The 72089-nt window shown below is 37.5% G+C and overlaps 1 protein-coding gene across 11 annotated transcripts; it reads left to right on the top strand.

Annotated features, from left to right (window-relative positions):
* Positions 1–19882: 19882 nt before the first annotated feature.
* On the top strand, positions 19883–71151 carry tox3 (TOX high mobility group box family member 3). Of its 11 annotated transcripts, none has more exons than XM_058782712.1 (8): positions 19883–20655; positions 52789–52851; positions 59855–59908; positions 60019–60267; positions 66840–67103; positions 67223–67450; positions 67782–67862; positions 68826–71151. In XM_058782712.1, the coding sequence occupies exons 1-8, from the start codon at positions 20557–20559 to the stop codon at positions 69579–69581; spliced, it is 1794 nt and encodes a 597-aa protein (XP_058638695.1). In that variant the 5' UTR covers positions 19883–20556; the 3' UTR covers positions 69582–71151. The 11 variants fall into 11 exon arrangements, with proteins under 11 accessions (XP_058638695.1, XP_058638696.1, XP_058638705.1 ...); XM_058782722.1 differs by lacking the exon at positions 59855–59908 and adding an exon at positions 59318–59430 and having other exon boundaries at positions 20614–20655; XM_058782714.1 differs by lacking the exon at positions 19883–20655 and adding an exon at positions 49803–49936.
* Positions 71152–72089: the final 938 nt, after the last annotated feature.

Raw genomic sequence — 72089 nt, 5'->3', positions numbered from 1 at the left:
GACAGTTAACTGAAGTTGGAGATTACAGTTTATAAAGTTTTAAAGATATTTTTCTTACACAAATGCATTATTTCACTTCAGAAGGCCTTTATTAAGGATGGCTTGAAGGTGAGTAAACATTTGGGTAATTTTTGTTTTTGGGTGAACTATCTCGTTAATGCATTAGGTGTCATGAACTAACTAACCTCTAGCATTTATTAATCTAGGTTAATGTTAATTTCTACATGTACTAATACATACTTAACATTTTGCAAGTTGTATGAATTAACATTAGTGTAATACTGTAGAACAATAATATTTTTATGAATTAACATTAACTAGTTAAGAAGGGAAAAAACAGTGCTTTACAAGGTTTTATTTGACTCTGTGTAACCAGCCATAGCAGAATCTGCAACAAAGCAATCAACTTTAGTGGATTTTAGTAATTTAAAGCATTAAATTGTACAGGTTCTGACGGTTCTTCCCAGTATTGACTAGCTCTACATGCTTGGATTATGCATTTGTCCATTCAATTAGGCAACTGTGAAGGCTAAATCAAATGGAAATAGTGTGAATTGACAACAGTCTGGATTTATACCGGCCACAGTATCATATATTCCTGCTGATGTGTATCGATTGAACTCCATGCAGGCTCAGGAAGAGTGCAGTCTGTATGTATCAGAGGGAATACATGCAGTGAGGAATTGGTGTGTGTGTGTGTGTGTGTTTAGATTAAGGTGTGAGTATCTACACACCAGCTTGCCTCTCCTGAGTGCGATCTATAGCTGTTCTGATGAGAAATGTGGCATAGGTTACTGTTTGTACACTTGTGGGATACTAATGTTAAGACAGAGTTCAAAATAGGTGAAGATAACCTGGCAATTATTTGTACTAGGGATTCAAAATATATTGATACTATATTGGATGCCACCTGAGACTTTTTTATTTTACTGTTATCCAGAAATCCAATATTGGCCTTATGAGCAATATATATTTAACTCTGCATGCTCATTTTCCTTATTTGTACATTTAGATTACTGTCATCTAATGCATGCATAAAACGTATCTTTAGAACACTAGTAATTTAATAACACTGTTAAATGTGATCAAATTTTCCATTTTCATACTGCAAATAATGTTCTATAATGTTGTTTTTTCCCCTTTTTATCTTTAATTTATTTAGACAAAGTAGTATAGAATTTAATACTGGTAATTTGTTGGTTATCATCCATAACATGAGTTATGAGTGTTGGCTAGAATATTAATATATGTGCATCCCTAATGTGTACACATATGTGCCTTTGTGGTTGTTTTTACTGCCTAAAGCCTAGGGTTGACAGCACGTCAAGTACATGCACAAATAACATAAGAAAGACTATTCATATTCCCACCAAAGAAATCATTTTATGGTATTTGCTATAACAGCGTGAAGGACTTTGTGATCTGTTTTAATGGTAGGATCATGATAAATTAGGTGTCTCTTTGCTTCTGCAGCAATCCCTGAGATGTCTGATGGAAAGTCTGTTTTTCATTTTGCAATTCTTTCAGCCTCACAGTGTAGAGCCTCAAACTGTCTGGAAGAGGTGTATGAGAGAGAGGACAAGTCTTTAGGGAACACTGAGTAAGATGAATGAGTTCTGTTTGAAAGTCAAAGATGACCACCCGCCCATCGCACCCCACCAGTCACATCACTATTACCATACCTGACAATGTATGCATTCTCACTCTTAATGTGAGAAAGGCTTGAGCACTAATTACAGCCCTAATCATGGGAAATATCAGCAAACGAGTTTGGTGGTTGTGTCCATGAGCTATTCCAATAAAATTAGCATGTTTCATTTACATGCATGTATTAGTGGAAAATATTTGCTTTATTAGAGTATTCTTCAGATTAATATACGGTGTCAATCTCTATGTGTGTGAATAAGTCAGAAATCTTTTTGGAATAAATCTGAAATGCCATTTTGCTATGCTGCTTTGCAATCTCTAAAAGTCAAGCCTCTCTCTTTCAGTTTTTTTTTTTTAAACTATAGTTGCTATTTGTCATGTGATTCTTTCTGTTAACCCCATGTAAGAGAGTGTGTATATATGTGTGAAAGAGAAGGAAGGAAAGAGAGAGAGAGAGAGAGAGAGAGAATGCCCCTAATCTCCTCTGATTCACTTTGACATGTGAATGACACGGTGAATGGTTACCATGGAAATAAATGTGTAAAATTTATGCATGCACCTTTTTTTTCTGCCTCAGCCAAAAAGAGGGAGATTTTGCTAATGGGGTGTAAGTGCTACTGGTCTCTCTATCTCTCTCTCTATCTGTCTGTCTCTCTTTGTGGATGTATGTAAATGTGTGTGTGAGTGTGTATAAATGTGGGTGTGAGTCTTTCTCTGGGCTTAGCGGGCATTATATTGTGGGTTGTTCTTATGCATCAAAGCATGTTAGCATGATTAGCAGTGATGCCACGGTATGAAAGCACAACAATGTAAAGGCTGAATTCTAAAACTACACTGGTGCAACATAAACCCTCAATTATCATATAAAATTAGAAGTTTTGCCACATTTGTTTTGAGATACACTGGATTTTAAAGTAAGCTGTTCCAACATGATCTCATTAGTCTTTTTTATATTTTTACATAAAGTGTGGTTCAACCATAAATACCTTTACTTACATTTGCATACTGAAACGTACAATATTGACATATTGAAAGCATCTAAAATGGAAATTATTTACATATAAACAACTTTGCATGCATACAAATGAATCCTTAAGAATTATGAAATCATTTTGATTATATTGCATTCAGCTGTCACAAGAATAGCATTATGTTTTAAATCGCAAATGCAGTTTGCTTAATATGAAATAACATTTTGTTCTGTTCTGTGTGACTTTTGCTGCCAAGTTGTTTTAAATAATTACAATTACAAGTTAAACAAGGCTACGCATTAAAACCTTAACATGAATTTACATTTCTGTAATAATGACTTATATAATATATGTAATTATTTTGTTTGCAGTCGGACTCAAAAGGCATTTTCTCAATCATGCTGTGACAACTTGACTTAAATTCTGCTCTGTATCTCAGAATCAGAAAGAGCTTTACTGCAAAGTATGTTTTGTTTTTACACACAGAAGGAGTTTGTCTGATAGAAGCTTCCAGTGGAGAACAAAGTACAAATAGTGCACATGTATAGGGAAAAATATATAACAGAATAATAATGAAAAATAGACAATCAAATTGAAATACGACACAAAACAGTAATAAAAAACTAAATACAGTACAAACAAACAAAAATGAACATCTGCGTCACCGTCTTGACTTGAATCATACCCTTTACAAAAATAGCGTCATTTGGGCTAATATTGGTTCTATATTGTTACTAAAATTATAATTTTCTTGCATATTTCTGTCTATTATGTTTTATATTTTATATTATCTATAAAATGGTTATGTTTAGGTTTGGAGGTAGGGTTACGTGATCTAAAAATCTAAATCATTTATCAAAAAAAAAAAAAAAAAGTGTAGAAGTGCATCTATGTAAATAGCTTTATGATATAAAAGATTAGTAAATATTTAACTTTTTTTTATTTTGCTGTAAATACGTAATGTTTACTTTTTAGATTTTTCAAAATGTCCGAATGGTATGTTTTAGCATCAGTCAAAACATACAGTAATTTATGTTTTGTACCTATAAATGTTACATACTAACACCTGCATATAAACAATGAGACCAAGCTGGCTATACACAAGAAATGAACTAGCAAAATAATAAGTGCACACACACACACACACACACTCTCTCTCTCTCTCTCTCGCACAGAGGCAGTGGACAAACCCCAGGGTGCAATTTTACTATTTTGGTTTCCTGCATGAATTCCAGGAATTGTGTAAGTGTGTGTGTGTGTGTGTGTGTGCTGGCGAAACAATGAGCATTACATCCATCATTACATTTTCTGAGGGCATTATTTCAACTTCTCTTAGCCATATTTTATGGCCTCATTTTTACTGCCACATTCTTAGATTTCAAAGTCATAGCACATATCCAAAAATGCTTCTCTAAAGTTCTGCACCTCATAAAAGAAATAGTTTATGCTGCAGTGCAGAACAAGAAGACATTCTGTTTATGAAATCAGCAAATATAGTCAGACATGAGATGTTTTACTTGCTTGTTTTACTTTACTTGTCATTGCAGCCTTCATAATGCTGAATCATGTATTAATGATTCAGCAGGGTGCAGCTGCAATAATATCTCCTTCATTTGCAATACTCAAGTATTTCAAACGTGTTCTGTTCTTCTTTCTGAATTTATCAGCTTGTTAACCTTTAGATCAGCAGTCAGTGGGAGAAGAAATCTGATCGAGCAGTTCTGTACACAGGGTAATGGCTCTTTCTTTCTCATCCCCGGGCCAGTTAGTCTCTTCATATATAATGGACACAGCAGCAGTGTAATAGAATTCTCAGATATTTATTTTATGATATAATCTTCTGTGTGAATAGTGCTGATCTAGATTAAGACCTGGCCTATTTTAAGAGTGTTTTAAGAGGAATTTCAATAGCATGTGGCTTGGTTCACCTTGTTTTTTTTTTAAAGTATGAAATGTACAAGGAGTTGAATTAATCAAGAGTACAGTCCATCATATATCAGGAATTATTATTGGAAAAAAATATGAAAGACAGAGAGGCAGAGAGAGAGAGAAAGGGAGATATGGGCAGAGAGAGAGAGTAAACCAATGACTGTCCCTAGCCATTAAAATGAGGGATATTTCAGCTTGACTGAGCAATTCATTCTCAGCATGTCACATTGAATTTTCTCAATTCTAACAGCCCCCGCACTCCTCACTTTTTCCTATCCTTTCAGATGCTGAAATATTGCTTCCAAACAGTCATTCTATCTAAATATGTTCACACACTTACCAAAAATTGTACAATCTGCTTGTTTGGATTGTTAATCACAGTGAACATGAATATCCAGTTTTCAGTTAATGGAGTTTTAATTAATCATGTAACATTTCAAATATATGTAAACAGTTCCTTTAATAGGTTACTGTTTAATACATGAAGGAATGGAAGTTTTAGGTAAGCATATCCTTACCTCACTTTAGAATTCCATAGATTGAATTTATTAATTTATTATTGTTATTATTATTATTTAATTGTGGTGCTAGAGTTAATGTATTCACTGATATCTGATACAATTATAACTGCTTATGCTTTTTTAAAGGTTATAAAAGCAGAATTTGTGGCCATTTTCTTAAGAAAAAGTGTTTTCAATTAAATTTTTGGTTAACATAATTAGGGGGTAATTAGATTATTATATGGGTCTAAATATTATTATATGGGCCGTGTGTGAAATGGGCGACTTGTCAGACTTCCAAAAGGAGTCTGTTTACTAGGAGCATCTGTAACCTTAACAGCCCAATGGTTTTAGTGTTTTGAGAACAACAGTCTTTATGATTATGGCTGCACACAAAAAGCATGGCAAGAATTCATCTGCAAAAGAAGGATAGGGAGCGCAGACCAAACATGAATCATAGGTACCATCAAACACTAAAAAGGATTGTGTCAAAACAACACCAAACTACTGCAGCAAAAGTGACAGAAAACCTCAAAAACCTACTTCTACAAAAACGGATCACAGTTCACAAAGCTTACATCCATGAATAAAATAGCTACAATTGCTACAACTTTAATCACCAATGTTAAAAAGCAAAAAAGATGGTGTTATGATCATAAAACCTAAACATTTGGCCAGACAAATCACATGGCTTGAATATTATCGAACCACTGTGGGCAGTTTGGGAGAGAAAAGTGAGAAGCCTGTTCTCACTCTAGACAACATTCAACTGGAGACTTTTCAAAAATTCTCTTCTAAGAAGGATGGAAGCTGTGTTAATAAAGAAACATTGCCTGTCTCAATAACTTCAAATAACCTGTGAAACCTGCATAGAGATAAGTTTTTGCTTTTTAACTGATATAAATGGTAGTAAATATTTACGTTTGTCCTGGATCTCTGTTTGCTGCTGATTTGGGGTGAGTGACTTGCACTCCACACTATAATATCTGCTATCTCTCTTTCTCTTTCTCTTTCTCATCTGACTTCCCTCTCTCTCCCGCTCTCTTTCTCTTCCCTGCAGTCAGACAGTTGTGACAGGCCTGCTTCTCTCTGACTGATGTTACTGAGATGCCAAATGGGAGAGAGAATGGCAATTATGTCAAACTGCGCAGAAACATGTGTCTGTGTGCACCAGCGCCGACCCACCTCGCTGCACCTGATCACTCTAAATAACTCTGAACACAGGTATTCTGTGCCAGCGGCAGGCAGCGAAAGAGACAGAACCCTATCCTGCGGGTTTGTTTTCCTACCTCTCCCTTCATTTTCTTTCCCTCTGTATTGTGTTTTGTTTTTTCTTTCCCCCTACGGCTCTTCAGTCCGCAGCCTTGAACTATCAGAATAAATAACCCGCAGTCTTTCTATTTGTGAGAAGCTTTTAAAGTGTGGTAAGAGACAGGACTACATTGATACACCATTATAAGTGTGATTATATGTGTGTGTACACACAAATGTTACTTACAGTCTCTCAGTACGAGACAACAGCATCCAGTTCTGTAAATGTAAAAATAGCAACCTGCAAATACATAGTTATGCTCCAACCACAAAGTGGAACAGTGGACTAAATGAGATCTAGAGCAGATTGTAGGAACATTTCACAAGAGAGAAACACCAAGTGGAGCAAAAGACAGAGGATTTACATTCCCTTAAGCGAAAGAAAGAATGAATACTATAGAAAATAGTTTGGCAGTGGTTTGCCAGTAGGGCACCATATGCGGAGGACTGTTTTCATAGAAAATAATCTCAGTACTGGTTTTACTGCAGATCCACGGGCTGACAGCACTTCCTGGCACTCGGCCAGTAACATGCAGGCTTTAGGATTTGTTCATTTCTGCTACTTATTATTTGGTGGGAGTGTGACAGAATTGTTACCGAGGTTTTGAACACCAGAACCACTTCTTAGGACTGTATAATTGCTACCATGCAACAACACAGTAGAAGAAAAACAGTAAAGTTTGGAAAGTTTGGTGTGTGGTTTAAGGAACTGAGTTACTGAAGGAAAATGTTTGAAAAAGAAAAGTGTGTGTGTGTGTGTGTGTGTGTGTGTGAGAGAGAGAGAGAGAGAGAGAGGGGGTCTCTTTCTCAATCTTGGCTAACATCCATCTGAAGGTAATCTGTGTTTCTGACCCCCTCTCTCTCTTCAACACATATGGCGACTCAAGAAAATTAAATGGTTGAGATTGTACTCTAGGAGTAAATCACATTGTATGAAATAAATAATTTGCTAACTGCACTGAAAATGAAATTATTTTCATCAATTTCAGTATGAAATTGCTTGTAAATTTCACAAATAATTACAAAGAAACAACAGGAAACACTGACTTAAACATGTTATTTTGATGTAGAAAAACTGAAATGGTATTTTCTTGAGATATGTACTGAAACTTTTTTGTACAATATTAGTTTTTAAAATGCATAACTAAATAGTGTCATAAAAAAATTATTTCCAAAGGCAACAGTTACCATGTGTTATTTTTGGTCCAACCCTGAGACGTAGTTCATTTTAGTCTTTCTTATTTTACACATGAGTGGACATGCAGTGGACATGGCACATGCTGTGTTCAGCTTTATATATTTATGACATTACTTCAAAATGACTTTAATGTAATGACATCATGTCATATTAAGCTATGAAATGTACAAATTGCAGAAAGTGATGAATAATGTGGCACTTAAAATACTAGTTTTCAATTCATTTATATTTCACATCAGTGAGTGTGCTGCTGTGTGTGTCAGATATATTCTCTTCCATTTGAGTTTTGCTCTCTTTTTTTTTTTTACTGCCCATTTGACATTCAGGTCAGAGACAGTTGTCAGAAGGCACTATCATCTTTCCCTGATTAATGTATATTAATGCATCTTACATTCATAAAGCAAGATTTCATTGCTGATAATGTCCACTAAAATGGCCTTGTTTTTAAATAAATTAAACACCCGTGGTTTGGAAGCCAGAGTCTGTATTCCAGATGAATTTTAGAACAAGGCTAATGAGAGATCACTTTAGCCTCTTGATTGATAGTGAATGTGATCTGTAAGAGCCAAATGTTCCCCTAGAGTAGATAGTGAGCATCACTGACTGCAGTGGCCCAGTTCTCACAGTCCTGCACAGTGAGGCTGCAGTGTAAAATAAACACAAGGTCATTTGAAAGGATTTATGACATGTTTATGGGGCAACAGAATTCACATTGCTACTTCCTCTTCTTCTATGTTTATTCACTAGGCTAACCTAAATGCTGCCACATCTCACATTCCCATTTCCCTTCTTATCTGATGGAATTTCTAAAAACACTTAGAGCCAAGACGAGTGTAAAAACACAAGCGCGCACACACACACACAAATCTTTGTAAGCAAAAGGACAAAAAAAAAAAAACTATCTATCTATCTATCATCTCTAATTAACTTCTTATGGCAATATCACATAACTTAAAACAAAGAAAAGGATGAAATCCAAGTTAAAGGCAAAAGAGAGAAAGAAAGTCATGGCAGAATGAAACATGTCATTATATGCTGATAGAAAGGCACGCTGAGGCATATAATGTAATTACTTCCCAACTTTCACAGTGTGTCAATCACGCCACTATCTGCTTATGCTTTAATGGGATATTGAAATGTCCTCTCAGCTGAGAGGCAATGAAGGCTCCTGCTAATTAGTATGAACGAGGAGCGTTAAAATGAGTAATGCTGTGGAGGACAGGTTTTAATTGAGAATAATATAACGCTCTATCCCTCAAATTCATCAAAGCCACACACTAATTGCTCATCAGACTAATGTTGCCACAGACCATGTTTTATTTCTTGTACATTTTTGGACTAAGAAAGTTTCTTTGCTCTAATTGATGCAAGGTAATTACAGTGACATTTTAGAGTAGGGTGACATACACATTTTATAAGACAGTGCTTAACAGAAATTAGGAGATAAGTAGATTACTAATTAAGTAATTAGCAGTGGTGTGGTAATGACTCCACATGTGTCAGAAGGTGAGCCGAAGTCTCAGGGCGTTTGTCTTAGAAATGGGGAGTGTCAATAAAATACCACAACTCTATCTAAAACCACGTAGAACTAAATCTTATAAAACGTTTGAATGAATATAATGATGAACAGCCTGTGATATATGATATAATTGATTATATTGTTATTATAGTTTATAGTATAATAGTTTAGAATATAAATTATAGTTTACAATATCAATTTCAAACAAGCAAATTTATATTATATACAACAAAACCAGTCCAACCTAGTCCAAATAATTTATATGATTTACAAACATTCACTTGCATGAATAAGACTTTCTAATGTTAGTGTAAATATAGCAGAGGTCCATTTAGAATGAATTGATTAATTAGTATGAATCTGACTTCAATGTGAGACCAGACGAATGAATTCACTAGAATAAATATGAGAAGAAGAGAGAGATGAGCGTTTAAGTGAGTATGTTTGATTACCGGTATTTAAAATGATGTAGCATTTGTTTGTGAAAAAGTTACAATACTTTGAAAAAAGGCAAGGTTATCAGCCTGTATTTTGTTCATCTCCAACACTGATTCTAAAAACATTAATTTGTTAACTTTAAACAACTTTAACAGTTTTATTTGCTAGGTCCAGTGGTATGTTATTTACTTTGACTATGTAATGTATTTTTAAACCTTGCTAATAATGGCAGAACATTTTAAAGAAATTTCTATATTCATCACCATATCATAGATGACAACATTGCAGCACATTATTACCTACATTTAAACAGTGCAAATACAGCAATACAACTGTAATATCAGAGAAGGAGGGTGAGAGAAAAAGATAGATTAGGAAATGGTGTAGTGAGAAAAAGAAAGCACTTTTATCTTTTATCTCTCTCATCATTACTGAATGCTGTAATAGAGGCGATGGCCCCTGAGGGTTCTATGTAAAATGCAAAGACAGCATATCCACACAGCATACTGCAGTATCAGCCATGATGTAGAAGGGAGGGGGTGAGCGTGGTAGAGAATCAAATCTCGTGAAAACATCATTTGTAAAGGGCAGAGTAAATTTATCCTCCTCTGATCCAGTGTAGCCTGATGTTGTTATTCTTACACACAATTAAGATTCAAATGCATGAGTTTAGAAATACAAACACTGAAAAATCAGCTCCACCCAAGCCCATCAGGGAGCTCAGTGACATATGAGATACATCATTTAGTATTCAGCTACCTTTTTAGATTGTTGTTCAATTATGTGGTTTGCCCTTTAAAAAAAAACAAACAAAAAAACATTTTAAATGTTTAAGCCCCTGCCTCTGGAAATGTATTTATATGTCTATGGAGATTTCAGCTGATTTCAAGTACTTGCAGTTTTAAGTACTTCAGTAGATTTGTTGTTGTTGTTATTGGAATTATTTTACTCATTTAAATATGTACAAATGCATAATTTCTGGGTTATATCACTGACCAATGGCTGCACAGATGAAAGCAAATGTACCAGACTCTTCTTCTGATGGGCTTTTGGACATGTGAGACCAGCTGAACATTTTATTCAATGACAATTCGACTTTATTGCATTACAAAGGGGGGAGAGATCAAAGACCTCAGTGTCTGATAATGAAGACTGAAGTCCGAGGCAATCGCACCGACCCAAACGCCCGAGAATATCACCCTTCTATATGAATCCATGTATAATGGGGAGCGGGGGGTGGGGGGCAGCTTGATATCTAAGAAGACTGTAGTTGAATCTTGAATCTATCTGTTCTATACACAATGGAGCAAAGCTGATTTGTCAGTTTTGCCAAGGTCACAGCAAATGACGCTCTTCTTTAGATTCATAGCAGAGAATAATTTGGAGCTCTGGGTCACATGTTCGAGACCCAGAAGACAAGAGCCACACATAACAAATGCAAAATGATATGTAGGCTGCTATATGATAAATCACAAGACAAAATACAATACACAGTTTAATTTGTCTGTATCACGAAAGGGCACGTATAAGATGTCATTATCGCATTATATATTAGTGTGGCCTATATAAAAATGCAGCTAAAAGATTTGCATTATGTGAAGTATTTGGCCTTGTTTTATAATAAGCACATGAGAATTGAGATATGAATATTATTGATAGCACTGATGCCTCTTCTACATCCACAGCTGTTCAGTCTAATTTAGAGCACACTGCCACAATGGAGAGATCACAGGCTTAATATGAGGGGCGCATAAATAAAGATTATTAGGTTAATTAATTATTTTGCATTTATGATTCTTTTATACCTCCACATAATTACTATGGGCTGCTATAATTGAATTTGAACTTGTGCCAGAGTGGGATAATTTGTTTTCAGGTTACCAAATGGTGACAATGTTGCCGGGTGTAGAGGAAATGACATGAAGTGTGAGTGCGGCATAATTCATCTGTGCTCAGACGCTGACACCAAACCCACAGAGAGGAAATTAATTCAGTTTCCCTCCTGCCACATGGGCAAACAACATTACACACACAAATAAATAATAACAGAGAATCAAAGATGCTCCTGCGCACATCAGATCGGGCGCATTCATCACCACACTTATCAAATGTAATAACAACAACGTGGAATGTGGAACACCCTCCTTATCTGATTGTCTCTGTGTGTGTGTGTGTGTGTGTGTGCAGATAACATGTGCGCATGTGTGTTTGTCTGTCTGTTCATGCATGTTTATTGTATGAGTGTCTGTCTGAGGGGAAGAAAGAAATGTTATGCATACAATGTGCATATACTCCATGCGTTTCTTTCCCTTTGTAAAATCCTTAGTCCTTGTAGATAATTTTAAATGCGAAAACACATCTTAATTAAATTTTTGGCTGTTTTGTGTAATATAGGATTATGCATTGCACAAGAGTGAACATTTTCAAAGGAAACACTGTGAATGCAAATGCAATCATGATTGCCACTTACCTTCCAGCTGAGCCTCTGTTTTGCTGGTGGAGTTACTTTCATCTATAGCTCTCTGATTTAGACCCATGGGATTACAGAACTCATCCCATCCCATAATGCACTATATATGCGTGACAATTTTTTCAAGAAAAGAAATGAGTTCTCAGCAACCTTTCAGCTTGTATGAACAGTATAAAAATAAAAAGGTTTTAGTATGTTTTGTGGCGCTAAATATGAATGTGGCGCTAATGTTGTAACTCCATATACTGTAATTCTAATGACACAGCTTCAATGTGAAAAAATTTAATTAAAACATTCAAATTACTTTTCTAAATGATAAATCATTGTAAAATGCCCCCAGTGTGTTTGTAGTATGTAGCCCCTGGTGGTCATAATTGGAAATTTTAGCCAGCTGCTTCAACAAAATGTTTGATTTGGCTGCAGGAACATGTGTATATATGCCCCACATTTGTCTTGCATTAGTTAAGAAATACACTACTAATGACTTTTTTTTCCCCCTGAAAGCATTGCTTACCCATAAAAAGATTGAGCAAAGAGCTGAGAGGAAAGCTGCCTTTTCACATGCAAATGATCTACCCAGGATATTCTGTTCAAACATCTTCTGCACATTTTGAATTCTGCTGAATTGCACTAAGAAAAGGTGCATAGGGTGTCTTTTTAAGAGTTGTTTATATTTGATATGGCCCAATAAAATTATGTTTTATGTCTTTGTTTTAATTCACAATCAAGTTTAGTTTAATTAAACTACTTGCTTCAGATTAAAGTGCAATTTCGTGTTCCTGTTCGAGCTTGGAAGTGGGCAGAGAATTTCGAGTTCTCAGCATGTATATTTAATGTGTTTTTGAGCAAGATGAAAAAAGGAGGAGACTTGTTAGTGTTTAATGTCCTGTTATGTTGGGATTTACAAGAGATTCTGTGATGTTGAGTTTTGGAGTCTGTGCTTAGGTTGAGGATGAGCTAATGGGAATGAAGGCCGCCATGAACTCTGCTTTAAACCAAGAGAAAATACTGAATACCAATATAGCTGTACAATCATGACGTCAGTTTGTAGGCCAACTCAGAAGGCTGTTTCACCCTTGGGAACCTCCTATGGGTTTTTAGAATAGTGCTTTTCTTTTACAAGTAAAATAAGGCCTGTGGTTAGTAAGACTTTCATGTTTTGTTCTACAACATAAATCACATATACAGTCAAATCTCAGTTTATGTTTATTAAAACCGTAAAGTTGCTATATAAAAACTACAATGGTTGCCCTACTCATCATGTCATTTATGTTGTAGAAAAAACCCACAAATGTCTCTTCAGGTAACAGTCACCGCAGCCTACTTTATTTTACTCATCACAAACTCATGATCTCATAAATGCTAATTCTTCCAGGTTTTAAAAGCTCAATATGGTGAACAGCCACTTTTTACACTCTTAAAAATAAAGGTTCTTTAATGGCATCAATGATTCTATGAAGGACCTTGAACATCCATGAAACTTTCAAATGCAGAAAAGGTTTTTTAAAAGGTTCTTTAGATTTTTAAAGTGTTCTTCAAAATGGTTATTTTAGGAACTGTTCACTAAGGTTCTTTGGGGAACCAAAAATGGTTCATCTATGGCAGTGTTTCCCAACCTTTTTTCTGCCGCAGCACAGTTTTGGTATGTAAAAAATCCCACGGCAAGATTATGCCACGGCAAGAAAATACCCCCTTCAGAGTTGGTATTTTGGCTTTATATATCATCAGATACTTGCACTTAATTTTTTTAAATCATACTCAAATGAAGTTAATAAGGTTTTCGACGACCGATTGACAGAGATCTGTGTTTTGTCCATCATTAGAACGGCCGCATCTGAGCATCACGTTTTCATTAGTTTGCAGTTTTAAAGTTTATTGTAGCTATTATGGAGTCAATTTAATGCCGCATATATATGCAAAAGAAAATAAGTTTTGCAAAGAAAATGAAGTATTGCAAAAAGAAAATAAGTTTTGCAAACAAAAATAAAGAATTGCAAAATATAAATAAAACAGAGCAAAAGCAATGATTTTGCAATACATATTTTCCATGGCCATATCTACTAATTTATTTGCAATGCAGCTTTTATTTTGCGTTTCAGTCAAGTTTGAGCTTGCGATACCGTTTTCCTTTGCGCTTCACGTTTCTGCGTCTTACTTTGTGGCGCTGTTTTGACATGGGGTGGAGTCAGGGACGGGGCGTGTCCAACAGGCCTGGGCATGCCTCCCTGGAAGTGACGTCATCGCCCGAGACGCAGATCACAGCTGATCCAGGCACCGTCATTGAGCAGAGGCATGCGGTGGATCGCTTCCTTTTATTCACTAGCTTTAAAACATGCATGTTTTCATTTTATTAACAAATGTATATGTATTAGCAGCGTTTGCTCAAGTTAAAGAAGTTGTTAATATGAACATCTGCTGTTTATTTCTCTCAATGTGCACACTTTTATAGCATTAAAATGTGTATTGTTTCATTTGGTTAACTAAATGTGCATTAATAGTGCTTGTTTAAAATCTCTTAACCTGTGCACAGCTCTTTGTTTACATTAGTTCAGAGTTACTGCTAGTTTTAATGTAAAAGAATGCAATTAACTTCACAAACTATACATCATTAAAAGGTCTAAGACTCAAGCTTCAGTATCCATCTCGACTTCGTTTTTCATTTACATAACTCCTGGCATAAATTAAGAAATGACTGTCACTGGAAGTTTAAAAAAAGATTAAAAAGTATTTTTGGTTTAGTTTTGTCGTGGCCACAAGATATTAAGTCGTGGGAACGTGATACTGTATGTCCTGGCATGAGTTTAATCATGCATAAACAAACCCGCGTGACCATGGCAACCTGGGATTATCAGAGACTTATCAAATATATTTGTCCATCCCACAGTCCGTTGATCGTGTCTTTTTATGTAATATATGCATATATTAGGCTATTATTATTATTATTATTATACAGCCCTGAATGTTAAGAGATCGAAATGAAGGGAAAATAAATCAAATAGCCTACATTAACAACGAATATAAAAATATTACCAATACTAATAAAATACATGGACTTACAAGACTTGTGGGATGGATAAAAATGTTTTCTTGTCGGCCTATTTTATTATACTTTATGTAACATTTATTCATAATAAACTTAATTCGAATGTTGTCTACATCGCGTGCAATACAGTCCAGCACGTAGCCTATGGTTAACACTTCAACCACCAGAGGTCGCTGTATACCTAAAAGCGCCAGCGGTCAATTTACCCATGCCATGACTACTGTTTTGATATGGCTAAAAACGTAGTATGTCACTGTATTATGTTATTTCTTAATTTATGCCAGGAGTTATGTAAATGAAAAACGAAGTCGAGATGGATACGAAGCTTGAGTCTTAGACCTTTTTAATGATGTATAGTTTGTGAAGTTAATTGCATTCTTTTACATTAAAACTAGCAGTAACTCTGAACTAATGTAAACAAAGAGCGCTGTGCACAGGTTAAGAGATTTTAAACAAGCACTATTAATGCACATTTAGTTAACCAAATGAAACAATACACATTTTAATGCTATAAAAGTGTGCACACATTGAGAGAAATAAACAGCAGATGTTCATATTAACAACTTCTTTAACTTGAGCAAACGCTGCTAATACACATATACATTTGTTAATAAAATGAAAACATGCATGTTTTAAAGCTAGTGAATAAAAGGAAACGATCCACCCGCATGCCTCTGCTCAATGACGGTGCCTGGATCAGCTGTGATCTGCGTCTCGGGCCGATGACGTCACTTCCAGGGAGGCATGCCCAGGCCTGTTGGACACGCCCCCGTCCCCTGACTCCACCCCCATGTCAAAACAGCGCCACAAAGTGAGACGCGCAGAAACGTGAAGCGCAAAGCAGGGCTGGAGTGGGATCAATTTTCAGCCCGGGAGTGTAATGCTCAAGACCAGCCCACCACCTATCCCCATCCAATCCCCTCCCACCGTGGTGGAATCTGGATAAATGAAGTGACAGATCTGTTCTTACTATCGTGTTATATTTATTTTTGACATGTTTCAATAAAAAATATGAATAATGTAAATATGGCCATAATTGAAACAGACAATCAATAGAAAAAAACTGAATAAAACTGAATACTAAACCGAATTAAAAAAAATCCTTCAATGTAAGTCAGTTTGGATAAAAGCGTTTGCCAAATGCATACAACATAACTGTAAATGTTGAGTGTACCTTGAGTCGCCAGTTCACGTGTGCTCGTTTGTCTTCTTGAAAAAATATTTGTCAGTTTGGCACATTTGGCCGTGTCATCCTCCAATGCCTTTCTTTTTTTTTTAACTCGCTAATGCCGAGTTCACACTGCACGATTTTCAAACTCGTCGGATCGCTGTTGTTTTCACACTGCGTGACTATCTGGGGAAGCATTCAGTCGCTGCTGTGTTCACATTGCACGATGGATCGGCGACAGGGGCTTTCACATTGCACGATTTCACAATAGGAAGAATCGCCGACAACTCTGTCTGATCCGCAGACTACATTTCACAACAAAACACATGCGAGAAGTGATAAGGAAATAACGTGAGAACCTGCGTGTGTCAGCCCGTTGTTCTCGAGCTAGACTGGAAGTATTAAAAAAATATAGCCCGCAAATGATCTGTGCGCTGATTTCCAGCTACAAAAAGAAAAACAGATTATGCAGGAGGGAGATGCAAATGGAACAGGGATTGTGTTCTGCAAAGAGTGGTAAATAATAATTTGCAGTAACTGTTATGGTGATGTTGCGGCTGGTCAAGCGCTTTGTGCTTGTTTCTGTATGATATAATTGTACATATTAAAATACTGATATGGTCTATAACTCCTCACGGAACTTCCCTCTGACCTGTATCTTTGTCTCTCATTGGCTGAAGGTCATCGTGATGTAGTTTTCAGTCAGAAATCATTGCACACAGCATGATTGTGAATCGCCGACTGCTCCAGATATTTAACATGCCAAATATCTCACGGGCGTCGGCGACGTGTCGGCGATTCTCTCAGATCGTGTCTTTGGTAATTCACACTGCGCGATTGTCACTCGCGTGAACGAGCTCCGATTTGCCTCCGATGTCAGGCATTTGTCGGCGATTTATCAAAACCTGTCGGCGAGTGAAAAATCGGGCTAAAATCGTGCAGTGTGAACTCGGCATAACTCACACCACAGCATTAATGGTTTCGGTTTGTCTCCATGGCAACGACCTGGGACACGCGCTTGTGTAGATGGAGATAGAGAGAGCGAGAGCGCGCGCTCTGACAACAGAAAACGTCACATTTTAATGTTAAATTCAAATATAGTGATATTAGCTTAGTCATAAGCCACACAGTAACTTAAACACATAGACGTTATTCTGTGTATGTAAAAAAATAATAATAAAAAGCAGGCGAGTCTGCCGGCCCAATTTATGAGCGGGGCAGAGCGGCCCACCAGGAATTCTCCCGGTTCTCCCGATGGCCATCCGAGCCTGGCGCAAAGGGGAAAACGGTATCGCAAGCTCAAACTTGACTGAAACGCAAAATAAAAGCTGCACTGCAAATAAATTAGTAGATATGGCCATGGAAAATATGTATTGCAAAATCATTGCTTTTGCTCTGTTTTATTTATATTTTGCAATTCTTTATTTTTGTTTGCAAAACTTATTTTCTTTTTGCAATACTTCATTTTCTTTTGCAATTCTTTATTTTTCTTTGCAAAACTTTATTTTCTTTTGCATATATATGCGGCATTAAATTGACTCCATAAGCTATATGGGCACTCGGTTTCTCTTGTTGTTAAATACATTTGACCAAAATCTCACGATATAAAAGACGAACCGCTATGCACAGGATATTTAAAACGTACAAAAGTGTATTGGCTACAACTAGACAGCAAATGCTAAGACAGACTGCTCTTTAAACATACAAAAACATTAGCCTTTATAGACAGCGTTTCTTGAGTAAAGGAAACGCTGCTCTTATCCAAACATCAGTTATTTACCCTTGCATTGTGAAGAAGTAGACGTCTGTCTTCAAACTGCGCGGCGCTTCATTCTGAATGGAGGCGGAGTGGAGTTATGAGGTTTGACCAGGGGCGTAAATTTCATCTGACAGTAGGGGGGGACAATAAACGTAAAATTTCTCAAGAGCAATTTTTGAAGGGGACACAAATAATACAGCCAAAATTGTACTTATAAGGATAGATATGTGTACACAGCATGTGTACATAGCATGGAGACCGTGTTTAAATATGAGTTCATGGTTCACCACGCCGTCATATTATAATTATTATTTTGCTTCATCCATAGTATTTTAGGTTTCATCTGAAACCTAGTACGTCTCTTTCGCATTAATTCAACCGCATTAAACCCACTGATCTGCCGCTAAACATCATATTGAACGAAACCCAACACACAGGTCTACAATAGCCTAATATCAGTTCACACACAGGCTTATGGCCATGTTAGTTGTAGTGGGTGACAAGCTACGGTATTAAGCTTGTCAAACTTATAATTGCTCATAGAAAATACATCGGATGTCATAATTGTTTTGTCATGACTAATTTATTAATGATCCAGCATCATCTGTATTAAAGATAAAGAATCATTTCACCCGATGTTTAAAAGAGAATAGCCTTGACAGCCTACTTACACATAACTAACTAAAATAAATAATTATTTATAATAATATTTATAATAATTTATAATTTATAATAAATAATTATTTATAATAATTTAATAATTTAAAATAAAATAGCCTTGACAGCCTACTTACACATAACTAACTTGCTCTCTCTCACCGGACTCGTGTGTGTATCGGTAAATAAGGAAAGCAGGCAGTGGACCAAACCACTGTGAGGAAAGGGAGGGGGGAATCAAAACATTTCTGAACTTAAAACGTTTTTTTGCGTTTATTTTGTTTTACTAATCACACAATTATTTTAAGTATATGTCCATTATATTATTTTCAATACACAGAGTCACTTGTAATTATATTTTTAGGGGGGACAAGCCTCAGATAGGGGGGGTCCTGTCCCCCCCGTCCCCCCCGGGATTTACGCCTATGGGTTTGACTGACAGTTTGAGGATCCAATGGCGTTTCGAGGTTTAGTCACAAGTTCTTTTGAATGCTTTTCATTGGTTAAATATTTGTAAACCCCACAAACAGACATAAGGATGACCAATAGCACTGATTTAAAATAATAATAACAAAATATAATAGAGATATGGAAGTTTTAGATAATTTTCCACGGCACACCCGACAACCCGTATGGCATCAGTGCAAAAACACCCTTTTGGACCCTTTAGTTTTAAGAGTGTATGAGCGTCTCCACCAACTTACACTACATATATGTAGTAATAATATAATAATAGATGTATTATCAGAATGCTAATGTGCACAAGTTTTGGTAGCTAGTACTTAAACTGCAGTCACACACACACACACACACACAATTAGTATTTAAATTTTAATTATAAATAAATATATCCTTATAAAAATCAATACAGGCTTAGGCTATTCAAAAAAAATAAAAAAATAAAAAAAACACACAGGGGCATGCACAATGCCTTATATAATGTTTATATATATATATATATATATATATATATATATATATTACTTTTTTTTCCTTTTTTAAAAAAAAACTTTTTTAAAGAAATTTACTTAAAATTATTTTTCTTGTTACTTTTTATTTATTTATTTATTTTTTCAGGGGAGGAAAACTAAACCAAAAAGAAGAAGAAGAAAAAAAGTTAACTCAAAAATAAAATAAAAAATCAGCTTAGTGATAATCAGTTTAATATATTGGCTATATTGTCCATCGATGCTACGCGGGGGTTTTCTTTCTGGGGCTGATAGGGGAGTGGCGATGGGTGCTCGGGGAGTGGTCGCATTGAGCCCCACTCGCTCCCATACTCCTCCATCACAGCTTGATGTTGGCTGAAGTAAACAGAAGACCATTGGCTGTCCAGAGTCCCTCAAGCGCTGTAATGAATATGTAAACACTGCTTCCCAAGTTTCTTGGACTAACGGTGCCATCGGACAGTATTATTCATGTGTCTGGAGGGCTTAATTTCATTTAATTAGCCAAGCTTTGAGAGGCTAAAGTGTCTCCAGATCTCCAGCTGACCGGCAGCGGTTAATTTGAAACGTAAAGTGTGGATTGATAGAGGCGTCTTTGAAACACTGAGAGCGGGAACAACCTTGTGTTTAAATCATCCGGCAACCGAGCTTGTCTGTGAGCGTGTATATGAGCGGAGAACATTAGAGCGGAGTTGCAGTTTGCCGGCTTTCTTTGTGTTGCTTTTCTCCAAGCATGCTTGAACCTCGCAGCGCAGGAGCAGTTTGAACATCGCCAAGCCTTCCTCAACATCCCAAAACTATGGCCAGCGATCACTGCTTATAGAAGAGGATTACTAAAACTCCTTACAACATCCTTTTAACCTTTCTCTGTCCCCTTGAGCTGCATTAAACCCGCGTTGTTCACCGCTTCCCTCTCATTCACCGCGCCTGGATTGTTGAAGGACAAGTAAGAGAAAAATTGCGCCCTTTTCATAGAGCAGCACTTCGCCGAGAGGAAACATGGATGTATTTTATCCGTCTGCCGGAGGGAATTCTATTCCTGGAGACCCACAAAACCTGGATTTTTCCCATTGCCTGGGATACTACAACTACAACAAGGTAAAAGACTCAGTTTGAACCCCTGAGCTGGTGTTTCCAAACTAGGAGCGCAACGCAAAGTTGATTCTCTTTGGTTCAGTACATTTGAAATGGCGAGCGGTGTAGTCTTTTTTACGACTACATACTTGTTTTTAACCAGTTTAAGTAAGATGTGGTAACTTTGGAGAGGTTTAATGAAAGGGTCGTGATGTTTTCAGTGATTTAACTTTGTAAAGCACCATCATTCAGAGCAGGTGGAAGAGCTACTGCCAAAACACGCTCACATGTGGCAAGCCACATGTACATTTATTCCAAAAGAAGACTACTACTAGCATATGTTAGTACTAGTACTTATTTATTTTTTTTTTTTAGATAACTAATAAGTAATCTGATAGTGACTAACAGTAACTTGTAACAAATTGCAAATGTATGGCTCACTAGTGTGTTCTAATTACAGCTGGTACTTATTACAGTTTTACCAGTACTTTTAGGTTAGAAACTAGTACCTAGTTACGGAACATGTAAAAATTATGACAAGATACAATTACCCCCGCCCTGCATTATAGTTGAATTCGAAATGTTACTAGTAACAATCAAAATCCATTTTAGTGTCTATTTAGTATCTGCTAGGAAAACTGCTGTGATTAAAAGCAAACGGAGAAATTGATAGTGATATTAGTCATTATTAGATTACTTACTAGTTAGGGATGTAATGAATAAATGTTCATCTGGCTTGCCATACTCTGCACTCTTTCTGTGCTGTTTCTTAGTCCTTTTATTTTCCTTAAACAGTGTTGAGTTAGCCTTTGATAAACATTTTTAGAGAGATTTCACCAAGAGTCAGTCCCACTCTTCCTTGTGTCACGTCCTTTTGACTGCAAGTTACTTCCAAAGCCCCATAGGTCTATGGATTTAGTAATGACTGTACAGAAGGGGGATGCATGCCTTCAGCAGTTAAAGAAGACTTTCAAACAAAAGGCTGTCAGTGTTACAGGACAATGCGTGAATTGTGCTGCCTTACAGACTCTGCTTAATATGACAGGAATGTTTTTATGTGCTCCTGAGGGAACAGTTCTGCGATTCCAGGATTTTAGCCCTCCCAGCAAATGTTGTTTAGTAATTCACAGAACTATAAAATCTCGTGTCACAGTGTTTTAGACTGGCAGGTGTTCTCTGTGTTAGAGGGGCTTGACTTTGTTTAGGCAGCTCTGTCATCAGACACTGCATTACTTTGGCTCTATAGATAAATAGTGTCAGAATTGTAAGTAAAGTGTAATAGATTGTAGTAATAGAGAGTAATAGATTGCAAATGTGTCTTACTGTAAAAATACACGTTTTTCCCTATTATTCTTTACTCTAACTCTAACTCAATTATACGTCGTTGCTATATACCATAGTTTGCATAGAAAACAAGATTTTGTTTTAAGTAGTGATCTTTGGTCTTTTGTTAAGGTTGGTGTCGGAGCGTTGCCTGCTCTTCAGCATTTACCACCTGCCAAAATAATTGTATAATGCTTGACAAACCTAAAGCATCTTCAGGAGAAATTTGACCCATCCCTTCTGGCCTTTACATAACTTCCTGCCTTCTTAATTAGCCTAGATGAAGTATAAAGATAATAATGTTGCTACAAAGACCCTGGCTCAGAATGTACTCTAAAACACTAGAACCATAACTATTTTAGTTATTACGAAGTGGTAGTGTCTATCTTTTTTTAGACACTGTCCGATGTGTTTAGATTCTGTTTTGAGAACTTTTTTTTTTTGGAGGCAATGTAGTTTTGATTTTGTGTTTCACAGGACAGTCTTCCCACACTAAACACTAACCTACAAACTTCCTCGTAAAATCAGTCCTATTTTAATTACATCCACAATAACATTGCTTTCAGGCATCACATCTTTCTTAATATCTACAATAGAAACAAAATGACTGACATAAACTTAATTTGGTACTGAAATGTGTGGCAGATGAGAGAAAGAAAAAAGCTATGATTCTGTAATGTTCTCCACGCTGATCGTAACGCAGGTTCAGGTGTATCCAAAAGAAATTCTGAACAGTTTGAAATGTTGAAACTGAAACCACAGGCTTTGGGAAGGTCAACGATCACAACTGATTTTCAAACACCCAAAAAAGTAGGTGTGTCCAGTCGACAGTTTTAATACATTGATTGTTTTAGTGCAGTAACAGATCCGTGTCTGGGGCTGTAAGTTCTTAAACTGAACTTTAGGGTATCCAGTTAAAGGCCTGTACCCTTGAGGCAGCTATAAGGGGTCTTGATTTGTGTCTGCAGCCACATTGTATGCAGTGGATTCTGGGTAATGAGTGTGGTTTGTGCAGGAGCAATGGGTTTATGAAGCGAACACATGTGGTAGCAGTCAGTGAAATTTACTAGAAAAGTGTTCCTGATGGCTTAAATAAACCAGTGCCTACATTTGCAGAATGCAGTGTGATTTTATTTTTGGCGTTTTTGCAGTTTAGAGTTTTGTGGAATTTTGAATGACACATTTAAATTCTGTTTCTGTGTTTGGTCCAGTTTTGGTTTGTATCGATCAACTGTTCTTAAATATCAAAGACGGATCTGTCACACTGAACTAAACTCTATGCTTGCTTTGTAATTTAGTGAGTTTGTGGTTGTATTTACATAATGTCAGGTACGAGTAATTTGCATTCTAGGTGAATTGTATTTACCCTGATCATTTACAGATGTCTAATAGTGTAATAGAAGGAGCCTTTTTATTATGCAAAGGCATTACGTTTGACTGATAATTTTCACTGAAATCATTCAAGGCTGTTGCAGAGGAGATAGTATAATGATTACATGGATAATGAGACAGCACATTTTGGCAGGGAATGTCCGTCTTTCATTTGGTGGTTGTCAGCATTCCTAAACCTATTCACTCTCTCTCTCTCTTTCTCTCTCTATCCCCTCTCTCATGAAAAGCATCATTCAGTTATGCAAGAGATGGATGATTCTCTTTGTCCTGGAAATGTTTGTGTGTGTATGCATTTTGAATAGACATAAACAGATCACTTTAAAACTGCTGCAAAGTTTTGCACACTAATTCACTCATTGTTTAAATGTAAAAGACACATGTATGTTGTGCAAATTATACAACAAAACAAAACAAAGCCATAAAAGGTTCATATAGTCAACACTGAGGTTTTTTAATGTACAAACTCCCTGCAGGGAATGACAAGTTGTGTGGGTTTAGTCAGACTGTTTATAGAACAAATCAGAGTTTGTTTTGACATATTAAGTTGCAATTTCAAATGACATTTACTTTCCTGTGATAGCCAACTTATCAGTGTTTACTCATAATTATCTGTCATAACAGTCAGATGTCAGTATATAATTTCTTCAAGAACTCTCAGAAATGCATACATTTCATTTTTTTTTTCTGTCAGTGAAATCAGTGAAGAAGATATCACAAGGCATTTAAGTACAGAAAGAAAGTAATTTAGTTAAAAGCATATTTGCAGAGACTGAAGTTGTTATTATAAAGAAATACTGATGGTTGGTGACTTGAAATAATAAATTGTATATATAGTGAAATGTTGCTTTAATTAGTTTTTCTGAAGCAATATATCTGAAGTTACATATTGAGTAATGCTCTTAATAAAGACAGAAATGTTTCCCACATGAGTGAAGGAAATCACTTTTACACAAACGGTTTTCAGGTGCTAGCACTGATCTGATTTTCCAGGAAAGGCTATGTGAAAATACAACCTCATATAGCAGACTTTATGAACTTTAAGGACATAGATGCTGTTTCATGGTCCTGTGCCGAAGACAAAGGCTAGAGGAAATGAGGTGACAGCAGCAGGAAATAGCAAATGATAGTGTTGACTACATTCAAGTGAATGTATTCACTTGTTAACACCCACACGTAGACTCTCGTCCCCCAGGTATATAGCTTTTCAATTCAGGCCTAGTGCTGATCCATAAAGCAAGGGATAAATTACACATTCTTACATTCAAATCTATGTACAGTGATACAATGAATGTACACAGCAGGTGTCATTACACACATGGACAGGAAGCAGCATAGATCTGATTCAGGAGTTTTAATCGATGTAACAAAATCCCTCTTTGTAGGGCAAGTGGATACGTGTGTTTGTAGAGATTCTTGTGGCAGATTCTTTCTGAATGGAGGATTTTTGTCAAATGCGGCTTAGTGTCAGAAATAAGAGAAGAAAAATTGAAAGTCTAATTGTCGATGAAAGATCTTTTGAAGAAACTTTCAATTTTTTTTGTCCATGCAGTGAAAGTCAATGAAGTCCAGAAAGAGAGAAAAAAAACATTTTTTAAAAAATGTCTTTCAAGAAAGAAAGTAATACAGGTTTGGTATGATATGAGTGTGAGTAAATGATGACAGAATTTTTCTTTTTGGGAGAACTATCCCTTTAACTACCTGATTGACAGCTGAAGAAAATAGCAACTGTTAGCTGATATGCGAACGCTGCAAATGATATAGTTTTGCTTGCCATCTCCATTCAAACAACATAGCATTTTGAGAGCAGAAGCAGATGTAAGTGTGCAGTGTGTCTGAAATGTTTCTCATTGCTTTTGCCAGGAATATTGATGTATTTATTGAAAGTGGAAAGCTTTCATCAGGATATGATTTCACCAGTATTATGTCCTAAAATGGCAGACATATGCGAAGGTTGTCATTTGGACTTGTGGTGTTTGTGGCAGGGTACATGTAATCTGCTTCTGAATGTTCAGATCTTGTATTGACACTCAACAAAACGACGTGCCAATCACATTGTGTTCCCTTCATGTACGTCTTTGCAGAAGTCCTGACCTCTCTCTCTTCTGCGACCTTTTCTTTTCTGTTTCTGTTTTCCTGTTTCTCTTTGTGTTGAACCATTGCTTTAAGTGAACTTAGACTTAATGTGATTTCGCCTCCAGGATGAAAAGTCGCTTGATGGTACTAGTCGCATATGGCCAGCCACGTTGTGTAACCAACATAATGTATCTCGTTCTGTGCGTGGGAAGTGTCATCATTTGGTGTAAATAGCAATGTAATTCACTCGAGTCCTTCACAGCTAACCATAACCAATGGCCATCTCAGATGCATCGGTGATTGATGGAAGAAAGGTAACCATGCCAGTACAAGCCCCAGGCTCAAGAGCTCATTTCCACTAACCCCTATCAGCAGACTCTTTAATAGTGGCTATGATTGATTTAGTAGCTGGCTGATATGATGTTGTGTGCCTGGGCAAATATGTAAATTTGTAGCTGACACACACCATTAGCCAGGCCGGATCACGCTCTATAAATCATGTCTTTAATCCTCTACATGCTGCTTCCTGTAAATGCTCTTCATCTCATTTCCTCCGATATTACCTGTGTGCCTCTTCCGGTTGCTATATGTTGAGGTAACTGATGGTATGAATGTTTGTTTTTGCTTCTAAGTGAGAGGCATTTGTGATTGTGTTCGATGAAACTGAGTAAAATAATAAATGAAACCTGAGGTGATGTACTCACATATGTGTGTGTAACTAGATTGTGAGAGAGAGGGAAGGTGAGACAGAGAAAAAGAAAGGAATCATTGATCCCGAGCTGCTGAAAACTGTCACCAAATCTTCCCTTGAGATTGTGTTGAACAAAGGTTTGATGGCTCCTCTTCAAGACAGGAATGTGCCCCATGCTGAGGGCACAACACATCTGACAACACATTGTGCTGATGCCAGTCAGCTATGTGGAGAGGGTTTAGCATGTCCTCCTTCTTTTGTTAAGAGCCCAGCTGAAATTCTGATTCTCATCCTGTTCCAAAACACTTCTCAAATCTTATTGTTACGAAACAAAGGGTGCCAATCTGGAATGCTGATCACTCAGAAGATATTCCAGTTATGACAATGGCTTCCGATAAGAGAGAAAGGAAACTTTTCCATACATTGTTTTAGCTTGATGGGGTCACCAAACATCTCTGTTATGATGAGCAAGGCAAGTCTTAGAAAGTATTGCTACAGTTTTCCACTTCTTTTAAGGCTATACTGTAGGGTAAACGTACCTATTAAGCTCACATACCCATTTTTGAGATCAGATTATAAAAAGAAATATAATTTATTATCCTACTTGATGTCTTAACCAATCGATATGTTTGTTACTATATACCTCCTATAATTTCAAGTCAATCAGACAATTGCACACTGACATATGAGTCTCCATATGTTCACAATGTCTGGCGGCCATTTTGAAAGCTGTCTAAAAACTTTCACCAAAAGAAGAGCCCCATAAATGTGTGTTTTTTTAGATGTTTAAGATTTTATTTTGGGTAAGTTTCACTACTTATTGTAAAATTAAGAGATTAATGTTCAGACTTTTGCATATTATAACCTGGAACTTGGATGTGGGAAATAATTACATTAGATCCAAAAGATAGTTTTAGCAACATAGCGCAGATGCTACAGAACACAGTTAGCTGACTAGCTGTATAAGATTGTGTGCTACGCTAATATATTACTTCACAGGCATTACTGGCTTGTACTTTTACATCCATAATATTATAAATTGACAGTTTATTGCTGGTCTGTGGTTTTACAGTGCTGTAATTTTTAAAGATTTCATATTATTTTAAGGTGAGCTTAAAGGGTGCACTACTAAGAAAATCACACAGCTTCAGTGTGACATCAATAAGAAAAAGTATAATTTCATTTTAATAAATATTACATTAAACTGATAAAAAATTGTTGCTGCTCCAATTAAGCTCAGTGTGCTCTCTTTAAGCTCTTTCACATTGAACGTCTATGTAAATACTTTATAAACAGACTTTAAATATTAACCGATGGTTGTCACTTTAAGTTAAGTTAATCTATTTTCTATGGATTCTGTCGACTCATATCTGCAGACTGGCTCTGATCTTTGGCAACTAGCATCAACTTTTCCAGACTGTAAATTTGTGGAAAATCGGGGCAAAAATCATGTAGTGTATTCCAGCCTGAAGAGACTACAGATAAGTTGACATCCATTTAACAAGAGGTTTCATAATGAGGCTAGTTTCTGTATTCATCCCCATGAATTAAATGTTTTATTGATTTGTTTTATTTGATTTTTGGATGTGTGTTACTTAGCTGAACGTGGACTAGCCTAGATGACACTTCATTATGAATATATAATTGATCGACTTGAATGCCTTGTTGCTTGATTTTAGTGTTCTGTTTTTTTTTTTGTTATTGACTTTGTACCTTCAAAAAATATATTTTTACAATTATTCTTTAAAAATTTTCCTTAAAATAAACAATAATTTTTAATAAAACATTATGTGAGCTTAATGGGAACAGGGGTGTGCTTAAAGCACAGCCGAACTTTTTGAATTTAAGGATGTATATCTTAATTGAAATGCTTTTGTCATTTAAAATAAAACAAAATATTTTTTGTGTGAGAGATTAATATTTTATATTAACATAACTTTTTGTACTGAAACCAATATCTTGTGCCCTAAAAATGTCTCAGTGTAGATTTTGGTGAGTTTAATAGGTACATTTACCCTATGTGTGGAAAGAATATTTAATATTCACATATTGTTGTATTTTTTATACATAGCTGTTGACATATTTGTATATTGCATGCTTATGTATGTACTTTTCTAAACTGCTGAGTTAAGTCACAAAGAAATAGAAGTAGCAGCAGTTCTTTTGTAGGGTGAAAAAGTAAAATTGTAGGGTGGTCACTTGGTTCTATTCATCGCTTTTTGATTGAGCTGAATACAACTTTTATTGAAAATCATGAAACTTACAATATTGAACAGAAATGTATTCAAATTTTAAGGCCCTATGAAATGTTTTATTTTTTTCTCAGTAATAATAATAATAATAATTTATTATTATAAATTATAATATAATTTATAATAATACACCTCGTGTATCACTGCGTGTATCGCCCCCCCAGAAATACTGCTAAATTAATTCTGGTAAATAATTTTTCTGGTAAACATTCCATTAAAAATAATGTTTTAATAATAATATTATAAGTAGTAGTAGTACTGTCATTACAGTAAGTAATATTTCTGTCATGGTTTCTTCACGTTAAACTGAACTTTTGTTTTGACGAGTTGCTGTGAAGACCTTGAGGTTTCTGTTTGTATATGATATGACGACATGACGAAATGGTAAAATGCTCATGAAGTGACTCTCAGAGCAGTTCTCGAGTTTATGTACTCATATATAGTGGTCGACCGATATTGGTTTTTTTGACAGCCGATGCCGATGTGAAGGAAAGCAGGGTTTCCAATATAAAGCCGATATAATTGTATTTATTTTAATATTTAAGAAATTTGAAATAATTTGAAAATGGATTAAAACATTTTTTTGTAAAGTATAACATACTTATACTTTAGATGACAAAGTATTTTTCATGAATAAATAAATATTTAATAAAAATGAATTTAAAAAGGAAGTAAACACTGTAACCAACAGAGCACTCAATATTCTGTGGAGTTTGCATGCATTGGGAATCATATTTTTACAAATAAAGCCATGGTAACACTCATTTTACATACAGCACACAGTGAAAATGACATGAATATGACAGTAGGCAAATGCATAAAGCGCAGCATAATTTGAAATCACAGATTTATTGTTTAGAGCATTCAATTTGCACTGAAAGTCACGCAGAGAAAACACGATAATGCAGGATACACATGCACACTTCACAATAGGGCTGTCCAATTGGCTGAAAAACTAAATTCGAATTTTGTCCTAAAAAATTATCAATATTCGAATTATATTTGAATTTAAAAGGCATAATTTCTATTAAGGGGAAAAAAGCTTTTGGCTTCTCTTATGAGGCCACAAGAGGACGCATCGAGCAAAATATTACCGTACTAATGCACGTTTCTTCAAAGCATTAAAAAAAACAAAACTATCTTTGAAAAAAGTGCATAATGTTTCAAGTACTGTTTATAAATCATATATAGTTAATTATGTTGCTTAAACAATTAGAAACTACAAGCTTCATGTAAGTATGTATAGTTTAACACTAAGGAACAAAAACCAATCACAAAGAGTAGCCTACTTTTTTCATTTAAAAACATGAGATGCAGTGGGATGCAGAAAAAACGCCATAAAGTCTCGAGACATGTTTTTTAAAATTTGAACGTACATTAATTTTACATGGCTCTCTTGTGCGGGACGCGGGTGCAACAGTGATAGATGTCCCTATAGAAAATGCGATAATATGCGTTCTGTGTGAACGGCTTGGTTCCAGTTTTGAGGTAAACAACATCATCTCCGCATTGATGTTCTCTTTTTCCGCAATATTTTGAATGAGCAGCACCACATCCAGTGGGCTCAACTGGATAGGTTAAAAAAAAGCATTAAAATGCAACGACACCTACATCGTCATCGCATCTTGTGTGCCACATATAAGGCTGCCTGACGCACATCTAAAATTTGAATGCAGCGTTTTTGCATTTGAATGTGGATTTTTATTTTAAATTCGACGAATATTCGAAATTCTAATTTTTTTTGACAGCCCTACTTCACAAGATCTTGCAACTGGATTCGACTAAGTTTGCAAGGTTTGTGAAATTAAATGTTCATCATTAGCCATTCAAAGATTTGTTTAAATTATATAAATGCGTATTTGCTGAATGCTGACGGCAAACGAGAAAGTATTATAATGTTTGCCTTTCTATTACTAATAATTAGGGCTGTCAATCGATTCAAACATTTAATCGCGATTAATCACAACTTAATCGCACATTTTTATTTGTTCTAAATGTACCTTAAATTAATACTTTTCAAGTTTTTAATACTCTAATCAACATGGGCATGGACAAATATGGATGCTTTATGCAAATGTATGTTTATTATTATTGAAACCATTGTCAACATAGAGCATGAAGACTAGACATGTTTCAAAGGTCATAGATGTTTTTCAAAGAACTTGTTCATGTTTATTAGACACATGAAAAAAGAAATACCAGGTTCCCATTACTTCTGTTTCTTTGCACTGAGCAATTTACTTACACAAACCTGTTTACATTTTCACACCACTTCTTCTGAACATGAAAAATGCACATTTATTATGTATTATTACATTTGTTTGCCTCTCTGTGCCCACATACTGTAATTTGATGCAGCTAAATTCTCAATAAAACTGTTTTCATTGATATATTTTACTGTTTCTGTTGTCAGACAACGGAATGAATATGAAATAATGATTGAAACACGACCCTTTAAGACTACATAACCAGCTCTCCCTTCCAAGATGTTAATCTGCACAAAAATCCTGATAATCGAGCCGTCGTCTAATGAAATCAAATACACATAAGATAAAGACAATAGCTGTGCTGTGATTTCGGCTATACTTAATATAGTAATATATAATAATAATAATATCTGTGTTTAACTGAAAGCGCTGCTCCTCTCCGCCGCTTGCTGAACAGAGCAGATGCAGAGAAAGAGGTGTATGCACGCTCTGGGAAAGCAAGACTTCGCGCTCGCGTGGCAGTACTGGCGAGTCTCAGAGACTAAATAAGGTTTGGGCAAACCCTAAAATTTAGGTGCTTTTTTGAAGGGGAAAAAAGTCGCTAAAGGGGCCTGCAAAGTCTCTAAGTTGGCAACACTGTGCATCTCCATTTCTCCAAATACAGGCTAGGATACGGGTCAAACAGAAAATGCGCACCATTAATTGCGCGTTAATAAAATTAGTGCTGTTAAAATTAATTTGCGTTAACGGGTTATTAACACGTTAACTTTGACAGCCCTACTAATAATATAAAAGTAATTGTTATAATACTTTTTTGTATACATTTTAATCCCTTTGTTTAACAGTTCTATCTGATTATTAGATAGACTTCTGTCTATATTAAACAGAAGTGTTAACTACGACGGCGAACAGGAGGGAGAATGTGAGCACTGTGGTGAAAAATGCCAATATATCGGCCATGGCGATATATCGGTCGACCACTACTCATATACTGAGGCTGAAAACACAGCGACCGTAATGCGTACTTCAGTACGTGTGTAGTAAACGAAACCGTGCGTATGCACCATTCATTCACACAGAGACACACAGAACATGCAGGATTCATATTTAAATGGTATTTTTGTGGCTTAATATTCACAGACACTACTATATATTGCATTTTGATTTAAGTGTACTGTTCTACTTTTGATGTATCCATCCTAAATTTGGCAAATTCCATGACGTTCCTTGTTATACAGTAAATTCTGTTATATCCGAGATTCCGTCTGCGATATGGGTTTGGCTTCAGGGTCGAGTTATGGTAATTTATTTAAATTATGAGGTCAAAAAATATACATGGATGAATTAAAAAAAATCAATAACATGCATTTAGAAAATAGAAATGAATGGATTTTCATTTCATGTTGACTTGAAAAGTGTGTAATCTGACAGGTTTCCAGCAACAAACAATTTTTAATTTTTTTCAGTCTCAGCCAATAAGATGTTTAATGTACAGTTATGTAGGGTTTGGACTAGTGATCGACCGATATAGATTTTTTATAACTGATACCAATTATTTGCATGTTTATGTGCCCGATATGCAGAACCGAAGTAAGTCCATACTTTACTTTGGTTTTTCCTCCTTTCAGTCATCTTTTTTTTTTTTAAAGTGTTGAAAATTAGCAGTCTTTCATGTTAAATTTAATCTTCATATTACAACAACAACAACAAAAAAAAAATATTTTTCATTTTATTTATAAAAAAGCATCAGCAGCAAGACTAATATTAACAATAAGCAAAATAAATGTAGAAAGTCTAATGTTTTCAAATGGAGATAATAAATAAAGGACAGGAGTCATATCAAATTCATTTTAAACTACAGTTCTAGATTTATAAGCTGTTTAATAGGCTAAAGAGTGAAGAATAATTCACTGGATAATGTTAATTCACTGAATAATATTCTCTGTCATATTGGAAAATAACAAGCAAAACATCGTATTTTATTGCATTTCTCAACTGGCATGTTATATCAGAATTATTATTGATAATGTTTTTGTTGTTCTAGATTATGAAATGCCTGCTAACAGCGCGGTTTATCTATGCATTTACACAGAACTATACTCAAACTGCGATCGCTCGCAGAGATAATAAATAATTAATTTCCATATTAATTTCCAGATGTATTTATTTAGATGTTTATTAATTAAATAATGGTTATCTAAGCTAATAAATGTTAATACAATTAATGGTGTTTTAAACAAGTGAATCTTATTAAAAGTTACATGCGGTGGCCATGCTGGAGCATTTCCTGAGTATCAACCCACTGAGTGAGCAGCAATATGAAAGTGGCTTCACGAGACTAATGATGAGCATATACAACAGAGAGAGAATTAAATTCAGCTCTTTTATTTCCAACATGCTTTCATTCATGGCTGTATTATTTAAAGAGGTCATCGGATGCAAAATTCACTTTACAAGTTGTTTGAACATACAGGTGCATCTCAATAAATTAGAATGCCATGGAAAAGTTCATTTATTTCAGTAATTCAACTCAAATTGTGAAACTCGTGTATTAAATAAATTCAATGCACACAGCCTGAAGTAGTTTAAGTCTTTGGTTCTTTTAATTGTGATGATTTTGGCTCACATTTAACAAAAATCCTCCAATTCACTATCTCAACAAATTAGAATATGGTGACATGCCAATCAGCTAATCAACTCAAAACACCTGCAAAGGTTTCCTGAGCCTTCAAAATGGTCTCTCAGTTTGGTTCACTAGGCTACACAATCATGGGGAAGACTGCTGATCTGACAGTTGTCCAGAAGACAATCATTGACACCCTTCACAAGGAGGGTAAGCCACAAACATTCATTGCCAAAGAAGCTGGCTGTTTACAGAGTGCTGTATCAAAGCATGCTAACAGAAAGTTGAGTGGAAGGAAAAAGTGTGGAGGAAAAAGATGCACAACCAACCAAGAGAACCGCAGCCTTATGAGGATTGTCAAGCAAAATCGATTCAAGAATTTGGGTGAACTTCACAAGGAATGGACTGAGGCTGGGGTCAAGGCATGAAGAGCCACCACACACAGACGTGTCAAGGAATTTGGCTACAGTTGTCGTATTCCTCTTTTTAAGCCACTCCTGAACCACAGACAACGTCAGAGGCGTCTTACCTGGGCTAAGGAGAAGAAGAACAGGACTGTTGCCCAGTGGTCCAAAGTCCTCTTTTCAGATGAGAGCAAGTTTTGGTATTTCATTTGGAAATCAAGGTCCTAGAGTCTGGAGGAAGGGTGGAGAAGTCCAGTGTTAAGTTTCCACAGTCTATGATGATTTGGGGTGCAATGTCATCTGCTGGTGTTGGTCCATTGTGCTTTTTGAAAACCAAAGTCACTACACCCGTTTACCAAGAAATTTTGGAGCACTTCATGCTTCCTTCTGCTGACCAGCTTTTTAAAGATGCCGATTTCATTTTCCAGCAGGATTTGGCACCTGCCCACACTGCCAAAAGCACCAAAAGTTGGTTAAATGACCATGGTGTTGGTGTGCTTGACTGGCCAGCAAACTCACCAGACCCGAACCCCATAGAGAATCTATGAGGTATTGTGAAGAGGAAAATGAGAAACAAGAGACCAAAAAATGCAGATGAGCTGAAAGCCACTGTCAAAGAAACATGGGCTTCCATACCACCTCAGCAGTGCCACAAACTGATCACCTCCATGCCACGCCGAATTGAGGCAGTAATTAAAGCAAAGGGAGCCCCTACCAAGTATTGAGTAAATATACAGTAAATGAACATACTTTCCAGAAGGCCAACAATTCACTAAAAATATTCTAATTTGTTGAGATCATGAATTGGTGGGTTTTTGTTAAATGTGAGCCAAAATCATCACAATTAAAAGAACCAAAGACTTAAACTACTTCAGTCTGTGTGCATTGAATTTATTTAATACACGAGTTGAATTATTGAAATAAATTAACTTTTCCACGACATTCTTATTCATTGAGATGCACCTGTAAATGTGTGTTGGAAGTGTGTGTACACATCCATCCTATAATGATAAAAATCCACCCAGTGGTTTTTTTTAAATCCCTATTTTAAAATCCCCTTTCTCAAATCAGGTTGTTCTGAGATTCCCGTCAGAATGATGTAGTTTACCTTGGACCTGCCCTGAGTGAGTTGAGAGCTGTCCGCCGGTGCAGGGGAAGACAAGAACATTTCCGATTAAGCGATTGAAGTGTTTGGTTGTAGGATGTAATAATGAATATACTCATTTACTCTCGACATCTGAGCCGCTGAAGATGCAGAGGATTAACCTTACTTTTGTTTTGAAGGGAATGTGCTGATCCCCGATCTGCCTAAATGCGTTCGCGCGAATTATTCGTGATCCAGCTTCACCATCAGAAGAAGTGAGTATAAGGGTATTTTATGAATATTTGCAATTCGCCTTTCCTAATAACGTGTTAGTTAGCCAGTTTCATGGCTAAAGTAAACAGTAGTGCTCATCACTCCATGGAAGAGAGAGTCGGGGTCAGAACAGACTGATGGATCATTTTACGTGACTCCGTGAGTGAATCTCTATTTCGCCAAGCTGAATAAACTACATATCAGGCATTTATGTAATACATCTAATTTGTGCATTGATGGCTGTTATGTTAAATAAAGTTTACTAGCTAGCAAATCAAGTACCTGCACGCCGTCGTTGTCTCGTCTCCCCTCAGACGCGCTGCAATGGCGATAATGCGCGCAATTCTCAAAACACCCACAAGATGGTGGCGTTTATCGGTGAATCTGATATTACAAAACTGATATCCGATCATGGTTAAATGCTTAAATATCGGGAAAAATATCGGTAAATCGATATATTGGTCAATCTCTAGTTTGGACCAATGAGATTTTGCAGTGGGTTGAGCTGACCTGCAAAATATAAATTGAAGTAATCAACAAAATGTCCTGTTCCTCATCATGTTTGTGGTTGTTTAGACAAAAACTCAGATACATACTTAAGAGGTGGCTTTTATCTTTTGTTGTTTCATCGCATCGAGTTAGGACACAGAGAGTACGAGAGAACATCTGTCTGAATTTATATTGAGCTTTATATAGCTCTTCAAGTGTAGTGTTTCTGAGATTATAATTGCACTAATGATTGCTCTCATTTCCTTTGACCTTTTATACATCATTAAAGCTAAAAGGAAGTAGAGGAAACAGACTATTTAAAGAACAGTCTGGAAAGTGTATGTTCATGGCCCTACAAAGTATATTTTGGTCTCTCAAAGCTCTCACAAGCTTTGTCCTGCTTCTCTGAAGTTATCGACCTCTCAGGCTTATTGCAGGGATATTTTCAGTGACCTAAAAACAGCTTTTGCTCTGAATCAAGTGGTTTCTAAAGATCCGCTTGCCACTCCATAAGTGTGCAATGCAATAAACTGTTTTATTTATTTATGGTTAAAACAGCTACTTTTATCTTTCTAAAGTTCTCTATGTAAGACCCGTCTTATCTATCTTACAGTCTCAGCATTTAATCAACTCAAACTCTTCTAATAGACTAAAACACTTTTGATTGTTACTTCATACTGATGGTAACATGAGTCTCTACATATTCAATCATTTGTGACAAAGAGGTACAGTGTCAGTTGTTCATTTGATGAAGACTGGTTTTCAGTAAACATTTTTTGATATCCTGTCACAGAAGTAAATAGTGACAGAAAAAGAGGAAGAAAGGAGGGAGAATCTCATTATTGTAACTGAAGAATGATGCCTCAGATACCACGTGTCAGATGAAAATATAAAATGATACTGCAGAGCTTCTGTTAGTCCTTTGTCAGGTTGCGCCACGGATTCCCAAAATGCCCTGCGGCTCCAGGTTGTCCTGTATGAACTGACAAAGACAGCAGGTGTGCAAATACTAGTAAGGCTCACTGAGCAAAGAGTTCAGATAGTGAGGGTAAACAAAAGACTCATTTGAATGAGCAAGCAGAGCACATATTGAAATGACTCGTACGAGTAACAACATTCATAGACATAGAAGACAGCCTGTAGAGCTGTTACATTAGTCTTTCCTTTCTTTGTCTTTTTCTGTCTCTGTCTCTCTTGTTCTTTTCTTTCTCTCTTCATTCTTCACAGCTGTTACATTATTAGTCTTTCTTTTATTTTTTTCTTGCTTTCTTTTCTTGCTGTTTTTTCTTCTCTTTCTTTCTCTTAACATGAAATTCAGTTGGATTTTAAAACCAGTAAGGTGATTGTATGCGGCTGGAGACTGTGTTATGGAAATTAGGGACCAATGTATATTTGCTATTAGCTTAAAAAAGGTCATCGGTTACTGACACTACAGGTAACTCCTCCCCTACTTTCCCACAAGGTATCTGGGTACCTATTAAATATCTTCAAATCAAGTTCTTCTTCTCAAACTGAAAAGCTATTCTCTCTCTAGATTTTAATTGGATACTTTTATAGCGGTGCATTAGACTGATAAGAAAAAAGACCCTTTGTTTTTCATAGGAATGTAATTCTCTGTAATTTATGTTAAATAAATCGTTAGGCCATGTACACTTTGGCTCTACACTGTACTCTCTCTCTTTCCTCTTTTCCTTACTTTGTCAAATCTTTTTCCGAACGGATTTGGTTTTTTATGTTTATATTAGCACTTCACAAAAATCTGATTCTCAGCATGTTGATTCACGGCTGTTCCTTTGGACTCGTTTGCTTGCACTTACTTACTTTGTCAAAGCCGAGGAGGACCCGCCGTTGTCTCCCATGCCTGAGGCGGAACAGGAGCGTGGTTTTGTTCTGTAGCGGCACATTGCTCCAAGGGCACTGATTTCCAAAGGCTGGCAGCTTGTGCTGACATGCCGACTTATTTAAATTGTGCTTGACAGAACAACCCAGGGCAATTAATCATTTGACTAGCATGTGGAATGATGCTGTATCACAGACAGAGGAGAGAGAAAAGGACCTCTCGCACGTTTGCTCTTCCTATCCGATTCGCCAACCATGAAATTGTTATCATGCCCATGACAGCGTATTTTCCTTTGTAATAAAAATCTGCTCCATACAGTCTTGTCTTTTCATTAAGACAGGGCAGTGGACATTCACTTGCTGTCACTTGTATCGTAACACATTAAGACATATGTTCTCTGTTTGATACTAAATGAAGACAAGGTTCTGCCAGAGGGAAGAATGACGAAAAAGAAAGAAAGAAAAGGAAAAAAAAGTTTGACGCTGTTAGTTTTTCATAGCCACCAACCATATGGTTTGCCTCACTGCTGAGCCAGCTGCTGATATTTATTTCATATGCATATTAAAACTGGAGAGTGGATGCTTTGTAGACGGCTTCCAAAAATTGTACAGTGATTGCTTCATTGCTGATGGGTCTTTTATAAGCCTCAGAGGAATCCTTGAGAGAAACACCAGTCTGCACTCTCTGCTAAAGTGTGATTGAATGTTGCATTTAGCCTCTAATAAAGTTCTATTGGAGACTTCGGCAGCTGGCTCCCATCTGGAGTTTGTGGAGAGGCTTTTACTGTGTGAGAGTGAGTTTTGGGGGGCCAGGGACTTTTATTTAAATATATGTAGGTAGGCATAAAAATGGAGCACATTTTTGTTAAATGAAATTTGACTAGAAGAATATTGTGGTTATTATGCGAAAAGATGGCAAGGTTGATTTGTGCCACAGAAGCTGGATGACTACAAGGAGGACCTTCGGAGGGTTCAGTGATGTCTTAGGCATGGCATTTGGTTGAAACCAATGAAACCAAAGAATAAACAGTGGCGGTTTGCAATGGGTGCTAACAACCCGAAATCACTGGAAAAATGCACCATCTGGCAGTGGTTTTTTGTATGACAGTTCGGAATTTAAACATCTGATGAATTGCGCCAAAATGTTAATCGTTTTTGAATAACGTATCTCTTACACTAAACCTAACAAATAGTGTTAACAGAAGCAAGCGTGAAATAAAAATGCTTTAGCTGAAGCAATCATGCCATTTTCTCTTGCGTTTTCAAGTCTTTGAGCTCTTTTATTATTGTGACTTGCAATGAGACCCAAGCGCTTTGCATCGCAAGTGTATTGTTGCACCAGGTGAGCTACTGAGCAAGGTTACTGTGTCAGTTGAGCTTTACATATAGTGCTGGTTATGTGATGTAAATGTCAAAATGTATTAGTTTACAAATCATGCACCATGGTTAATGTGTTGTGAGGTCATAACAGTATTTTGCATGAAAATAAGTCTGAGATGATATAATCTGCCCTAGGTAATCATCATTTATGTGAAAAGGTCTTGTTGTTTTACTGGCACTAGTGTTCATTTCAGCTGGAAACTTCAGTGAATTGTGTTTATATGTGGGTTTTTGGAGTTAGGCAAAAATGGGCACGTTTTCCCAATGAGCCTGGGTTTGGTATGCGTATGATGTATGATTGAATACTGAAGTAGTTTTAGGTATGAATGTGGTCTAATTTCAGACATGATGTTTACTTATCTTGTTAGCATACAGATGCAGTTGTGCTTTTAGTAGCGTTGTTTTTCTCAGATGCAAATTCTTGGAAATGAAGCCTATAAATGCACACTACCAAAGGGGTTTAACAGGATGATTTACTGTGTAACTTATCACTTATGAGCACTTTGATTATTTTAATACATTTAATCTACACTTCTCATTAGCATGAATGCTTTGGTCTATAGCTGAGGTAAATAGAACCTCAACCTCTGTTATTGCTCATCTCTTTCCCTTTCTCTCTCTCTTTCTTTCTCTTAACGTGAAATTCAGTTGGATTTTAAAACCAGTAAGGTGATTGTATGCAGCTGGAGACTGTGTTATGGAAATTAGGGACCAATGTATATTTGCTATTAGCTTAAAAAAGGTCATCGGTTACTGACACTACAGGTAACTCCTCCCCTACTTTCCCACAAGGTATCTGGGTACCTATTAAATATCTTCAAATCAAGTTCTTCTTCTCAAACTGAAAAGCTATTCTCTCTCTAGATTTTAATTGGATCCTTTTATAGAGGTGCATTAGACTGATAAGAAAAAAAGACCCCTTGTTTTTCATGGGAATGTAATTCTCTGTAATTTATGTTAAATAAACCGTTAGGCCATGTACACTTTGGCTCTACACTGTACTCTCTCTCTTTCCTCTTTTCCTTACTTTGTCATCTATTTTTCCGAACGGATTTGGTTTCTTATGTTTACATTAGCACTTCACTTCTCATCCTTAGCATGAATGCTTTGGTCTATAGCTGAGTTAAATAGAACCTCATCCTCTGTTATTGCTCATCTCTTTCCCTTTCTCTCTCTCTTCATTAGTTGATATAATGGAGCGTTGTAAAAATGTATTATAATGAGTTGATCCAAAAGGTTACAGCAGAAGTTAACAGCTAATAAAAGTGCTTAAAAATAGTCCAACAAGAGTGCTTTGTTCAGTGTTTAGGAGGGAACTCTGTGGCCTCCTAAGTGTCTTGTATCAGTAAGGATTCCTATGTAAGCATTCCTGTATAATATTTTTTGAACATTTTCAATATAATCAACCTGACGATTTACAGTTTAAAGTGATTCACTAACTCAAATCCACTTAAACCTTCTAAACTTCCACTGTGCTGAACAAATGACATTCTCAGGATTTAATTGCGCTTTTTTAGAGTGGTTAACACATTTATGTGATTTGACATTATAACTGTTTCACTATGTTCTGTGTGCTTTCTAAAAACTGACCTTTGAAACTTGGAACTGATCATAGTTCACACTCACAAATGTCCCTAGCAGAGCATGCATTCCTCAGTGGAGATGAATAATCTTTGCAAATAATGTGTGAGACTTTGGCTCTGTAGCACTTTTAATATTTGTTTGAGCGATTCAACATAGAAGCCAATGGCATGTGTTTGAGGCTGGACAAAGAGTTTATCCAACCAAAGGCAGGTGGGTGAAGTGTTTGGAGAAACCTGCCCAAAAACTGTCATTGTGCTGCTAGTTGTGCAGAAATTTGCAGAAACACTTCACCTTTAATAAACTTAATTTACACTTCAGTGCATGACTTTGTGTTAGGGCTGTGCAATTAATCTCGTCAGTAATGCAGGTTTCGTGATTAGCAGTAAATCGTCATCACCTGCTTTCAGTTGGAGCGGCAGTTAATACACAGAGCTGTAGTTCACTGACAAGCTACACTAAACCTCATTCATAATTGAAGGCGATTCATCTTTACTGGCTTTACTGACAAGATGTGCATGATAATCGAATACGATTCATTGCACAGCCCTACTTTGTGTGTTTTATATGAATATACAGTCAGTAGGGGTCACCAGATGTTGCTGCAGTGTTAGCATCTGTTCGCTTGGACCACTGGACAGTGCGCCCGAGCCTTAAACTCTGTAAAACCCCCAATGGTAGATTGCTTTAGGATCATTACCCTTCTCACTCACCCTGATAAAGCTTGTATGAGAGCATTCATCTCCCCATGCTCCTCTGAGCCACATGTCAGAGCCCCAGAGACTGGAATCTCCAAAGCTCTGTTTACACATGGGCTCAATGCACTCCTGAGCTCAGCTAGCCTCACCGAGCACTGCGGTGTAAAAGAAGGCCACGATCGCTACTAATTAAGCGGCGGGGTGGAGTCGGAGCTGTTTGACATCCCCTGGTTTGAATAGCCATTCTGTTCTGTGCCAGTAGTGAGAGAGTGAATTGTTATCGGTGTAATCTTTGTGGGTTGAGCATATAAACAATGTCTCTTCAGTATAGAAGCATTCTGTGCCGCTCACTCTTGTAAATGACAGGCAGTGTTGTGTTCATATAGGGATCTGATTTAGCCGTATAGGTTTTCACCGCCTTGGCATGCGAGACCTCTGTTTAATGTCTTTGTTCCCAATCCAGGGGTGCCGTAGGATATGATCTACTTGTACGGCGTTCCTCGAAAAGATCGCTAAGCTAGAGAGCTAGAGAGCGCCTGGCCCCCGTCTAACTGAGGCTAAAGGGCTGCAGAGGAGAGCTGCGATATTTGAAGTAATTCACAAGTGCATGTGTTCGCACATTAGTGGGATGCAGTCGGACAGCCACAAGGTTGAGAGCTAATTACAGCATTTAAAGCCTATCAGTTCCATGTGATTGCTGCTTGTGCTGGGTAAACGGCTTTTATTTGGTATGCTGTGGAAGTTTCCCCTCACAGCGAGGGCTCTGTGGCAGCAAATTATTTTCATCTTAATTGCATGTAGGTGGAGACATGAAATAATGGGGCATATTTGTGTTCAATCTGCTGTGTTTTCATTACATTGTGGAGGAAAACATTGTTAGCGGGAGTTAATTAACAAATATGAGTAATTGCTCTATGCTCATATTTATCACTAGTGTGTTCGCAACAGGCAGGCCTGAAGCGCTAACGACAAAGTGCTACATAAATCAAAGTGCTTTTCTTTGCCAAAGCAGAGCCCTTGGGAGGTACCTTAGAGCTTAATTAGAATCTAGAAGGATTTTGTTTTAAGTGTGAGGTGAGCAAGCACTTGAATAACAATGATAAATTAGGCCCTAGAGCATTGCCTGTATGTTTTGGACCGTGTGCGCAATGTTATATCCTATTTCTATATAATTCATAAAGTGTGATGGCAGAGGCACCACGCCAGACGTTCTGCTGGTCCTGTCGATTTGATGCGAGAGATTAATGCAGGGATTGCTGTTGCTGGCAGAAAAGTTTACTGAAATGATGCCAGAGTGTTCACTGCAGAATTACCCAGATGGGATTACGTGGACTATTCAGATTTTACGAGGCCGTTTAGAATATTTTTCTTGTCACGGAGTAATACGAAGGGATGCTTAATGTTGTGCTTCACTGTCAGTCATAATTCAGCGATTTGGCCGACCAAAATATTTGGCATCCAGCATATTTGTGGTCAGCCAATAAAGTGTTCATTTTTGACTCTTGATGGGAAATTACTGTGTAACTTAAGTCTCATCAGTTTCATCAGTTATTTTATTTTATTTTTTTTCAGTTTTTTTATATTCTTTTTTTAGAACTTCATTATGGGGTTCATTTGTAATAAACTTTTAATGCTCAAAAACCTATTTATATGTGGAAACCAGCATGATGATATATAGGCAACCTGTTGTTGACTAAATTAAATAATTTACTTTTATATTGTTACTTTGCCAAAGTAAAATATTACTTTATTGTTAGATTCAATTACTCTTAATGTTAGATTCATTAATCAATTAAATCATTTTTACCGTAATTCATTTAAAATGTGTTTGTATAAGACTTTTAACAATAAATGTTGTTCCAGTTAACAGTTAACTTTGACTAAACCATACATATAAATTTTTCTTTCAAATTTTCAGCAGACCCTCCCAGGGGGGTCTCTGGATCCCACTTTGAAAACCCCTGGACTGACCGGTCACCAGCATTGTAGAACCCTTGCAAAAAGACTACTTTCATCATTTAGCCATAGAAAGGAGCGGAGTGCTCTCATGTACACGTACAGAGAGCATGTTGCTGAAGTGAAGGACTGTGTATTGCCACGTACTGTCAATTGAAGGCTTCTGTTGCACTACCGCAGCTGGCCTTGGAGGTGCACTGAACGTTGTCTGCAGATTTAAAAAAATAGCACGCTGAGTGAAAAGACTTGTCTGACAGACACTTGTGCGATTCTTGATTACAGTCATAGTGATACTCTGTGGACATGCATATGGACTGCCTGTCTGTCTTGGCACCAGATTCAGCCATCTGGCCTCAATTATGCTTTAAACATGCTTTGTTGTACATGACAAGTCCACACTGACAGCGAGTCTGCCAGTGTTTAAACGTCATGCCTCTGGCTACGATTATACTCAATCAGTCACTCTGATTTTAATTGGAATGGTTGAGGATGAGTGGGAGACGTGAATGAAAATAAAAATGTCTTCATCTTTGCTGTGGTCAATTTGGAGGTTTTAAGTGTGGCTGTGTTCAAACTGCTTGGAATTGAAATTTGTACTTTACAAAGAAGAGTATCCTGCATTATCCTTTTAAATAAATTAAAAAATGCATGTTCGCCACGTCTCTTTGAAATGGTTTCTTTTAGGACAGTTTTTTTTTGTTTGCTTCTATTAGTTCAGAACTAATAGTCATAATGAGTCTTGTGATTTACTAGTCATGATCTGACCTGGGTTTGGGACTAGCCAGAAAACTATCGCTGATCTCTTCTGTGTAAATTAATGAATTTGTTTCCATCATGTTCTTTATCAATCTTCATCACCCAAGAGAAAGTATGGAAACAGTCTAAATCTCGTTTCCCACCATCCTCAGATGCATTCCATGTCAGACCTTTCCTCTATCTCTTTTCTCTTAGGCTCGGATTAGCTGCTTGCCATTGTCTTCACCGGACCTGCTGTTGCCGTAAATTGGCTGGCTGTGCTGTTTTGAGGTTACTGCTTTCAAAATATCCACGCTAACAGTGTTAGGAGTACACAGAAGGTCCCAGAAGACAAGAAACGGGTCAAACACTGACCTAATGAAGACAGATGGAGGTGGACAGTGTCTACATGTGCTGTGGATGATGGTCGGCCTGTGGAATGTTTTGTGTGCTTTGGCCAATCTGTTATTTTAGTATAGCACTTCTCCCATTTGGCCTTTAACAGAGGTCAAGACTCAAATATAGGATCTGTCATTGACCCCCTTTTTCAGACTTTTCGCCACAAAATTGCATGATGTCCTTGCGGTGAAAGACTACAATTTTTCTGGACCACAGACAGTGCATAATGGACACATTTTGTCGGCTACTTTATTGCTTATTTTAAGCAATATGGTTGAATTATTATATGATTTTATCATAGGGTACATTTAAAAAATTATGTTGAGGTCAAATTTTTGCCGTGTGCATTGTGTGATTGACGTGTACATTGATTCTCCTATTTAGTTTCTTGTTTGTTGTTGTTGTAGTGCCAGAATCACTCACAGGTTGATTTCCACAGTCTCCTCTGTTCTCTAAAAAGCTTCTTTGTTGCTGAAGATAAGTTCTCTCCATCCACACCGCATGAAACCCTTTTAACGATGTGGCACAGTTTCAGTAATTCACGGTTTTATTTCAGTGTCTCTTTGATCTCTGTGCTGTCGCCCTGTCTTCAAGAGTGGAATAATTTTAGGGCATATATGTACAAATCCTTAGTGCTCTTTTGTTCCTGGGCTCTCAAAATGTCACCATAATGACCAGAAGTGAATAGAGAAGATTAGGCATTGTAATGTCTGGAGCACCGCCATCGTAATGTTAGCCCTCCTTTGAAAATGCAATGTGAAAGATGACAGTTCAGGTGTAAACATATATATGGGATGCCTATCGATTCATTCGAATGCCTCTACTGGTTTGTTTTTCATATTTCTTCTATTATTTAGCCTGGAATATATGAGCAAGACCTCTCTTTCCATACAGCTGTGTGTGAACACACAATAGGTGTAAACGGTCTGTGTGGCACAAAACCTATAAACCGTTTTCATTATTCAGGCTAATTTATATCAACCACGTTGTTAATCTTCCACAACCTGTTGATTGCTTTGTTTCTCGACACATTTCTGGAGAGCGGCCATAACTGCGTTTTCAGAAGGACTCCTGTCAGTGGCGCCAGGCTACACAGCCACAAATTGGAATGTGGCACTGGCCCGGGAATACAGCCAAGATTTAAATTAGACAATAACCTCTGGCCCCTCATGCAGGCTTCTCTCTGCAGCTGTAGGCTGATCCATTTGTTTAATATGGTGGAGTATTCGCTAGAATAATAAGCTGATGTATGAGCTGGCTCTTAACAGTTTGTGTTTCACAGACTTACAAAGACTGAACAACTGGCTGGCAGAGCGCCCACTGCAGATGTATCCAAACAGCAATAAAGGAAATGTACAGTACGTAGCAGCTAAATATACACATTTGGAGAAATTAGTCATGGAAATGATGAATACAATAGAAAATGCTGTTTTGGAAGTTTCACAGCGAGTTTCTTGGTAATATGAAAATGCATTTAACATTTTTATAGGGTACACTTTTTATTGCGTTATTTTTTTATTATACAGGGCTTGTTGGTACATTCCAAAAACCTAAATGAAATTAGGTGCAAGTCAGCATACACGTAAACTGTGTTCACTTCCATATGTGGGGGTGTTGTGTGTGTGAGTGTGTAACTGGATGTTCTGTTCTATTGTGGGAATCTCTGAAGCTATATCCAGGGTGTAAGCTTTACTGTGGCACAGAGCCAGTGCTGTACCAATCGAGATCAAAGATGAAGCTTCAGCTAGTCAGGGCTTTCTTTAAAGGTTTTCTGTAAGGACTGAAATAGAATAACTGACCTATAACTCCAGCACAGAAAGTTACAGAGGTTGTCATTAATCGGAGATATTTAGACAAGACAAAACAGGACCGTTTTGTCTTGTCTAAATACCTCAGATTAATGACAACCCCCATGGTAGGTCCGGCTCTGTTACACAGCAGAAACAGATGCTGGGGTGGAGGGAGGTGACAATCCCTAGTGTGCTCTTGTGTGACATCTTATGTTGTACGGCGTGTTTTTCCATAAAGATGTGTGTCCAAATAGGACATGTTGCATTATCATTGCTTTTATTCTAATAATAATAATTACTACCACTGCTGCTACTACCACTACTATTTTGAGTGTTTTGCAACACGTGCTAAGGTTATTATAGTCAACCCATATTTTTCAATGTCAAATGTACTCCTTTTAATTTGCATTAAACCATCCCTCTTTATGTATTACAGTGGTATAATGCTGGTTATACTGAAAGCTCAGTGGATAGAAACTCAAGGACATATATATGGATCTATTTCATATCTCTCATCTAGTGGGAAAATCTCAAGTAGCTCTCAGATTTCATTGTTGCCACTTGTAGCTCTTTTGGCAACGGTACACTAGTCCAGATTTTCTCTTTATCTCTCTTGCTGATATGTTTGTAAAAGGCCAGCTTCTACAGCAATAAATATCAAGTAATGCAGTTTTCATTTATAAATGGCCCTTTATACACCCAGATGTGCTTGTTTTTAAAGAAACTGGGGTATAGCAGAATGCAATAACAGAACAAAAAAGCATAGAAGAGAGAAGGAAAGTGAGGAAGAGAGAGAGCGAGAGCATGAAAGAGAGAGAGAGAGATGAGAGGAAGAGGTGACTGTCTAAAGAGAGTCTCTGTCAGTGTGATTGTATTCTCTCCGTGTGCAGTGCTTTCATGTAATGATTTTAGCTTTAAACTGACTTTTAGTGATCGATTTCTCCTGCGGATCAGAACAGCCCTGCTTTAGGCTCTTTGTGTGGGCCTGCTGGACAAAGATGTCAGTTTACACATTTACCTCCCTGAACTGTGTGTACATTAGTCGTTTTATGTTTGTGTGTGCCTCTTATATTGTGTGTTATTCACGCCATCTTAGAGGCTGTCTCCCTTAAAATACCAAGGATAATTCCTTTCTCAAAGTGTTATATTTTTATAATAAAGTAAACTCGAATATGCGTCACACTCCAGTATTTTTGTTCAACTCTCCCATTCGTAGATAATGAACAAGTGACCTCAGTAATTCTTCAAACAGGCTGTTGGTCATGGTCACATTCTTCTCAAGTGGATTGTGTTTGGGTTGTGTCGGGTCTTAGCTCTGTAATATTGTTTTTTCCCCTGGGGTGATTTGAATTCACTCTGTTGTAATAATATCTTATTTCCCTCTGGAAACACTTGCATAAGAATATACAAACACTCAGGTTATGAAACCCGGCTTAGTATGGATGCCTGGTGTCCAAAATCAGTCAGGAGCTTCATAAAAGTGAAGCCTCGCATTTTTGTCCATGTAACAATGGCAAGATTCATTAAAGATTGTCTGATAGGACCGTTTTTAGTTAGTTTAGTTTTTTGAAATGTACAACTACTTATTTACCAAAATAATTGAATAAAATGTAATGCTAAAAAATAAAAACTCAACAACATCGTTTGCACCGCTCTCTTCCGTTACTTGATCTTTTTATTTTGGTGCGTCAATCTGTTAAGTTACTTAGTATAAGAAATTATGATCCGCACTCACGAGAACATTCTTTTTTCATTTTATTTAACATTCATGTCTTTTTACAGTGTCTTTTCCCCATCAGTGATGAATGTTAAATAAAACAAAAAAAGAAGACTGTTCTCGTGAGTGCGGATCTTAATTTCTTATAAAAAATAAAAATAAATGAGAAAAAATCTAAAACTTTATATCACTAACAGACTCTTTGGTTGCGAGTGAAGTGTTTTTGTGCATATAATTTGGGCATATAAAAACAATAACTTCTATATACGATTACCGGATTAAACCTTTTTTAGTCAGTATAGAGATTAGAAGTGTGTAAAGCTATATATTTTTTTATTTTTATTAAATATAATGCAAAGAATGCAATATTTAATGCTAAAAAACGAAAAAAAATGAGAAACTAAAACTCGATGTCATCTATCAACTAGTTGGTTGTTGACTAGTCATCTGTTGTAATTTATCCCTAACAGGGGTGTGTCTTGAGCTCGTTACTGTTCACTAACGAGGCAGAGGTAGCGTTTGCATTACTCCTCTCATCTTGTTAATTACAGAGGCTCCATTGTCTGATCTGACCCATTTACAGCATTCTCTCTTTCATTCTTTCAGTTTGTCTCATCCTCCCATCACGGCTAATCTCATTTGGCATCTGGCTCAATCCCACCCTGCCATGAACATGAGAGGGTCTGCTCTCTCACTGAAGAGAGCCAAGAGCGACAACAACACCCCCTGTGTCCGTTTCCATTCACACTAACTTCTGTTTCCTAAAAGCTCTTGTTCGTTGTATTTGTTTATCTGCATCAGTTGTTAAATGTACAGCTGACAAGTGAGAGGTGATTTAAAGCAGTCTTTCTGTGATATCCATTTGAGAGTAATGTTTGTTCAATTAATATTCATGAGTTGTGGATCTGCATGTGTCAGTGATGCGAGGCAGAGAGGCAGGTAATGGGATTTAAAACAGGGTGAATGCTGATGGTGTGAATGAATAACTTAAAGCCTGGAGCAGTGCTAGTGTACACACACACACACACTTCTTTCTTTCCCCTTGCTGTTTGTATCATGTAGACCCACATTAGTGATGAAATGGGGCATGAACTTTTTTCCATCTTCTCAGAATCCACCTTGTTCTCTCTCTGTCTCCAATTTGATAGATCTCTCTCTTTCACACACTCTATTCATTTCTCTGTCTTTCTTCTTTTTTAACTTTCTCAAAAAGTGATCTTTTTCAGATTTCATTGGTAAAGTCAATATGAATTGCTATTCGCAACCCATTTTCTGTAATGTAACTTATTTCAGAGTGAAACGGGATATTTAATTATGAAAAAGTGTGTGGTGGAATAAATTGGATCATAAAAAATATGTTCAATACCAGAATACAACGAGACCCAATGTGAGTTAAAACAATGCATGCATTGATATTTGACCATTTAGTCTTAAAAATCTTCACAAAGAACCTTTAACATCCATGGAACCTTTCCATTGCAAAAAGATCATTATTTTGGAAAACAGTCTTTAGATTAATAAAATGTTCTTCACACTAAGAAAAAAAATCTTTCAGAATAATAGCAGGCCAGTCCATTTTGACTCTAAAAGTGCTGCAGTTATATTGTTTTGTTATATTACTTTCTAGTTGTAAATAGAGATGTTCCGATACCCTTTTTCCCTTCCCGATACCGATTCCGATACCTAGGTTCAGGGTATCGGCCGATACCGAGTACTGATCCAATACCTGGGTGTGTATCTGGTTATACAGCTGTATGTACTACTAGACCTGTATGAACTGATACAATTATTTTATGGTGTGCTTCACCATAGATAGATAGTCTGGCAAGTAAACAAAAAAATATGATATATAATGTTTGGAAAATGGCACATCTATTTAAATATCTAAAAGTACACTCTTAACATCAGTCAGTCAAGCATTATAAATGTATTATGATAATCGAGTATTATTTAATTATATAACTTTAACAATTAGAATTAAAACTTGGTAACCATGAATACAGTCATTTTAACTGAACTGGTGGTGGTGCTTTTTTGGTCATTCAGTGTTTCTCTAAAAAATGGGGGGGAAACTATCAATAATACTGATAAGATAATAATCATACTATGAATTCTACTAAGAACAATATAAAACGCACTAAGGATTAACGAGCTGCTGGTTTCATGAATATTAATCACGTTGTCTGCGTTCGCTTGAACTGATTTGCTGAAATCAAAACAGGGACGATTATAGGTGAGCGCCAGCCAATGAGATTGTCGTTTGCGCATTAGCTCCGCCTACTACCGGAGAACCCGGCAGTTCTGAAAAGCTGAAGAATTCCAAAGAAACTCCGTTATTCTGACAGGAAAATAAAACAAAGAATATCGTTTACATACCAAGCAGAATTGATGCGCTACATGTAAGACTCTCTCTCTCTCTCTCTCTCTCTCTCTTTGCGTGTGAGGAAAAAAGCAAAGCGACGGCGAGTCGTGCACTTCACACTAGAGCTTACGGTACGTCAAATACAGGTGCGCTGCGCATCCATTCAGATGATCTGAAAAATAGCACAGACCACTTGGCGGAGAGTGAAATTCTGAAGCGGTTGGTCAGTGTTCAGCGAGTGAAAATATATCTGTGCTAAACTTATACATAGCCTCCAACTCACACACTGGCGAGTAAAATCTGAGCATTTATTAGCCAGTGGCTAATATTATACACTATTTAGTCGCCCAGGGTGAAAATTTAGTCGCATATGTGAGTGATTTACTGGCAATGTGCTACCACGTTTGTATTAATTCTTTGCTGCTCTAAATAGTGGTTGCTTGTGCACAACTTCCTGTGTTTGCATTCTGAGCAGCGAAGAAGAATTGATTTCCGATTTGCAGCGTTAAGCAAAGCTAGTGGGCATAACTATAGATCTTATTTAAAAAATGTATCGGATCGGTACATGGGTTCAAGTGCTCGCCGATACCGATGCCAGAATTTTTTGTGGTATCGGTGGAATTTCCGATACTAGTATCGGAATCGGAACAACCCTAGGTAAAGTTTCATGTTGTATTACTATTCTTTATTTTTGGAGTGAGGGGGAGGCAAATTCTTTTCTTTTTAATGAGATGTTTAGTCAAAGACTTGTATATGTCTCTCTCCCCATTGGTTGCTCCAAAAACTCATTTTCCTCTGCAGAGACATATGCTAAAAAAGCAGAAAGCATTTGCTTTTCTCACACTACTCTCAAGCAACACCAATTCACCATCCTGTATTTAAACGGCTAGGACTGCATGTGACCTAAGGACCACTGACAGCAGACAACGTTTAATAACAACAAAAAACAGCAGGACAAACACTGTATGGAAAAATGGCCATTTTTCAGGGTTTCTATTTTCAGAGAGACATTATGCCGCTGACATGATGGTGCTGTATTGTGCGTGTTCCTCTTTAGTGTAGATGCACCAGGTGAGAGCTCCAAAAGGCCTCCTCAGCCCAAAACACCTGCTCTTCAAGTCTTGCAGCTGCTGCGAGGCCCACGTGTGTGTGTTTGCGTTGTGCACGGGTACACGTGTATATTTGCTGGTTAGACTTTTAACATATCAGCTCATTCTTTTTCTGTCCCCCCGCTCTTTCTCTCGCTCACTCTCTCTCCAGGGCATAGACTAATTAATGGATACCATTCGCAGTTGATTAGCTACAGTTCCTTCGGTAATTACATTCGCATACTAACCACTCAGACAAAAAGATGAGGGGGAGAGAGAGAACAAAGCAAGGGAAAAATAAATTAATGCTCGTCTCATTTTGCTCTGATCTTAATTTGTTCCTGCAATTGTTTGCCCTCCACAATAAGATAAGAAAGCCCTTTTCCCCTCTTATTCCAACTCTTCTGGTTGTGTAACATCTGAAGGAATCACTTTGTTTTAAACAGACAAAAGCTTGCTGTTGGATGCACCGTTGAATCAGGGCCTTGAGGCTGTTGTGGTTGATGTTTGTGTGTGTGTGTGTGTGTGCGTGGTCCTCACATGTGTGTGTGTCTGTGTGTGTATGCATGATTTGTCTGGTTATAGAGGGCCCTCTGTGCTGGCCCTCCAGCTGCTAACCCATAATTCCTCATTTTGCTTTTCCATTGTTCCTACCTGTCAGTGTGTTTGTGTCTCAGAAGAAAAGATAGGATGCCTGCCATTTCAACAATTTGCCATCACGTTTGATTTAGAGGGGTACAGATAGAATAAAGGATCAGAATAAAGAAAAAAGCTCAATTTAGAAAGAAATCTGTAGAAAACCACATGGATATATTGTACAATAAACACCACCACCATCCAATCATATTTTCATGTTAAACAATGACCTGAATATACTGTATGTGCCCTCAGTTTTAATGCTAATTTTCTATTATTTTCACATTATCAGACCTTTTCTGTTGTCTTTGTGTGTGGGTGTTGTTTTGAAAGCTGCTCTGTAATAAACTGTGATCTTTCATCAGCCTGTGTGGGCATTTCAGCTTGTAATGCAAAGTTAGTCTTTGCATGACAGACAGCAAGCCACACCTAGGTTTCCCACTGATGCATTACAGTACAAGATGATGTGAGGTGAATTAGCAACTGGGATACTTCCTGTGTCATTATTACCCATTTACATGAGGGTTGAACTAATCAATGAACTGTTTGGGTACCGCTTTCCAAATTTATGTGCAGATACATTAGTATTTTCTGTGACTGATTCCAGAAATTCTAAGTTTAGTAATTCTTATCATACTTTTAAATCTGTATTCTCTGTTTTCATTGTGACTTTTTTTATAATTATTTTGACCAAACATCCAATTAGATTTAAAATATCTCATGCAAGAAGTAAAATAAAGTCAACATCTAATAGTTAAAATAAACCGGGCACTTTTAATCATTTCATTTGATTACATTCATTTAATATATTTTTAACAGCGCTATTTACCAATGCAACACAGACTTTTGTAAGTGAAGATAAACAAATCATTCAAAAAATAGTCAGGACCTGGCTCATTAAAAAGATTGAATCTGAGTTTTTAAATGATTCTGTTGAATGAATGACTCACAAAACTCCCCCGAATGAAACTGACGCAAGCTTTGAAGTCGAATCTCCAGTTCAGACTCCTCAGATGCTAAGAATTGATTCTTTTAGAATTCAGCACCCTGCCCTACTATTTTGTGCGTAACAAAAATGTGATTCTTATATGGTGACTGCATATTATAAACACAGAGGAGGTGGCAACTGAAATAACTAATGTATTCTTTTTTTTTTCTTTTGCAGTTTGGGAATAACAACAACTACATGAACATGGCTGATGCCAATGGAGCTCTGTTAGCAGGAGATGTGAGTATACGCTTGAGGATAACCTTTACATTTCCGTGGATTGTTAGCTCATGCCATGAGCCATATTATTCTGGAATCACTAAACAGTCATTTCCATGTCTAACCATTTATTGTTTTAAAACAAAGTCAATTAATTTAGCATGCATGCCTCTGTATGGTCAAATAAAATGATTAATTTCAGCGGCAGGTGTGCAGCTGCTGCATTTACATAAAACATGATTAGCTCCCTACAGGCCTTCCTGAACTGCTTTGGGATTTTCCACAACCCAAACCCTTAAAGCTTAGAGCTTGTTACGCCAGCGGCTACATGTTCATACACATATGCTCGCGATGTTATAATCTGACTGAATGATTCCTCCAGTGGATCCGGCATGTTTATGTATCAATGCTTGGTGTTAACAGAGCGACCAGCTCAGTGCTGACCGGAGGTTGAGGAGCACAGGGGCGCTGAGCGTTGAGATGGGATTAGGGTTGCTTTTACAGGGTGATATACCACAGGTGCTCATATCCTGCTGATATGCTCCAGGTGAAAGCTTCCGTCAGGCTCTGGTGACGGCTGAAGCAGTGTGTATGTAAACACCTGTCCCCATGATCATTTAAAGATACCATCAAGCTAGAAAAGGAAAGAAAAGTGGCACCTCTCACAAAAGTCACTCTTTCTCTCCATCGTTTTTTTTATCCCCTGTCAGTGACTCTGACCATATATACTGCAAATCACAGGTTGTGTATCTCAGGCTAGCCTCACTATCTGTGTGTGATTGTATACAGGCACTTTACAGTACGTGTTGTCACTCACTGTTACACTCACTGTTGCCACTGCCTCATTTCCATCACATTTCCAATGCAAATCTCCTTCTCGCAATCTCAACGGCATCGATAGACTCATGCTGGCTAAGCAAAGATAATGTCTGTGCATGTGAAGTGCATTTGTTGCACATTTCTTGGTAACGATGTGTTAGTGTGGGCATCTGGCTTCATTTTCATTGTAAGTTTAGGCGGTGAAGCCACAGCTTTGTCACAGGCAGTTGTACCCACATTTGATCCAGTCGGTTGCAATCTCCATAAATTCTTCTGATAAAAGTGTTCCTTTGCCGAGGCCAAGCTCCATGTTGGCACCTGCAGTGGAAGTAGAGCTGTCGAGTGTTGACGGAAAATTTCCCCCAGTTGAATATTTTCCTAAGAAATAATGTTTCCTCCTTTCGCACTGCAGCTGGTATTATGACACATGACACAATGAAATTAAAAGCATTAACATTTAAATTCCTCTTTTTCACATACCTGAAATAAGTGTAGGGCGGTGGGAGGGGGATATTGTTTCTTGTAACTCAAGCTGAAGAGAAATTAAAGGGACTTTACCCTAGTGAGTGCTGTAATTTCACAGTGTGATGGGTTTTCCATGAGCTTTAGCTCTTTCATTAATCTGCTTAATGTGTCATCTTTAGGCGAAAGAGAGAGAGGGAGACCGGGAGAGAGAGGCTAAGTATCTCAGAGTCTGACACTCTGCACTTTGTGTATGGACCTGAATATACTGTATTTGACATTAGATTTAATGTAAACCAAGTTTTTATATACACATCATTCTTTTATCTTTTTAGAATGTGCATGGTAAAAAAAAAATACCCTGTTTAATTTGAGAATGGTATATTTTTGCCTGTATATTCAGTCAAACCAAAAATTATTCAGACACCAGATATAATTATATATATATGTATGTGTGTGTGTGTGTGTGTGTGTGTGTGTGTGTGTGTGTGTGTGTTGTATTGTTTTGTTTTGTTTTTGTTTGTTTTTTGCAGGACACTATAGTTCATTTATGTAAGTGAGGATAGTAAAATAAAGTGGTCATTTATTATACCAAATTCTTCATACAGTGGACTACCAGTAAAACTGATAAAAATGTGGGACCAAAATAATTCAGACACTTCGACCTGACATTGTTTTGCTTAAGTGTTTTTTCTTTAATTGCTAATACGAACTTTTTACACCACAGACTGAACAAAATTAAGCATTGCTTGGTAATTGGTTGACCTAAATTTGTATTATCTAATTGTGTGCATAAATTTAACAGCTGAATATTTTTTTTCAACTTATAACCAGTTTTTTTATTAAGTGATATAATTTTAATTTGCCTTATCTACTTGAACTACCACAGTCTGCTTTTTACCTTAAAATAACGTACTGATAACCACCATGATCAAATAGTTGGTACAACAGAAAACCACAGATGAATCAGAGTTCATCATAAGTGGCCTGTTCATTAATTAAGACTAATACTCACATTGGTATAGTAGATGGTGCACAGGGTCATACTGTACACACAAAGATAAAACACCATCAGGGTAACACACAACACTAAAATACTTCTGGGAATGTCCTTTTACTGTTTTTCCACAGTAAATTCTAAAGTAATTAATAGTTTTTAGTTGCAAAAGCTATTAATATGACAGTATTTTACAGTAAAATTACATATGTAATAATGCAATGTTCAAATACATATAATGCAATGTTAAACTATTTACACATTTCACAGTGTATGGTAAGGTAGCCTACATTAACCAGTTAACAGGTATTTTCTGTTACATTTTTAGTTGAAAATTTGTGAATAATTCACATATTTCAAATATGATAATATTTGTAAACCACATTATCTTGAACGTTGTGATGCAACATAATATGGAAACAGTATATCACAGTGCTTGATAAGGTGACCTCTTCCTTCCTGCTGTTGAACCGAAACTGATACGGCCATATTCAGTTCCACTTAGTAATATCACTTATCACACACAATCTCATTACACACATGTAATCACTACTGTATATGTAGAAATGGATTTGGAATGCCTGCTATTGGACTCTGAGAGTCTTTGCCACTGTCATCTGAGGAGCGCTTTTCTCTCTGCTCAGCTGATGTTAGGAGCTTTGCTCTATCGATCCTCCTAACCATCAAGCTCAGTAATTGTGATGCACTGCCTTTTAACAACTGCTGCTTATGTCTCTGCTGAATCAGTTTACTAAATCTACAAAGTGAAAGGGCTTATTGCTTCATAATCGGTGCTATTGCTTTACCTTGGTCATCTCAGTTTAGCATACTGGGGCTGATGAATGAATGCAAGTTGGGTGTTTAGAACAGATCTGTTAGATTATGTTGAATTAAAGGTATAGTTCATCCAAGAATTAAATTTCTGCCATCATTTACTTACCCTCATTTTGTTTAAAACCTGTATGCAAACCTGCATGCTAGGGTTGGGCGATGTCTAAAAAATTGGCATCGGACGATGTCTACAGTGAAACATTGTGATGGACAATGATGATGATGAGAGTTAGGGGGTGTGCCTGAAGTGTGAATCCATATTCAGAAAGACACAGGAAACACATAACGATTCCTAACGGTTACCTGTTACATTACAGTACATAAAATGTACCACATAAACAGAGGAAGGAGAGATGACTGAGGACGATGACGAATGGTTTGCAGATCCTCAGCACCACTGACAAACATTTAATCTTGTAAAATGTGTGGTAAGTACTCCATAGTATAAACAGAGTAACTCACGCGCGATCGCGAATCTCGAAAGTGAAAGTGAAACTAAAAGCGATCGTGCATTCAAAAGCAGTTTCAGTGCCAGGCGTAATAGCGGCTCCCTGATGCCCACAATTATATACAATACAGTATAATTACCCAATGATATAACTGCGAGAGAAAGTATCGAAATATGTATTTTCCTCCCATCTCGTATTTATTCCCTTTAGGGTTTCCGTGATACCCGTCATTTTCTTTCCAAACATGGTATTGGAATGCGGCGGATTGCGGGGGGGGGAATGGGGCTCAACATCGCAATGTCTATCAGCCATCGGCGATGGACGATGGTATCGTCTATCGGCCCAACCCTACTGCATGCAACACAAAAGGAGTTATTTTAAAGTATGTCAGTAAACAAACAGTTTTGGTTACCAATGACCTTCATTGTACGGACAAGAAAAAACAAAGAAACATGGCTTAAATGTTCTTTTATGTTACACAGAAGAAAGTAAGTCTGGGGTTTTGGGGTCTTTTAGTTCATATGGTATTTAAAAATATTTTGGCCTTTACAGATTAGCATACAAATGAAAATAATTGCAGAGATTAAAGAATAATAAGCACTACTGTAAACTCCACCCAGACAGTCAAAGGTCTTGCTTTAGTATTCTGCACTAATGAATGCTTGAGGGTTGGACCGCCTTGCAGTGCCAGGTAAAGTGAAAAAATTATGACAGAAATATTACACTATTGTATTCTGCGTACAGATGATATATGTATAACCTGAGGCTGTTTGTAAATTAAAATCAATCGTGATTTATCTCATGATGTTTTTTAATAAACATTATTAATTTATCACAATTGGTTTTGCCAAAATATGCCTCTAAACATAAATTCATATCAACTGTACTGTGCGTTCTGTCTGATTGGATTCATATGCTCTTTTAAGCAATAAAAAACTAAATATTATAATGATGTTTTATTAATGCCTGAAAATCTAGAAGATCTTTGTTTTATTGAACAAAGACACCTGAGTTTGATTCAGCTTAGTAGACCAAAAAGCGAAGCGAATGAAAATGAACCTAGTTTACATTTACAGTTGAAATTCAAAAGTAACTTTAGTTTTTAAAGTGCCTCAGTCGATTTTTAGTATTCTTTTTGTGGTCATTTTAGAGTTTAGTTGATTTAGAGTAGAATTAATTTGTTTTAAAATATCTCGTGCAAGTCAAACCGATCCAAGACCACTTGCGTAAAACAAATAAGTGTGAACACGCTGAAAAAACAGTGCTCTTATCCGCCCGAACTGAAGATTGAAACCACTTTACACACACTGACCTGAGCTTTCACCACACACACAAATACAGTCTCCAGTGACCTACTACCTCATCCCACAACAGCGCTACACTGACAGCTGACAGCTTCTGTATACTTCAGTCATACTACCACCATATCTCAATTCTCATTTACACATACCACCTCACTGTCTCTGAGAGCAGATGTTAATTTAATCTCTGCCTTCTCTCTCTCATCTCATTGTGTTCAGTCAGGTGTTCAGTGTTTTGTTTTGTTATTTGTAAAGGTCAGTGTCATTTTAGTTATGCTCTGATGTGAAAAAGATGAAGAAAGGGACTATATGTACCTCACATTTGATCTTTGAATGTCGTATCAGATCTTGCAGCACAGCTGTGTGTTGTTGGGACATTTAGGTCGGGCCACTCTCTTTTTCTCTCCCTCTCTCTCCTTCTCACTCTTTCTTTCTCTCTGCGGTATTGTACTGTGAAAACATGCTGGCACTGCAGGTCTTATTCATAGAGAAAGGTCATGAAGCAAAGTAAATGAAAAGAGCACCACTCTCCCTCTCTCTTCCTGTTTTCTCTGCTTTGCTATCATTCATTTGTCCTGTTTCCCTCTATATTATCAATCTTGTATGTATTTTTTATTTAGTTGTTCGCCCTCACTCTGTTTTTTTTATTTTACCTCCCTGTTGGCCTTTAAGTTCAATGTCAGTGATGTCTTGTGATCACTGCCATGTGCATGATATCTGAAGCGTTCTTCTCTCATGACACAATTTTTATTATTAATGCCTCAACGCTGCTGTTTTGATTAACACACTGTTAACTGCTGCAATGCCACAGGGAGGGAAAATGAGTTTGTAACTTGTGTGTTAATGGAGAAGTGGGAAACAGAGCTGGGCTGGCCACTAATGGCTTAAGTTGGAGGTAATGTGAACATGTGTTAGGCACTGCAAGCCCCTGGCCCTCACTATGACAGAACACACCACTGCCTTTACAAGATCTGCTGCTCACAGCTGTGGAAAAAACGCTGCAAGTTAAATGCTGGAATGGAGCCACATAAAAAATGAAATAAGAGGGAGAGGTGACGAAAAAGAGCTGATTATTAGCCTTACCCCTCGGCTGGATCTCATCATACAGGCATTGAATGTGCTTTGAGTCTCAATATATGTGTGTGGGTGTGGGTGTGGGTGTGGATGGGGGGATGGTGGTCAGGTTTTGCCTACATTATGAGAACCAAAATGTCCCCATTAGGTTAGTAAGGAACCCCAAAATCACCTACATTGTGACCACTCAATGGCTATGAAGAAAATGTCTTAATAAAAGTACTAAAAATGTCTAAATTAAAATCTAGAATGCAGAAATGTTTTTGTGGTTTGGATGTAGGAGAAGTCCCACCATGGTGTGTGTCTTTATGTGTGTTTGAATGTGTACCTGCTCTAAAATAAGAAGAACATTAATATGCTCTAATAAAATGTCTAATGTGTTGGCAGATTCCCTGTGCACATTATGCTTTTATAAAAGAGTAAGAATAAAACTGGAAGCAAAGAAGGTTGAGAATGAGGAAGTGGGAATATGAAAGACAGTGATAGCAGGAAGAAAGACAAACAGCTTTAGAGGATGGATGATGTGTTGACATGATGTTGATATGTTTTTCGAGGCAGTGAAGGAAACACGTTGAGAGCATTAAAGTGAAGACTGAGAACAGGATTGAACGCGAAATAAAGCAAGGGAGACGGGAAGAAACAAAGAAAAAGAGAGAGAGGAGCGGAGGTCAGTGAATTCTTCGATGAGGAGCCCAGAGCAGGTAGTCAACATAAGCAAATTAAGTGTGACGATAGGCTGTAATTCACAGGCGGAGGGATTTGGTCGTTTGATGAGCAGATTTGGAGGTGCAACTGAGAAGAACAAAGTGCGACACTTCTGGACAGCCGAAATAATCTGTGTGAACGTTCTCTAAACCCATCACTCCCTGCACTCTCTTTTCTCCTCCAGCCAACATCATCCAGCTTGGATTAAGCCACTTTTATTTTGTCCTCCTGCGAGTGTGATAGCCACACAATATTGCATTTCAGATTCAGACATCTTTTTTCACATCCTGTTTCATGGAGAATGTAATGGTTTGGATCAGAATAAACATCCATTTCTTGTACAAGTATTAAATAGGTTTTCTTATCTCCTCTGCTCTGGTCAACAGATATTTCACAGCTCTGAAATGAAATGTGTTTCCAACTTATGTTATGAGAAGTCAGTAGGTTGTGCTAAATTTCTATAGTGTAACATCATAGTGATTTTCAGGTTTTCAACTTTGCAGGCCCTCACAAAATTCATCCCTGATTTTCTCCTTTGTCTATTTCTTAGACGTTTCATACTCCAAGTCTTGGTGATGAGGAGTTCGAAATACCCCCCATCACCCCTCCTCCTGAGACTGAGCCTGGTATGGGCCTCCAGGAGGTGGACTCACCTTTCCCCGGGCTACCTGACCACCCCAACTCTCAGCGGGGGTCATTCACCCCTCAGTTCCCACCCCAGAGCCTGGAGCTGCCCTCAATCACCATCTCCAGAAATATGATGGAGCAGGAAGGACAAATCAACAATGGACATCCAGGAGTAAGTGTCTGGTTATTTGCTTGAACATTTTAAAGATCTTAATGTTTGCAGATGTTGAAGGCAGACATTATGCAAAGTCAAAAATTACACAAATAATATTTCCACAACATCATTCACTGGCAGTTACATGTAGCTTTTAGATCCTCCTGGATTTAAGTGAGGATTTAAATCCAGGTAGGTTTCCTCCTCTAAATGCAAATATGTTTGACAAAGGTGTTATGTGCAAAACAAATCAAGGTGGCTGATGATACGTGCTGTTGTTATAAAACTGGATTTGAATTTGTAGATAAAGCCTTAAAGGGGTAGTTCATCCATAAATATAAATTCTGTCATCATTTCTTATCATCTTCCATGGAGCTCAAAAAGTAATATCCTGGCTACACTTTCCATTTTTTATGAAAGTGAATGAGAACTGGTGGAGAACTCCAAAATGACAAAAAAAAAACACCATATAAGATCCCTATATGTCATGCATCTTTGCCCTAGCCCTTACCACAATGTTTGTGAGACAAGTAACAATAATCAGTTCTTGAACAGAACTGTTCTGTTGCGTCGCATCAGTTCATTAAATCGCAAAACTGGGCTGAATGATTCATTCAAAAATGTGACTAATTTGGTTCTTAGGTTCAAGTCTGTGATCTGGTAGTAATTGTTAAAAGCTTACTAGATTAAACAAATATATCATTAACTAACAACAAAGCTATTGGATGGCTTCATAAGATTTGGATTACAGTGCACAAGACACATGAATTTTCTATGGTAAAGGTATTTTAATGGTTGCTTTCCAAACTTCTTGAAGACTATAAGCTCTAAGCCTTATTCATTGTGACTTCATGGAAAATAGCGACTAGTATTGATTAAAGTTTCTATTTTTGTGCTCCATGGAAGAAATAAAGTCATAAGTGCTTAGAACAACATGAGGATTAGTAAATGACAATATTTTAAAAAGACAACAGATAGACAATGAAGGCATGCAATAAAATTGGTCAGCTTAGCTGAATATATAGAATTTTAACCTTGTATTGCTGTGATGACTAACATGTAAGATAAAATAAAGGTCTAGGCAAGCATTTGCTTCATAATAATCATGTTTTATGATCAAGCTTTTATGGCTGTTAATTCAGATAGAGAAATGGCTCCTAAATGCCACAGACGTGGATTCATCGAAGAGGAAGTATTGAAAATGCCATGGCTAAAACCGCTATTATAGAAATGAAATCGCTATCAGAGAAATTTGAATACATAAAAGGACACAGTGACATTTGGCAGGCTTTTGATGTTTCAGTTTTTGAGATTTTTCATGAACTGTTTTTATTTTTATTTTATTTTCATTCTGAATAGTCCCTCGCGTTCCCTTAACCTACAATGTATATGTGGAATAATATATCTTTATTTACATTCCAATATGGATAGGCACCATCAAATTTTATTGCTCTTTTCCTGGCCATCCGTGCTGCTGGCGAGTAAAATAATTGCAGCTTTTAAAATATCTGTGCTGCATAAGTGACCGCCGGAAGGCTTTTTGCCTAAAGAATTTTCATTTCATGGTCAGTTAAGCTCGTATGCATCTGGAAGAAAAACGGAACCTTGACACAATTACAACACGGCCTGTTCTCACTGCGCTGTGAAGGGATTAGATTTGATTCTCCAACATTATTCCTCTTTAGCAGCTCTTTCTGTGGACAGTGGTTCTGATTGTGTGGGGACTATATTAGCGGGTTTGGGGGAGAATGAGGGCACTCTGCTCTGTGCCTGGTGGCATTGTGACGTCCCTCTGATTCTTCTCTATCGCTCATCACTCATTGTCCTCCTGAAAGACTCTCAGTCTCTCTCCTCTTAATGGAATTGATCTCAGTTTGTCCTGCTCTCTGGGACTGGTACAGACAGTGCCGTGCCTTTGAGTCAATGCCTCACATTTATAAAGGACTCGCTAAGGGTTAGCAGAAGTTAGCACTGTAACCTCCAACGTTGTCCTTCAGTCATTTTGATGTGTTTTAGAATTATAATTGTACATTTAATGCAGAAAGACAGGCCATTAAGTACAATTCGGGATCCAATTGTTGTAATATTTAAGACAGCTGGGCAGCAAGGGAATAAAACAAAAATGTATGCCAAGAGAACTGATACATTGCCTCCAAAAATCTATTCCAACTCTTAAGTGCAACTTAAACAGATCTATGAGGGATCAAAGCAGAACAGCGTACCTGTGCTAGTTTCATCTGCCCTTTGTGTTTCTGCATTAAAGTCAACTATTCCTCTAATTCCTTCCCTCTAATGCTCCATGTATGTCAGGCGAAATTAGCCGCAGATGCTGCTGGCCAAACCCAACTCGGCAAAATCCATTTCTCAGCTGTGAAGAAGTCTGGTGGGATTCAGAATGTGAAGTCATTATTTATTTAATCTGTTCTCCTAACAAGCTCCTGCATCTCGTTTGAGACTCGCTGGAATCTGGGTTCTGACTGGATCTCAGAGTAGACAGCAACCGATGAAGACGCAAATTATGTGATCACTTATTTAGCTCAGAAGAGGTTGTTCTTAGAGGTTGTGCAGAGCAGGTTTAACATTCCTATTTTACTTGCATCTCATTTTTTGAAGCAGTGTGCATGAATTGAAATGCAATAGCATTAGCAACAATCTAAAAGCTAAAGGTTTATTTGTTCTTTTGATTCACCACAATACAATGCATTATTTTGTTCATTTGTTTTTTGTAGAGACTAAAGAATATATATATCATTATTAAATAAACATTATTATTTTACCTAAATGAAAAATATAATGAACGAGCAGTGTATTTATACAGAGCAGGCGTTTGTGGGATTCTAAAGTGGAACAGTTTGTTTTTAAACATGGTCCCTCACAAACTGACTAGGGTCTGACTGCTGTGTCTGAATAAAATGGAAAATTTGACCAGTGTTGCAGAAACTATATTTTTCTTCTCCTCCAATACCACACACACACACACACACACACATGTGCACATTCTATCTCACACTTTCCTCTCTCCCCTACTCTTTCTCTTTACACGTTTCTGTTATCTTATCTCCAAGCTGAGTAGTTGTGACATCAGTTGTACATCAATCTCTGAAAGTGGTTTTTTTTTCTCTCCCCCTTCACCTTCATGTTTTTCTTTTTCTTCTTTTTTTGTCAGACAGCCATTGTGACATATTGGGCCAGTAAGAAATGAAAGATATTCATGCAGGCATGCAATACTTGTAATGAAGTCTCAGCCTGACCTTCTGTGTGATTGATTCTGTAATTTAGTTTTCTCAGCCAGTACTTGAAATGAAATGAAATCATGTTGAACAAGTTTTAAATACCCATAGTGCAACGGGAGAGGTGGAGGGAGGGAGGAGGTAAGGGAAAGAAATGAGAGTGAGGAGAGAGGTAGATGGTAGACTAGTCTTTTTTAAGGCATCGGAACGATGTTTGTGGACCTTTTTTTTCAAAGGGGACAATTCGTACAGGGTGCATTGAGCATGAACAGTATATGAGCTGCATGAAACGAGAGAATGTGTGTGTGTGTTTTGTAGATGGAGTGAGAGTGGGTAGGTGGAGGAGAAATAGGAGTAGAAAACAATTTATCTTCACGCTACCATGGTCTCTGCAAGCATTCAAAATTCCATTTTCTTATTTTTTTTTTCTCGAGGAGCCAGTTATGCAGGTGCCCATAAATGGTTGAAAAATAAAGCAGCATGTTGGTTAAGGTTCCAGTGCAGCTGTGAATATGTGCGGGGGGCTGATAAACTATTCATAATAGAGCTGACCTTTTCACACTGGCCAAACTTGTAAGATTCATCCTCATAATTACCATATAGATGATTTTACTCCTTTTTCTGTTATGGAACATTTCCAAGAGCTCCGCAGAAAGATTGAATGGAAATTGAACTTGTTAACATTCTTTTCAGCATGGAACAGCTCATACCAAGCTGCTTTTAATAAACTCTCCAATTCCATTCCCACCCCCCACAGAATCCCGAGGCCGGTATCTTAAAGAGCAGACCCGAGACTCTCAGCCTTTGACACGGCATCTTCAGATTCTTATCCCGATCGTCTGAAAGCAGTATTGGTTATGTTATGGTTATGAACACATGCTGGAAAAAGTGGTCTGGGCTGTTTTTTTCCCCCCACTATATTTTCTTGACTGTTTAGTTTCGGTTCCTGCTTTTGATGAAAGGCGTGAGGATACTATTTGAGGCAGAACCAAACAGTCATCCATCAAACGTCGCAGTGTGTCGGACAAGGGTCTCGTTGTGTGGCGTGGCTGTTTGGTCAGCATCTCTTTTTGGCGCCTTTTAATGTCGGAAGCTTTTGTGCCTGTAGTAAAGTATGTCGGGGAATAAAGATACGAGGAGAAAAAGGTTATTTTTTTGCTGGAATACAGTCAGCTGAGATGGGCTGATTGCTGGAATAATAGCAACATTTGCACAAGCACACACAAACACACAGAGGAGAGGATAGGGCACATCTGGCCTCTTTGCTCTTCAGATAAGAAGTTATTTACAGATTTATGAAGACTATCAAAAGCATCTGTGTAGATGTGAGCTGTGTGTCAGCAGACAATGTTCCAATCAAAATGCAAATGGAGGGTGTGCAGCAGGGACATAAATAAACAGATCGGATACTGACTCACTCATTCTACCAGCTAAACCACTCTGACAGCAGAAATCACATTTCTTTCATTGCCTACAAAGGCTGCTATTAGCAAAAGCTGACTGCTGTTTGTGCGGCTTTAGTTTGAATGCTCCATTCAGCCTTCTTTCTTTTCCATCTACCAGTTCTACACATAAATATCTGTTTTATACAAAATCATCTCATGTTTTCTTTTTCTGCTGTATGATCATTGGGAATTTGGAAGATAATGTTGTCAAATCATTAGATGCTTCAAGATAAATCGCAGCCTCTTTTTCATAATCCGCCTCGGGAATTATTTCCACATCTGTTCTGCTTTGTGCGACCGGATCAAAGTGCTCCTGAAACTAAAGACCAGTTCTGACCGTTTCTGAGACCTCATTCACAAACGTAGTCAGTACATGGAAAAAATCAGAAGAGTAAGTGGGCATATGGTCGTCTGACAAATGTTGCATGTTCAGTTCATTGATCATGTTGAAGTGTTCACATGGGGGAGAGAGCCAGAACACAAAGCCCAGCCAGAGACTTTGATGATAAATATGAGCCCTCAAAGGCTGCCTTACATCTCTGTGATTCCCTTCGCTCTTTACATTACAGACGCATAGAGAATGCTAGTGATTTCATACGGGGCATTGCTGACTGTTAGTGTGGAAGTGTTAGACACAGATGGTTGTGACTAATGAACACAGTAGACAGGTCTGACACAAAGACTGCCGCTGGCTCTGTCACTGCATTCTAGCGATGAAACTCATGCAAATGTGATTTTTTTCTGTGGCAGTGCAATTCTGTCATTGATTCGTTTGTTTATCCATTTAGTTTACTTGCTTCATTTTCTTTAAAAAGGATTGTGCAAAATTTCCAGCATCAGTCTAACAGATGTTGAAAACAGCTATTGTTTTGTAGATTGTGTTTTTTTGATAAGGCACGGATTCGATATGAAGCTGCGTGTACCCAGGGAATTAATACAGAGAAAATGTAATCTGTGTGTGAGGGAAGGTGTTAGAATATTGTACTAAGGGAGAAGGTTCAGCAGGTCTGGCCAATAAGGCCAGGTGCACAGCTTTATGATGTGTTGACACATACAGATATTGAGTTTGAGTCTCTGAATACCAGATGGAGAGAGAGAAAGAGAGAGAGAGAGTTGATGTAGAATGAAAAATGAACTCTTGGTTTTCTCTAGCTGTTGATTCTTGCTCTGTAATCTGGTTGCTTTTGGAGACTGTTCAGTCAATGCAAAACACATCAGGTTCCTGTGTACCCCACCTTCAAACACACGCAATACATTTGTTTTAGTTTTGATTGAAACTTTCCTTTTACTTCAGTTCTTCTTTTATATTGAGCTAATTATATTTTCCCCTAACTGCAAATATACTAAACCTCTGACTAATACAGATAAGCTGACAATTATTTTTTGTTATGGCTGATAAATGGCCAATATTAAGTTAAAAAAAAAAAAAAAAATATGTATATATATATATATATATATATATATATATATATATACACACATATAAAACACACAATATACTATAATATAGAATACAATTTTTTTTTTAATGTTGATTTGATTGAAAATGCAGGAAATATTATTACAATTGAATATAAAAATTTTCTATTTGAATATATTTTATGAATTTTCAGCAGCCATTACTTTTGTCTTCAGTGTCACGTGATCCTTCAGAAATCATTCTATGATATGCTGATTTGGTGCTCAGCATGGTAACAGTTGTGCTGCATAATATTTTTGTGAAAACAATGACAGATTTTTTCAGGATTTTTTGATGAATAGAAAGTTCAACAAAACTGCATTTATTTGAAAAAAAAAACATCTATTGTAATATTGTTTTGTAACAATCAATTTAATGCATCCTTAAAAAAATCGTACTGACACTAAACATTTGTAAGATAGTGTATATCTAAACATGTTTTTGTTTTCTCTGCAGGCTGTCGGTCAGACCCACCTCCGTCAGTACCCTCCAAACCCCACCATGGTGATGCGCTCCATCATTAGCATGCATAACCCCAATGGCATGATGTCACAAAACCAGCTTACCACCATCAACCAGTCCCAGATCAACACACAGCTGGGGCTGAATATGACCGGATCAAACATTGCTCACACATCCCCATCCCCACCCGCCAGCAAATCTGCCACACCCTCTCCCTCCAGCTCTATTAATGAAGATGATCAAGAAGAAGGAAACAGGGTGAGTGCCATTTAATCCATGTAATGTTTTGTGCAGTGTTTTCATCATAACATTTAATTGAGAATGAAATCAGCATCCATTTAGTGAGATTTTATAACAAGCTGCCTTCTCTCCATCAGGTGATTGGTGAAAAGCGTCCCGCCCCTGACGCAGGCAAGAAGCCTAAGACGCCCAAGAAAAAGAAGAAGAAGGATCCCAATGAGCCCCAGAAGCCAGTGTCTGCATACGCCCTGTTCTTCAGAGACACTCAGGCGGCCATTAAAGGCCAGAACCCTAACGCCACGTTCGGAGAGGTGTCCAAGATAGTAGCTTCAATGTGGGATGGATTGGGAGAGGAGCAGAAACAGGTATCAAATGGCAATCCTGTGTAATAACAAAAGATATTTTTAACCTCTCAAAGAACACCATCTGTAAAGTTCTGTAAATAGAGCTGTCTGTTGTGGATTCTTCTCGCTTGAGCTAGAATAACAAATGTTCTTAATTTCTACTCTCATTTTTGTACAGAATGATTTTTGTCAGGTATTTTAACAGGCTGCTTGATATTTTCACCCTTCTTTAGTTTTTTATTACCGGCTGAGATGAAGCCCGCAGGCTCTCCCTGTTGTGAAGCGCATGCTTGCCAGTCAATGTTCCGCTAATTATCTGTTTATCACACCTCACGTATTCTGTTCTCCACAGGTTTACAAAAGCAAAACAGAAGCAGCAAAGAAAGAGTACCTGAAAGCTCTCGCAGCGTACCGCGCTAGCCTTGTGTCAAAGGTGAAGATGTTTTCTGTTTAAACAGCTCTCTGTCTGTCTGTTTTTCATTTCCTCAATTCAGACTACCGCTCACTCTGTTGTCTTCGTTGTTTTCCATTCTTCATGCTTTCTATTATATTTCTATTTACCTGTATCCGAATAATAGTTCAGCTCACTTTCAGGCTCGATAACTTTCGCCTTGAGTCCTTAACCACTTTTAAAAGACAAGATCTTCTAAACTTTTCAATGTAAGAACTGACAGCTGAAAGGCAATTGAAAACAGCAGTTCTTCTGCAACTAGGAGAAGTGTTTATTTCTTTGTGCATTAGTTAACATTCATTGATTTTCCTCAAACTGAACTTCTAAAAACCAGCTGGAAAGGATTTTAAAGTAGGATTTTCCATACACAAAATTCTCTTGCATACTTAAATGTGACTGTGAATGTGTTTGTTCCATCACACCAGAGGTGTAAAAATAGCATTAAATACAGCTAATGAATTAGAATGAGATATTCTTATGATTCATCATGCCTCATTAACTCGCTGTATCAGCCAGGCAGTCGGGAGCATTTGCATATTTGATGCTTCTTGTAAAAAATTAAGATCGTTTTACAGACAGTTTAGCGGTACTGTATGTTAAAATCCAAGCAACTCAGATACTAGAGATTTATGCTACATTTATGACACCAGCATCACTTTGCGTTGAGTAAATTTGTTTTTTTTTTAAAGAAATTCTGAAGCACAAAGTTTGTTATTTTCAGTGTGTAAGACTTATTTCAGATCTTTTCCTAGGCTACTAAATAATATAAATTCCCCTCTTGGCAAGTTCTTTAGATCACAGAATGTAAGACAGCAGCAATTTTCTCTGAACAGCTTTTCTGTCGAGTCAGTCACCAGATCAGCACTAATAAAGGAGAGGGCACTACATAAGAAAGAATCTGTTGAGTACTAGAATTCATTTGACCACTCTCTATTTCTGTCTCAGGCTGCCGCAGAGTCAGCGGAGGCCCAGACGATCCGCTCGGTGCAGCAGACTCTCGCCTCCACCAGCCTGTCGCCCGCGCTCGTGCTGCCTTCCCCTCTATCCCAGCACCCCTCGATGTCCGCCGCAGCACAGGCGCTCCAGCAGGCCCTGCCTCGAGCCATCGCCCCAAAACCTCTGCAAATGCGTGTCGGCAGCAGCCAGATTGTCACCTCGGTCACGGTAGCTCATCAGAACATGACGGCCGGCGGCGTTCAGTCGCAGCTGCTGGGGCAGATGGGAGCAGGCGGTCCGCAGTCGGGCGTGTCGTCGCAATTGAGTCCACCAATGCAGCCCCGGCACGCTTCCATGCAGCAGCAGATGCAACAGCAGCAGATGCAGCAGCACTTGCAGCACCATCAAATGCAGCAGCAGCAAATGCACCACCAGCAGATTCAGCAGCAAATGCAGCAGCAGCATTTCCAGCATCACCTGCAGCAGCAGCTTCAGCAGCACCATATGCAGCAGCAGCACCAACAGATGCAGCAGCAGCAGCAGCAGCAGCAAATGCAAATGCAGCACATGCAGCACATGCAGCAGATGCAGCAGCATCAAATGCAGCAGCATCTCCCGCAGTCACAGTGTTCGCCTGTGCAGCACTCGCCCGGCACGCCGCACTCGGCTTCTCTCGGCAGCCCGCCGCCCCCTCCTGCATCCCAGCCTCACCCCTCGCAGGTACAGGCTCACGCGCAGGTCCTGTCGCAAGTGAGCATCTACTGAACCAAAAGCCCTCGGACCCGCAGTCGCGACCCTACCAGAAAGCCGGAAGGAAGTTGTTATTGAAAAGCATCGTTACAAGGTTGCTTTTTTAAGTTGCACTTAAGAAGTGTGTAAGAAATATGAATGTTTTACAAAGAACTGTCCTTTGTTCTAGATGGATATAAGATATGTGTTAAAAGGACGAAGCGTCTTAGCTGGATTTTTTGTCTATAAGATAGGCTGAGCTACCGGGAGGTCTGTTGATAGACTTGAGTGCCCAGTAGTCATTTGTATGTATATTTAGTTCATTTGGTTTCTCTCTCTCTCTCTCTTTCTCTCTCTCTGTTGTGGAGTTTAAACTCTGTCGGAGCATGATGGCGTGGGAAGAACGTTCAGAGACGATCACAGAAACACCTGACGGTTTTATTTAACAGCTTTATTTATGAGGTTGGATTGACTTTCACCACCAGACAAAATAGAAGACCGAATATCTGTGGACGGGGAATTTCTGAAGAAGGCACTGTTTCGCAAAAAAGAAATGAACTGAACTGCTACTAAACTGGTCATCAGAGACATGCTGTATGGCTCTTGCACTGTCTGGCCAGTGTATCTTCAAGTCTGCCCTCTCTTCTTCCCTTTTCCATCATCCTTCTTGGCGTTCCCACGGATGAAACTGTTTAACAGTCACTGTTGGGAAGCTCTCAATCAAATCATCCTGCTTTTAGAACCAAGTGATGTTTGACACATCTCATGCCGTGTTATCAAACAGGACATTTTCAAAAGATGTAAAACACTCGGCATTTTGCTGGACTATTTGACATGCTTCCATAGATCATTTCAGTCATCACGTCTCCAAACACCTTCTGTGACCTGCTGTGTGTGTTCTTAGGAAAGAGGAGAGAACGTTTTTGGAGTTCTTCTCCTCTGCCCAAAACCCTCAAAAGCGCATTCACTTCAACATATGTAGTAACAGCACTCCAAAAAACTTCTTCTCTGTAATTATCTTTACCTCAGAAGTTTTATTGAATAAGTTATGTTTCTGTTATTTTCTTTTGTGTAATGAAAACTTATTTTATGGGGGGGAAAGCTAAATTACTGAATTTAGGCTGTTGGTTTACTGATTGGGGTATGTTTATTTCATAATACCCTACATTTCACAACAAGGGAGTCTTATCAGATGTTTTTTTTTTTTTTACTATCATAGAAAGGACATGGAAGTATTTTGTGCCAGCTGTAAAAGAATCGGTGGTAAGATAAAAGAAAATGAAGTTGTACATTTTTCATACCTCTTGTTGTAAAGTTTTAATATGTGAGGCTTTAAATGCAGACGTTGGCAAGCTGACCTGTCACCTGCTTTATCTCATAGTGCTCTTTTCTACTTTTTTATGAGTTACAGTAGCAGCAAATCATTTGTTTGTATTATTGCTTACATTTCAAAATTAATTGCTTTTAAAAACCTGACAGTAAAATAAATACAGTTCATGTCAGTTGGAAACTCCACCTGTTTTTAAACGTCATAAATGTCATTTATTAAGTTTTATTTTTGCCATCCAAAAAAAAAAAAAAACCTTCATTAAAAAGAGGCATTCCATCATCATCATCAACATGATACTAGCCATAATTTTGTATTATATTTCTCTGTGTCTCTCTGTTTGCAATTAAAATAATCAAAAATATTTATTTCAAGGAACTGATTCATTTCAAAGATTATATTAGCCATACTTTTGTATAAAATATTTCCTCAATGTGTCCTTGTTAGTAATGAAAGATTTAAAATAAAGACATCAGTACTTAAAATATTCTGTTGATTTGGGATATACAGTTGTATTTTTATTGATTTATTTCTGCAAATATGTTCTGTTTATGTTTTCCTTCATGCCTGTTCACACCAGTCTCCTTTTCCATGGTGTTTCACATTTTAAAAATGACCCCTGAGCCCCCAGACAAATATTTGTGGGGGAAGGTAGGATTTGCAAAAGGCTAATTATCATAAATGCACAATAAGCACGTGAGGACAGTGGAACGCCTTTATCTGCTGAGCAGCGCTGGTGTCTTACACGCTACGCCAGACAGAGACGCCCGAACGCAACAGAAGGGAAGGAATCTGTGCCTGCGCATATCTTGTTCCACATTAATAGAATTCTCAATCTGTATTTTGTACCCAATTAGTTAATTTTGAGAATGCTTGTGCAATTTGCATGAGAGAGGCTGCAGTGATTGGCTCTCGAGTCGGGTTTTGTGTCACAGAGAAGCCCACACTCTCACTCTTTGATTAATTGCAGCATCTGTTCTGTCAGAGGGTGTAGTGGAGAGGTCTGCAGGAAAACTGCAAATAAGTGCTGGCAACAGTCTTAAAGCGCCTATGATGAAATGAAAATTAAAAACAGCGAGTACCCCACATGCCCTGAATTTCAATGGCAAGAAGTGGGGAAAGAGAAGGAGGGAGAGAGCGAAGATTGCTAAGCATAGAATGTAAGAGTGGTGTCCATGGCGACCAAACACATCCTTTAAAAACAGCCGGTAATGAGG

The sequence above is a fragment of the Onychostoma macrolepis genome, chromosome 07 (genome assembly GCF_012432095.1).
Source record: "Onychostoma macrolepis isolate SWU-2019 chromosome 07, ASM1243209v1, whole genome shotgun sequence".
NCBI lineage: Eukaryota > Metazoa > Chordata > Actinopteri > Cypriniformes > Cyprinidae > Onychostoma > Onychostoma macrolepis.
This window is presented reverse-complemented; position numbering and strand designations above follow the sequence as displayed.

Bases quoted from the DNA above. Each gene is read 5' to 3' on its own strand.
- tox3 (XM_058782712.1), top strand. From the start codon at position 20,557: ATGGATGTATTTTATCCGTCTGCCGGAGGGAATTCTATTCCTGGAGAC. The intron at 20,656-52,788 runs GTAAAAGACTCA...TTTCTTTTGCAG, and splicing joins GATACTACAACTACAACAAG to TTTGGGAATAACAACAACTA. The intron at 67,451-67,781 runs GTATCAAATGGC...TGTTCTCCACAG, and splicing joins TGGGAGAGGAGCAGAAACAG to GTTTACAAAAGCAAAACAGA.